Raw genomic sequence first — 72089 nt, 5'->3', positions numbered from 1 at the left:
GAGTGGGCGAAATATTGATTGTGCAGGCCCCTTGGACTCGGGCTAGATCCCCACTGGCTGTTTGGACATAGGACTTATTAGATTTCGAGATATTTAAAAATTCAGAAGCATCGAACGACATTGTGTCAGTTGCTCCACAATCAAAGATCCACTGGGTATTTTTAGGGCCTGTTTGGGACATGGAGGAACAGGCTAAGGCATCAAATGAATTTTTACAGGGTATGGTTGGCAGATTTTTGAATTTTTTGAACAATTGGGGTGCAATTTGTAAGGTTTTTGCTGTGTGGGGTTTAGAATGGAATTTTTTAGTCTTAAGGGGGTAAATATCAGGTGGTTTTAATTTTCTGGGGTTATGTGGTAATTTGTAGGATTTATGGGGTAGGATCTGGGAGGTATTTCTGGTTCGGGGGCCAGAGTGGTATTTTGAGGAGTATGGGGGTGTGATTTGGGAGATATTTCTGGCTCGGGGTTTCGGTTGAGATTTCTGGGTAAATCTGGGGTCAAATGTTGGTTTCGGGTTTGGGAAGGTTTTTATGGCAAAATCCCCAATTCCTCCATGAATCCTAGCCGACGCTCCATTGCTTGAAACCCTAGCCTCCGCCGCCGAGTCCTCTCTAGTGGGGATCCTAGCACCGCCATCTTCCTGTCGCCGGTGAGGTCTCCCCTCGTTTCTTTACCTTCGGACCATACTCTTGCAACGGTCGCTGAAGCCACGGCTTTCTCCTCGGTCGCCGATTGGTTTCTGTAGCCGCCTCCATTGGCTGCAATTGGGCCGATGCCGCCCGCCGATACATCGGCGTAGGTGGCCCGGTCGCCGATTGTCACGGCTGCCGCCGCTCTTCCGCTTCCTCCACCGGTATTTCGATGTCCATTTCTTTGTTGGCGAGCCTTCTTCATTTCCTCCCACCATTCCGAGAACCCGTGGAGGTGAAAGCACGTCTCTTTTGTGTGCTTCTTCCCCCCACAGTGAGTGCACACGAGCTTGCTTTTGTCCTCATCTCATCGATAAGGTTTCGATGGTGGCGGCTGGCTCTGGGTGGAATATGTTTGGCTTCGGTTGAGGGTTGCTAGTCCGACCCCTACTCCGGAATCCTTGGCTTCTGAGTTCATCAGCTTCTCATTGACAGCCTCCCGTCTAACTATTCCATAGGCTTTTCTGGCCGTTGGGATAGGATCCATATTTAGGATCTCTCGCTTGATCTTGTCATATCTGTCGTCGAGTGCCCATATGAATTGGTACAATCGGTGTCGTTGGATGATCTAGTTGTATTTCTCGATGGAGGATGGGGTGTCCATCGGATTCGGGTCTCTACTGTCGATGGAGATCCACAAGTCCTGGAATTTTTGCCATAGATTTTCCAACGATAAATTTCCTTGCCTCATCCCGTATGTTTGTCGGTGCAGGTCTGAGATTTGGAATGGATCGGCGCCGCTTCCGTATGTAACAGCTAAGTTTTCCCAGAGATCTTGTGCTGTGTCGTATTGGGAAACCTCGTTTACGAGGTTGGTATCAATGTTGTTGATGATCCAGTTGAAGCAGCAGTGATCTCTCTGTATCCTCCTTGAGTAGGCCGGGTCGGTTGGTGAAGAAGGGTCTGACACTCCAGAAATGTGAGATATCAGTCCCTTCTCCCCGATTGCCCTCTGCATCAATTTCGCCGATAGGGGATAGTTCTCTCCATTAAGCTTGGTCTGCATGTGTACTTCTCCCAACGATTCTGGTTGGGCTTCAGTTTGAAACGGTTGTTTTTGGGTTCTTTGAGACATGCTTAGTCTCATAAATTCTGCAAATTGTTCTGCAGAAAGGGTTATTGGTTGGGTGGTAAGTTGGGAATTATTGGATTCGGATTCTGACATTCTGTTTTGTGGTTTGCTTTTGCAGGGTTCAAAAGGTCGGGAATGGTACTCGAGACTATGATGAGATTGTTCTGAGTCTCAAGCCCGAATCGTCCTGCTCTGATACCATCTTAAAGATGGTAATCGAGAGAGGTAGATCATATTGGTGAAAGGGTTGTAAGAATCGAATTGTAGGAGAAGGGAAGATGTTTTGTATATTGATTGATCGATTTATAATGTATTACAGCCTTCAATATATAGGAGAGGCTTTCCTTAACTATGGTAAATACAATAAATGTGTATCAATCTATTCTAGGCTATTGTGTGATTGAATCAATCACTTATTCCCCAATCTTCTCTTCTCGGTGGGAATATTTTCCTTGATATGTTTTGACATCAAGTACTTCTTTGAGCAGAAGGAGCTAAACATGCGACAACGACGTTGGTTAGAGATTGTGAAAGACTATGACTGTAGTATTCACTATCATCCGGGCAAGGCGAACGTAGTGGCAGATGCTTTGAGTAGGAAGAACCAACCTCAATTGGCCTTGTTACTAACTCAGGAAGAAGCGTTGATCCGTGAGTTCGATAGAATGCAGTTGGAGGTAGTGAAAGCGCCCGAAACAGTAGGAGGAAGAATAGCGACGCTAGTGATTGAGCTAGACTTAAGAACCAAGATCATAGAAGCTCTGCGACGTGATGAGAAATTGGATGAGACACGCATGAAAGTGAGAACCGAGAAACATGACCATTTTCGTGAAGAGGCGGACAATGCTTTGACATTCGATGGATGTTTGTGTGTGCCGAACGACGAGGCATTGAAGGATGAGATTTTGAGTGAAGCACACGACACACCTTACACTGCTCACCCTGGAAGCACGAAGATGTATCAAGACTTGAAGCAACGTTTTGGTGGAATGGAATGAAAGGAGACGTAGCATCGTTTGTGGAGCGATGTCTAGCTTGTAAACAAGTGAAAGCCTTACACCAAAGGTCGTATGGGAAACTACAACCGCTCGAGATTCTCAAATGGAAGTGGGAGCATCTAACTATGGATTTCGTGACGGGTTTGCCAAAGTCACAGAAGGGCAACACTGCAATTTGGGTGATCATCGATCGACTAACTGAAAGCGAGCACTTTTTACCAATTCAAATTACTTATGACGCGGACAAGTTAGCAAAGCTCTACGTGAATGAGATTGTGCGTTTGCATGGGGTTCCAAAGACCAATGTGTCCGACCGTGATACGAAGTTCACATCAAAGTTTTGGATGAGTTTGCAATGGGAATTGGGCACACAACTGAACTTCAGCACTGCTTATCACCCGCAATCGGACGGACAGTCAGAGAGGACGATTCAAACATTTGAGGATATGCTGCGAGTCGTTGTCTTAGATCGAGGGGAAAGTTGGGAAACTGTTCTACCATTGGTTGAATTTTCCTACAACAATAGCTACCAAGCGACGATCGATATGGCTCCGTATGAAGCTTTATATGGCAGGAAGTGTCAATCCCCACTATATTGAGATGAAGTTGGCGAGAGGAAGATGTTACGACGCTATAAAGGAAATGACCGAAATTGTGCATCAAATCCGCACAAGGATCGAGAAATCTCAAGATAGGCAGAAGTCGTATGCTAACGTGCGTCGAACGGAAATCAAATTCGATGTTGGTGACAAAGTGTTCTTGAAAGTATCCCCGACGAAAGGAGTTGTGAGGTTTAGAGTGAAGGGCAAGCTGAAACCGCGCTTTGTAGGACCGTATGAGATTATCGATGAAATAGGTCCTGTAGCGTATCGTTTGGCGTTACCTCCCATTTTTGGGAATGTGCACAACGTGTTCCATGTGTCGCAGTTGCACAAGTACGTGTTCGACCCCAAGCTTGTGATTCATCAAGAGGAAGTGATCCTAACCCCCGACATGAGCTACGAGGAAAGGCTAGAGGCAATCCTAGATCGGAAGGTGCAAGAGTTGCGAAACAAGTCGATAGCATCCGTGAAAGGTGGAAACACCATGGTCCCGAGGAAGCCACGTGGGAGTTAGAAGATAGAATGAAAGAAAAGTACCCCGAGTTGTTTATGTGAGACGATCAAATTTCAGGACGAAATTTTTGTTAAGAAGGGAAGGATGTAACATCCCAAAATTTTTGTGACCTTTATTTAATATATGTCGATTGGAAATTTCATTTATGAAATTTAAATTGTTGCTACGTGATTGAGTTTGATTATGTGGAATAAATCATCATGGGGGAATTGGAATGAAGTGCTATGTATATTTTAATGTGGGGAAAATCAATTTAAATAATATCATGCATCTTGTTCTAGCCAAATAAAGTGGCTATTGTCGGCCCCTCCAATTATTGGAAATTTTATTCTTTCTTGGATTTAATTAATTGTTTTGGGATATTCATCCAAATCAAATTATCCCTAAATTGTGCTACATGAAATTCGAACTCTAACCTATTATTTTTGTGAGTTTCAAATATTCTCTATTTTAATTAGGAGGATGAATTAGTTGCTTTGATTTAATTGGTACCTTGTTGATTTCCTTTAGCTATTTTAAATCCAATTAAATCTTGCAACATTTTATTCCCTCACCCCAATTAAATTAAGAGTTGAATTATTTCCTTGTGGCCAATTAACCCAATTTTCACCCCCTATTTGTAGAAGAGAATATATTTGTTTCCTATTTTGTGGAATTCCTTTTATTCAATTAAATACCAAATTAATACTTAAGTCAAATTAATTGGCGATGTGAATATTTTCCTTCAATTGTGTCTCCATCCCACACTTTTTTTGGCTTAATTTCCTTGTGAAAATTTTTTTAATTGTTGCCTATTTTATGGGAGTCTTTTCCTATAAAGAAATTACTACCAAATTTAAATCTTATTCTATTTAATTGAGAATTTAAATAATTTCCTTGTGTACACCATCAAAATTTTCGCCCCCTCCCTCATTATTTCCTACTTGGAGATTTAATTTATTTTGTTCCCTTGTTTATGGAATATTCATTGTTGTATTTCCTAAATTGTGAATCTATTCATCTCCAAGTAAATACCAAATAAATTCCTTAATTAATTTCAAGCCATAATTTTTGAAAACTTGCCTTCCTTTTAATTGTGGGATTTTATTTATTGGCCTCTATTTTATTCTTCCACAATTAATTAATTAATTAATTAATTAATGGGATTAAACCTAGGACTATTTAATCACCTAAACTAAACCCTAGCCCCCATTCTCCCTCAAATTTTCGTCCACCTCCATCCTATCCCTCTCTCCACACGCCACTATCCTCTCCCTCTCTTCATCCTCTCCAAAATTCCTTCCAATCCTTGTTCTTGCATCCATTGGTGTTTGATTTTCAAGAGTTCCCGACGAATCGTATCAATCTTTGCTTCTACCGTTTGGTTTTCGATTCAAGAAGGTATAATTGAATCTTTTCCCTCATCTTCACCATTGAAAACCTTGTTCTTGATTCCTTCATGCATATAGTGAGTGTATGAATCTTAGATCACATAATTAATTGGTGGGAATTTGTGTTTGTATGAGAACAATTGTGAATATGCGATTTTGATTGAATATGCGTGAAGTTTGAATTAATCATTGGTGAATGATGTGTGATTATATGAGAACGTGATTGTGAGAACCTTTTTAAGCATGATTGTGTGTTGGAAGCATGAAAAAAATTGTGTTTGGATGAATGGGGAAGAAACCATAATTTTGAAATTGTGAAGCCTGAAAACTGTGGTGTTCGGACAGTGGATTCTAACGTGTGTTTGACCAACCAAACGATCGAATCTTGACACGAAATTTTAACTGAGTAAACTTCAAGGTGTTCTATATTTTATGTGTGAATTTCAGCCCCTTTTGACAAAAGATAATTTTTAATAAATTTTTGAAGTTGACTGCGCAATTCTGCCAGAAACTTGTATTCTCGCCCAGAAAGTTTCGTTTTCTATTTGACCGACCAGAGAGTTGCATTATTGTTTTGACTGACCAAATGACGTGATTTTGGTGTAATATTTTAACTCGATGAACTTGAATGTGTCTACTGTGTTATGACCAAATCTTAACTTCATATGAGGTCGGATGGATATTTGGTAATTTTTACAAACCAACCGCGCAGTTCTGCAAGATTTGTTGTTATGTGGAAATATCAGTTGTTGCCAAGTTTGAATGAATTATATGATGCATGTACGAATTAGGCATGTTGATGGATGTTGGGATGGGTAATTTAAGAGAATGATAAAAGGAACGATAGGACATGCATGATAATGTGACTTGATGGAAGGCTGATTTGTATTGTGGTTTGGCAAGGGTTATTGTGTGTACGTGAGCACAAGGAACGAGGGTTGCCTTAAGTGGATATTGAATTGTTTAAGCAAACGAGGTGGGCTTTCTTTTTCAAATCTCTTTATTTTTCGAAAATATGTTGTGGTGTTATAAGGGTGGTTTAACTTGTTATGTCATGCCATGATGTTTTGTTTATGAGATTGTTGTCTGATGCCTAGTTCGTCTGAGCTTGCTCCGTTAGGCTATATGGCTGTGTTGTGAAACGAATTCGGGTCTAAGTACGACCGCAAACCCTATCAGGCCGTGTACACTGGTGGGATCGTGAGCCGTCCTTGCTAGTCGGCCGGTCTCGTAGGCGAATAGTGTGGCCACACTTTCGTCGCACTGTGATATGATGATTGTGATTGATGGATTGATGAGAAAGTGGGGAGATTGATTATCTGGCTAGACTTTGAAATATTTTTGTGTTCTCGTGATATTTCTTAACCACACATAAAACTCGAGATCACTGGTATGGATGACATAATTGTATAAAATGTTTTCGGCATGAGCCCATTAAGTACAATAAGTACTCAGCCTTGCATGTATTTTCCCTATGTGCAGCCTGAGCGGGATGTTGCGGTGGATGTTGAGTCGGCCTAGGGAATTTGGATGCGTCGTGTCTACATACATAGGCGTCATCCTTGACTCTCTTTGAAACCTTATTTCCGCTGTTATATTTTTGAGTTATGCCTCAAGACCTTACTTTATTTCGTACTGTTTTGAGTATGTCAAATTCTGTTGGACTTTAATCCGTTGTTTGCTTCATTACTCTATAATGGTTTTTCGTAAACTAAGACAAATGTTTTCTTTTAGAAGTTAATTGGATTTTTTTTATGTTTATTTTCCCCGCTGCTTCTTTGGAAAAATCGTTTGCTAAGTCTTTGCTAATTAATAATGAATTTTCGACATTAAGTTTCTTTAAGCTAAAAACTTGCTGTTTAACAGTTGATGAACTAAAATATTATTCTTTTAAGCTAATTGAGTCTTTCTGATGAACTGTTATCCTTAAATGCAATTCTTAATGTTTGTCCCTTGGTCACGATCGCCTCGTTTGTAGTACCACTAGTATGGGCGGTCGTGACAGAGTGGTATCAGAGCTTCGTTCTTTCGCTCTGGTCCGAGAGTCTTGTTTCACCTTAGGTCTAGATTAGTACCCTAGACTAGAAGTGTCACGAAGGCTCAACATCCAAGGCATCACGCTCAACCAAAGAAAGTGAGGATTGTTTTAATGTTGTTGAAAGCATGTGAGATCGACGCATGAAATTGATGATGATGTGATGATGATATTTTGGGCAAGTGTACGCATGTGAAGGAATGTTATGCGTAAGAAGAAGTCATCTCGCCACGAGGTTTTACCCTAAAATCAAGGGTAAGCCTCCCTATAAAAGGAAGCCACTTGGAGAGAGAGAGGACACTCATTTTCATCATCATCACTCTTAGGTAGAATTTTCTAGGTAGTTCGATCCTTCAGCCCAGTCCAGAGTCTTGTTCCTCGCCACAGCCATGGTCACTTGAAGATCATCAGTTCGCCGAAGTTCCATTCTCTCGTTCCAGTCAGTTTATTACGTAGTCGTAGCAGTTCCATCGCCCGGAGTGGCAAAACAATCTTTATTCGCTTTCTTAGTTAACCTTTACTTGTTTTCTATCGTTGGATCTGCTGCATTTTCAGTACTTATCATCCTTTGAAGTGTTTTGTTGAGATCCAAACGTTTTATGCAATGAAATTGTTTTTATGCATCTCTTTCTGTTCAATTCTGCTTCATTCTGCCTAGGTAGCTTAGATCTAGTTGTTTCAGTAATTTCTAAGTGTTGGAAGCATGATTTCATTTGGAGTTTTTCGATCTGTGATTTGTTAGTTCAGTGGTTGTTTAGATTTATTTTCCAGAAGTGTCTTAGTGTGAAATCCGAGTTTAGGTTATTCTGCCACCTTGCATGTTGACCAGTAAGCATAATTGCAGTTTCAGTGTTCGATCTTTTGATTCGAAGTTTTAATTGTTGATCTGAGCTGTGAAGTTTGTTAATCTGTGTTTCTCGTTCATGAAATCTGAGATTGTTGATATAAGTTTATTCATGTTGAAGAAGATAACATCCACATCCAAGTTTGGGACTACTTTTACTTTTTAGTTACTTTTACTTTTGTCCTTTACTTTTTTCTAACTTTTCAGCTGGTACCCTACAGATCTGTCAGCCTAGTCACCTAACTACTTTTTTTCCTCTGATATTCTGTTTAACCTTTTATAGTAAACTAGTACTTTCCATATACTTCCTGAAAACCATGTTCCCCACTTTCCACGTACACAGCCGCCTGTCCAACACCTTTCCCACCTCCTAGTCAGTAGAGTACCACCTTAAATTCCAGTCTAGATAAGTCTCAACCCAAAGCATGGTAGCTAACCAAACCTTTTCAGAATATCACCGTAATCACTCCAACCGTCACCATCTCTGTGGGATTCGACCCCTACCTTCACTATACTACCCAGTAGAAAAGGGTTGAGGAATTATTGATACCAGGTTTTAGGCTTAGGAGGGGATTGTTTCATCCTAATCAGTAGAATACATCCTTGCTTTAACGACACCTGCGCAAACCTGTTCTTTCAAATGGCGTCGTTGCCGAGGATGGATGGTGTTATTAGTAGCTATTGTGCGTGATACTTTGGCGTATATATTGTGGATAACTTTTTCTCTTTCTTTTCGTTTCAGTTTATGAGAAGCAGCTCGGCTCTTGACCAGTGGAGGCCGAAGATACTTCAGCGAGGATCTATACTCGTAACCACTCAATCCGGCTTGTCGACGGCTTTGTCTGACTTAGGTTCGAGTAGTGACGAGGAGCAATACACCATAGAAGGACCAATACCGGAAGAGATACCAAGGATAGAGGGAAACCCGAGAAGGATGGCCGCTTAAGGAGAAGAAGATCCTGAGATCGGGACGCTGAACGCACATACCGAGGGAGAACCACCTCAAGCCATAGTTGTGACCCCAGGGCAAACTGCCTGTGATGTGAAGCCTCATGTGATCGCAATTCTGCCTACATACTGCGGGAAGAGTTACGAAGGGCCTTACGAGTTCCTTCATGAGTTTTGTAAGATTTGTAGGGCGCAGAGGAGGCCAGCAGGGGCGACCGAGGATGATTACAGATTGAAGGCTTTGCCGTTCGTTTTGAAAGGGGAGGCAAACACCTGGTTCATGCGCCTGCCCCCCGACTCCATTGAGAGTTGGGTCGATTTCAAGTCAGTGTTCCTAGGCGAGTTTTTCCTGTCACCCAAGACAAGCGCGCTGAAGAGGGAAATAACTAGTGTGAAGCAAGGGTACGATGAACCCTTGAGCGATTATTGGGCGAGGTATATGGGCCTTTTAGATGAATGTCCCAATCATCGCATGGCGGACATTGAGATACATCATACCTTCTATGAGGGGATGAACATAACAACCAAGGACCTAGCCAATTCGTCGTCGGGAGGAAGCTTCACGCAGCTACGGGTCAGCGAAGCAAAGAGGGTCCTAAGGAAGCTACTGAGTGCGAAGAAGGAGTATGACCATTCAAGGGATGGATACAACCGAGAAAGGGTTGCAAGTGACTCGTCTACTGACCAGGAGCAGAAGTTTGAACAGAAGATGGATTTGAAGATGGATGAGCTGAAGAAGTCACTCCTGAGCGCAATCGAGAAGAATACACCGCCGACTTCCCCAGTTGGGAACTACAAGGGTGCAGAACAGGGAAACCAAGGACCTAGCTATGATCAGCCAAACGACTTGGTCAGTATGGAGCAAGTCAATGCTGCCGGGTACTACAATTCTAGTGGGCACTGGATCCAAGGGAGACAACGGGATGCACCATGGAGGGATCACCCAAATTTTCGTTGGGGATATGGGAACCAAAATCAAAACCAAGGTCAAGGTCAGAACCAATATAACCCCCATCCGAACCAAAATTCCAACCGTGGACCAGCAAACCCGGACCACCAATTCAACTGGTCAGGAAGGAACCAACAATCCCAAAACCAACACCCACAAAACCAGAACCAAAACCCTGTTTATGTACCACCCCACCAGAGAAACTTCCAAAATCACCAAAATCAGCCGAATCAAGCACCCCAACACCATCTGAACCAAAATCAGTTCCAAAACCAAAATCAGAATCAATATCACCAAGACCAGTATAACCTTCCTGGCCAGTATAACCAATACCCACCTAACCAGAACCAGCAAAACTTCCAAAATTTCCAGCCCAACCAAAGTTCCCAGTATAACCAGCACCAAGGCCCAAATCAGTCACAATACCCTAACAGGTCATGGAGGTCCATGGAGGACATGATGGGAGAATTGCTCGCGTCGCAGCAAGGTATCAAGGGCGAGTTGCAATCCCACAACGAAGTAGTGCAGAGGATGCAAAATGCCCAGAAGGAACATAAAGCGAACATGGATATGATGAATAGGCAGTAGCCCAACTGGCCAGTTCGATGGGTGAAATAAGAGGAAATGCAGGGAAACTCCCGTCTACAGTCCAAATACCCGAAAAGGCGAATGTGAGTAAGGTTACATTGAGGTCAGGAACTACTTATGATGGACCTCGACCGAAGCAACCAAGTGGAGAGCCGAGTGGAACGAAAATAGGGGGCGACACCATCTCAGTGGAAGGGTTAAGAGATCCATGCCTCGGATGCAGGACCCATTTTTCTTGGGGGAGACGCCATGTGGAGGAGGTGAACCCGAGAAGGTACTGGTCAGGAAGGAACCCCATCAAGAGGTAGAATCCAGAACGGAGGCTCAGACCCAGAATTTGCCCAAGGAAGATTCTAAGAAGGTTGCTGAGGGACCGGTAGAGGAGAAAAAGGGGAAGAAACCATTCCCTTTCCGCTTTGTTACAAAAAGAAAGAAGGAGAACCCGGTGGACTACTTGTCAATTTTTGGGAAATTGGATGTCACCATACCATTCCTCCAAGCCGTGAAGCTACCCCCACTTGGGAAATTCATTAAAGAATTCATAGCTGGGAAAGTCCAGGAGGATGGGAAGATTATGGTAGAGGGGATCGCGTCTGCAATTGTGCAGAAGAAGCTACCGCCCAAGAGGGTTGATCCAGGTATGTTCACTTTGCCTATAACTATAGGAGATGTGAAAGTCGAGCATGCAATGTGTGATCTTGGAGCTTCTATAAATGTCATGCCTTTGTCAATCTATAACCGATTGAAGGGAGTTAGATTGTCGAGTACTAAGGTGTTGATCCAACTGGCTGATAGGTCATGCATAAGTCCTGAGGGTGTTTTAGAAAATGTGTTGGTTTAGAGTGCATGATTTTATCTACCCTGCTGACTTTTATGTGATCAAAATGAGTGAGTCCGAGGCTAGGGAATCTAGTGGCATATTGTTAGGAAGACCATTTTTTAGGACGGCCAAGACAATAGTAGACATGGCTGAGGGAACAATTTGCATTGATTTTCATGGGGAGAAGTTTACTTTTGATATCAATGAGGCCATGAAGAAGCCTATTGATTCTGAAAATGTATGCTGTGTTGATGTGATTGACCCATTAGTCCAAGATTTTCTTGAGACCGAACTATTGCAGGAGAAGCTTCAAGCTTTGGATGTGTATGAGCAAGCTGACGTAGAAGCCGCTGCATGGTGTGATCTGATCAGTAGCCAAGGGTTGACCGATGAAGAGATAGAGGGAGCAATTAAGGACTTCTGCCAGAAATCGGAATTTATTGGAGCCGCAGGGGCCAAGCTACCAGTCAGTATAGAGGAACCCCCAGGGGGATAATTAGAAAAAGAAGGAGAAGCTGAAAAAAACCCTCTACCCGAAGACACACTTCCACCCCAAGTTGAGCTGAAGAAATTGCCATCGAATTTGAAGTATGCCTTCCTCGGAGAGGAGAACTCATATCCAGTGATCATCAGCAGCAGCCTTACAAAGGAACAAGAGGCGAGGCTACTGACTGTGCTGAGCAAGAACAAGAAGGCAATTGGATGGAGCCTTACAGATTTAGTGGGAATAAGCCTCGATGTCTGCATGCACCACATTAGGCTAGAAGAGGGAGCAAAGGCACATCGAGATGCCCAAAGAAAGGTAAACCCCAACATGCGAGAAGAAATATTGAAGTAGATCTTGAAATTGTTGTCGCTAGGGATTATCTATTCAGTGCCGGACAGCGAGTGGGTCAGCCCGATCCACATGGTCCCAAAGAAGTCGGGAATCCAAGTCGTTCAAAATGAGAGGAATGAGCTGATCCCAACGAGGCTAGTCACGAGTTGGCGAATGTGCATCGATTACCGAAAGCTGATATCCGCACCTATCATACGGGCTCCTGACTGGGACTACCCTTTCGAAGTGATGTGCGACGCCAGCGACTATGCAGTGAGAGCCGTACTGGGTCAGAAGATCGATGGGAAGAGGTACGTAATTTTTTATGCATCTAAGACACTGAATCAAGCCCAGCGGAATTACGATACCACTGAAAAAGAGATGCTGGCAGTGGTGTATTCTTTCAAAAAGTTCCGGCCATATTTGTTGGGATCCAAGGTCATCGTTTATACTGACCATGCAGCGATTAAGTATCTGATTGCCAAGAAGGAATCCAAACCCCGCTTGATCCGATGGGTCCTCTTATTACAAGAATTTGATTGGGCAGTGAAAGATAAGAGAGGAGTCGAGAACAAGGCGGCGGACCATTTAAGTAGAGTAGTGCAAGATGAAAACAGTGAAGAGGTGCACGACAAGTTTCCAGAAGAGCATTTATGTGAGGTGAATTTTGAGGTCAGGAAGATTGACTGGGAAGAAGTGATGAAGCTTACTGGCCAGTACGATGCAGGAAAAGGAAAAGAAAAAGTAGGGCAAGAACCATGGTATACAGACCTAGCCAACTACCTAGTGACTGGAAAACTTCCAGAAGTACCGAGTATTACCAAAGCCCAAAGAATGAAGATCAAGAGTGAAGCAAAATACTACTTTTGGGACGACCCATATCTATGGAGAGTGGGATCCGATCAAGTGATGAGGAGGTGCGTTCCTGACTGGGAACAAAGGGACGTTCTGATCCATTGCCACTCGTTAGCATGTGGAGGACATTTCGGATCTAAGAAGACGGCAAGGAAGATTCTGGATAGCGGCTTTTATTGGCCAACCCTCAACAAGGATGCGTACGAGTTTTTCAGAAGTTGTGAGCGCTGTCAACTGACCGGTGGGATATCTGGGAAAGACGAGATGCCCCAAGTTCCGGTAATTGTATGTGAATTGTTCGACATTTGGGGAATGGACTTCATGGGTCCGTTTCCTTCGTCCTATGGCAATTTGTATATCCTGGTTGCAGTGGATTACGTCTTCAAGTGGGTAGAAGCCAAGGCCACAAGCACGTGTGAAGCAAGGGAGGTGGCCAAGTTCCTCAAAAGTAACATTTTCAGTCGATTCGGAGTACCCATGGCGATCATATCGGATCAAGGTACACACTTCTGTAATCACACAATTGAAGCCTTAATGAAAAAATACGGTGTGCACCACAGACTATCAAGCCCCTACCATCCACAAGCAAACGGTCAAGCAGAGATTTCTAACCGCGAGATAAAGAAGATTTTGGAGCAGACTGTCAATCCTTCTAGGAAGGACTGGAGTGTAAGGTTAGAAGATGATTTATGGTCATATCGGACAGCCTACAAGACCCCCATAGGGATGTCCCCGTACCGGATTGTTTTTGGAAAGATGTGCCACTTACCGGTGGGAATTGAACACTGGGCATACTGGGCAGTACAACAAGTGAATATGGATGCTACAGCCTATGAAGATGAAAGGAAGCTGCAGTTGCAGGAGCTTGAGGAACTTAGATTGGAGTCGTTTGACTCAGCCATGTGGTACAAGGAGCGAACCAAACTATGGCACGATAGGAATCTGAGGACCAAGGATCTCCATGTTGGGCAGAAAGTACTACTCTTCCAGTCGACACTGAAGCTCATGCCTGGGAAACTCAAGTCGAAATGGACAGGGCCTTAGGTCATCACCTCACTCCGTTCCAATGGAGCAGTAGAAATTTCAGGGAGTCTTCCTAACTCTGAACCTTTTATTGTGAATGGACATAGGCTAAAAGTGTTTAGGGACAACAGTGACGTGGCTGTGGTGGAAGAGATTCCACTGCGACCACACACTCAGGGTTCATACTGACCGGTAGGATAGGGAATGGAATTCCACTGGGCTAGCTCTTTTCAGCGTAACTTGCATATGCTGGCTAAGTAGAATTCCAATTGTCCTAAAGAAGATGTAAATATGGTACATATTTGGTAGTTAATTAATTTGAACCTTTGCATGCTAGTTAGTTTTAAGAAAAACTAAAAATATTTTTCGGACCTCAAATATTAATTGGGAGTACTTACTGACCATCAGAATACCATTTTGGTGAAACTCCTATTTTATTCAAGTGTCCTTTTTACTTTATTTCTAATCTAGGAAATATAAGGGGAAATCATTAAGGGACGAATTTGAATTTGTGGACTTTCTGTAGCTTTTGCAGGGTGGCAGCGGCTGGAAGGGGCGCGTGACCAGAGAGAGTGGACACGCCGACCAATCAGGAGTCAGTATTCTCAACCGCCTCTCACTCGAAACGACGCGGTTTGGAACCGTCTATAACCAGTTGCAAACCCACAACTGCCCTATTCCAACCCATAACCAGCCGTCTCCCCCATTTTTACTTCACAATTTCACTCTGCAACTTTTCTCTCTGCAAAATTTCCACCATCACCCCACAAACACCAACCCCCACTTCATACCCAGAATTTCACAGATCTAAGCCATGGGAAGGAAAGCATTCGCAACAAAAATCAAACTCACTTCCACCCGCAGGGAAGAAAACCAGAATCACCACCGCCGCGGGAAGAACGGCCACCGAGCCCACAACCGCAACCGCAACCATCGGAGCCGACTCCTCAAGCGCCAACAATGGTCTCCTTGGAAGCAATGGCGGCGTTTCTTCGACAGCAGGACCCCAATAGGGATTGGTCGGCGGCGCTGGCCGGTTTGGGTCAAATCGGGGGACAAGAGAGAGTACTCGGAGAAAATCCTTTGGAACCGATTGTGCCATCTACAACAACACTCCCCACCCCCATTGCGACTTCCTCCGGAATTCCACCAGAAAGAGAAGCTCCATCGACTACCCCACCACCTAAGTCCTCGGAACCCTCAGAAACTCCACAACACAGTGATTCAATGGAGATTGACCCCATTTCAGCTCATTACGATTCCGACTAGGAAGAACGTGAAGCGAGGAAAAGTCAGGAACAGGGGAGCCTACAGGGAGCAGTTGAGTCAGAAAAAAAGCTGACGGCGGGAGTCGTTCACCGAAAAGTGGCGAGGGAGGAGATAGATCTGAACGAATTAGCCAAGAAGCAGGGCCTAATGACCGATGAGGAATTTCAGGCCATTTAGATGATGTCAATCGGATGGAAGATGACACTGCCGTGGTGGCTGAGTGGCTAGACCTCGCATCACGAGCAGTAGGAGAGAGTGAAGAATCCGAAGAAGGAAACCGCTCGGAAAGCCAAGCTAGGGAAGAAGAGATTATGCCGGAATCACCCCAGCCAGAAGCAGAGATAGGTGATACATCTATTGAAGCACAGGAAACGAAAGCAAAAGAAACAGAAGCAAGACCAGAAGTACCCAACCCAGTGGCACCTCCTGTGACAAAACCGAAGGCCGTCAAGAGGAAGTTGGTGTTGAAGGGAGAACCTAAGGCTAGATAGCCAAAGTCGCAAAGGGTATCTCAACGATGCTTAGGGAAGTGGGCAGCTAGTAAGGTGAAGCCAAACACAGAGGCAGATCCCGTGGAGATCTTGAGTGAAGAAGATAGGACCACTCCCACAAAACCTGGGGAGAAGTCTGTACCTGTTACTGACCTAGAGGATACTGCAATGGAAACCGAAGTGGTCTCTCCAACACTGAGTGGCCAAGGTGAAGAGGCTGACGGGATGGCTGAGGGTCTGGACCTCGCATCCAGGTCAGTAGGCCACAAGGAGACCAGTCCTACTGCCCAGGATCCACTTTCGACAAGCTGAGAAGGAACCCGAAGAAGAGAAAGACAAGGATGACGGAGAGGAAGTTAGATACCGTGAAGAGAGAAAACGAAAGGGGAAGGCCCCTATGAAGAAGAAGCCCAGCAACAAGAAGCCACGTACAGTGAACACTGGCATAGTCATTACTGAGTCAGTTCAGCGAGTCTAGGAACACAGGAGGGAACAAAGTGATAGCGAATACGCTGCCAGCGAGGAATCAGCCTCCGACAGCGATATCTCTTTGGAGGATGAGGAGTACGCCGAACAACAGCTTCTGGATGATCATCGGGAGTTAGTCCACCCACCGGTAGAGAGATTAAGGTACCGAAGGTGGACAGTGGACTTCACTAACGAGATAGCGGAGGAGATAAAGCTTTTCGATTCGAAGGAGCTACAAAAAGTTTTCGATAGCAAGGATGAAGAGAGTAAGCAAGTGAAGAGCGGAAAGATACTTCATATTCCTTCTTTAGATGAGTTGGGTGCCCGTGAGCAGTTTCTCTCTTATTTGCAAGCGTTAGGATTCGAATGGTTGTTGAAGAATGGAGATCCGAGTGTCCCGGTTAGATTAGCGAAGGAGTTTTTCACGACCTTTAGGTTTAAGGTCACCACTGATCTAGATGAGGAATGTATCAGTTTTAGGCTGTTTGGCGGAGAGATACGGATGAATCTGATTGAGTGGACCGTGCGTCTGGGATGTGCTGTTTGGAGGAGGCCATAGGGCCTGAGTAGAGAAGTAGGGAGCGGGGAATTCCCCGCAGACATGTGGAATTTGAGCCCCAGGCAGCATGGGAGGAGTTAACTCACCCAGCCTCTGGAGAATTTTCATCCACTCTCTCTCGCTCAATCCATTTCAATAACCCAATCCTACGCCTAGTCCAGCTTCACTTGGACTTCAATTTGTTGGGACAGTCGAACTCCGCTGTTAGGACATCGATGACGGAGTTATACCTTCTCTGGTGCGCCGAGCACGGAAGGAAGTTACATTTGGGTTTTTGGACCGCCTACCAATGCCATCTTATTGCCACCCATCCAGTGAGAAACCTCACTCTCTGCCACATCTTGGGAGTGTTCGTCAGAAACAACATCATCATCACGGAGGCCGAAGACTTATCCGACCAGATCATGGTGGATCCTCCTGGTCTTTTTGATACACCTTTGTTCGTCCGAACGAACACTGTTTACATGAGGCAGGGCGTACCACGTTTCTACGCAATGGGAGAAGAAGCTATACCGACTGGGAGATCTGCAGCACATCCGGGAACACAAGATCAGGAGCAGAGACAGGAAAGGCTAGAGAAGGCAGTGGAAGAGTTGGCGGAAGAGAATCGAAGAGCAAGAACGGAGTTAAGCCGTTTGGCAACTGTGATAGAAGGAATCTTGAAAGAATTGGGAACCGGGAAGTTGGTCCGTGAATCTGGACCGAGTGGCCATGGAGGTCGAACTAATGAACCACGAGTATCAGAGGAGGTATTAACCGAGACGAAAGAAGCAAAGCAGAAACAAGAGACGGAACAAGAGGAAGGAGATGCCGAAGAGTCGGCAGAATCTGGGAACAAGCAATCCGAGAATGAGGACGAGCAACCGGAAGAACCACCTGCACCACAACCTGCCCCGCGAAGGAGCAGGAGGAACAAGTGACCACCACCCCACCTGACCAGTTAGTTTTCTTTTAATTTTCAGTTTTTAGTTTTTCGTATTTGAATTGTGTTTTTTTAGGTAGTATAATTTGTGTTTGTGCGCAAACCCATTTCTAACACTTAGCCTATTTAATAGTCTAAGTGTGAGAAGTAAAGGGTTTGTCTCTTTGGCACATGTTTTCTGTGTTTTCTTGTTTGTTGTTTTTCGAAAGCATGTTGGCTCACACTTAGCCCATTGCATGGTCTAAGTGTAAGAAGTTTATGTATATATGTGTTTTGTAATTGTTGGTTTTTGCTTAGGTTTTAAACTCTCCCACTTAGCCTATTTTATAGTCTAAGTGTGAGAAGTTTTAGTTTTTAGCATGTCGTTGTGTCTACCATACTGGCCATTACCTTTTCCACTTCACTGCCTTATCTGAGGGCCGACACTTGTGAAGTGGGAGGGGGACGCAATGGCCAGTAGGATGTATGTGCATTTGTGTGGTTAGTGTTTGTGCTTGTGTTAGTGTCTTGTTAGGTCTAGTTTTTTTTCTTTTGTGTGTTGATTGGGCTTAAAACTCAACTGTCCTGAGCTGACGGCGAGGGGAATTGAGGGAGATACGACATGCTGGAAAACAGAAACTACCCCCCTTAGTACATCCTAGCCAGGATAGATGACGCAAGTATGAGGGAAAAGCTCATCCTTAGAGCCAAACACGAAAGCCCTCTTAAAATGTGAGTTATAAGCTTTAAGTGGAACCACTTTCCACATATTTTGAAAAGAAAAGAGCGGCTGCCACGAACTACCTAAGATGAAGTGACCACGAGTAGCGAACACTGAAGGCAGTAGGAAACCCCCCCCCCCCCAAAAAAAAACCACCTTTAGAACCCATTTTCTTAACTCTTTGTACCCAGATATACACCCCTAGCCACTGGGATTGTGTGTGCAAGGCATGAGACGATTGGAGCTTACTAGCCAGAAGGTATACAAGAAAGCAGAATCCAGTTGGGTAAGAAAGTGTGGAAGAAAATCGACTAGGGAGTTATCCCAGGTCCAAAAAAAAGAAGTAGAAGGTATAAGGGTAGCGAAGCCACAAAGAAAAAAAAAAGGGGGAAAGAAAGAAAAAAAAGAAAGATAAAAGAAAATGGTCATAAAAACTTGGCCACAAAAAGAAAGATAAGGAATAAGAGTGGCGAAGCCACAAGAAGCTACTGACCAGTTGGAGATCATAGCCAGAAGCGACAGCCAAGAGAAGCAACAACCAAGAGCCCAAATGCACACAGTTCCCCCACCTCAATAAAGCAGAAATTTTGAACCTAGAGTCTTAGGAACATCCACCCCAAAACATTACAAACCAATAGCCCCGTTACAAACCTTTAAGCCCTTCAGTAGCTACTCGTGAGATCTAAGTCCGAAGCAATCGTGGTTGAGCATATTGAGAGAAATGCAGTCCTAACATTCCTGGTGAGGTATGAGTGACTGAGTGAACCTAGTGTTTGGCCGAGAGGTGTGGGCGATCCTGACAAGCAGATATACTGACTGGGAGAGAAAAGGGGGGCGGCGGAAGTTCAAGGCTGTCTAAGGCCGGATTGCACCTGATCCCGAGGGCAGGGGTGGTTGAAAATATAGCCCAATTACTGTGTTAATGTGTCTAAGTGTTTTAGTTTTCTTTTATGTGTTTGTCTTTGTTATGTGTTTTTCTTTGCGTCATAGTTAGAGTCTAGGGTAGGATAGAGTCGGTCAGGGGAGTAACCAGGCTAGAATTCGACTTACTTCTTTTTGTTTGTTCTTCACGCTTGAGGACAAGCTTGTGGTAAGTGTGAGCAGTTTGATAAGTCGTATTATAAGCCTTGGTTACTGGTCAATATGATGTGCATAATTGATTATATCTGCAAAACAGTTGCTCAAAGTGTGCAGGTTGAGTGTTCTAGCCAGTAGGCAAAGGTTCAGATACTTCAGGTGAAAAGGGCGTCAGAACGATTACGTACTGACCAGTATACATGCAAAAATGGCTCGAGATGGAGAAGAAGGATAGCTGGGACTGATCAACCACAATTAAGGGCAAAGAAGTCATCTCTCCGCGAGGTTTTACCCTAAAATCAAGGGTAAGCCTCCCTATAAAAGGAAGCCACTTGGAGAGAGAGAGAGGACACTCATTTTCATCATCATCACTCTTAGGTAGAATTCTCTCGATAGTTCAGTCCTTCAGCCCAGTCCAGAGTCTCGTTCCTCGCCACAGCCATGGTCACTTGAAGATCATCAGTTCGCCGGAGTTCCATTCTCTCGTTCCAGCCAGTTTATTCCGTAGTCGTAGCAGTTCCATCGCCCGGAGTGGCAAACAATCTTTATTCGCTTTCTTAGTTAACCTTTACTTGTTTTCTATCGTTGGATCTGCTGCATTTTCAGTACTTATCATCCTTTGAAGTGTTTTGTTGAGATCCAAACGTTTTATGCAATAAAGTTGTTTTTATGCATCTCTTTCTGTTCAATTCTGCTTCATTCTGCCTAGGTAGCTTAGATCTAGTTGTTTCAGTAATTTCTATGTGTTGGAATCATGATTTCATTTGGAGTTTTTCGATCTGTGATTTGTTAGTTCAGTGGCTGTTTAGATTTATTTTCCAGAAGTGTCTTAGTGTGAAATCCGAGTTTACGTTATTCTGCCACATTGCATGTTGACCAGTAAGCATAATTGCAGTTTCAGTGTTCGATCTTTTGATTCGAAGTTTTAATTGTAGATCTGAGCTGTGAAGTTTGTTAATCTGTGTTTCTCGTTCATGAAATCTGAGATTGTTGATCTAAGTTTATTCATGTTGAAGAAGATAACATCCACATCCAAGTTTGGGACCACTTTTACTTTTTAGTTACTTTTGCTTTTGTCCTTTACTTTTTTCTACCTTTTCAGCTGGTACCCTACAGATCTGTCAGCCTAGTCACCTAACTACTATTTTTCTTCTGATATTATGTTTAACCTTTTATAGTAAACTAGTACTTTCCATATACTTCCTGAAAACCATGTTCCCCACTTTCCACGTACACAGCCTCCTGTCCAACACCTTTCCCACCTCCTAGTCAGTAGAGTACCACCTTAAATTCCAGTCTAGATAAGTCTCAACCCAAAGCGTGGTAGCTAACCAAACATTTCCAGAATATCACCGCAATCACTCCAACCGTCACCATCTCTGTGGGATTCGACCCCTACCTTCACTATACTACCCAGTAGAAGAGGGTTGAGGAATTATTGATACCAGGTTTTAGGCTTAGCAGGGGATTGTTTCATCCTGATCAGTAGGATACATCCTTGCTTTAACGACACATGCGCAAACCTGTTCTTTCACCACACTTTCGTCGCACTGTGATATGATGATTGTGATTGATGGATTGATGAGAAAGTTGGGAGATTGATTGTCTGGCCAGACTTTGAAATATTTTTGTGTTCTCGTGATATTTCGTAACAACACATAAAACTCGAGATCACTAGTATGGATGACATAATTGTATAAAATATTTTCGGCATGAGCCCATTGAGTACAACAAGTACTCAGCCCTGCATGTATTTTCCCTATGTGCAGGTTGAGCGGGATGTTGCGGTGGATGTTGAGTCGACTTAGAGAATTTGGATGCGTCGTGTCTTCATACATAGGCGTCATCCTTGACTCTCTTTGAAACCTTATTTCCGCTGCTATATTTTTGAGCTATGCCTCAAGACCTTACTTTATTTCGTACTGTTTTGAGTATGTCAAATTCTGTTAGACTTTAATCTGTTGTTTGCTACATTACTCTAAAATGGTTTTTCGTAAACTAAGACAAATGTTTTCTTTTAGAAGTTAATTGGATTTTTTTATGTTTATTTTCCCCTCTGCTAAGTCTTTGCTAATTAATAATGAATTTTTGACATTAAGTTTCTTTAAGCTAAAAACTAGGTGTTTAACAGTTGATGAACTAAAATATTATTCTTTTAAGCTAATTGAGTCTTTCTGATGAACTGTTATCCTTAAATGCTATTTTTAATGTTTGTCTCTTGGTCACGATCGCCTCGTTTGTAGTACCCCTAGTATGGGCGGTCGTGACATAGCTTAAGAAGAGAGGTTGTCGGTGATGACCAGCTGACAACGGAGGGCGACGGAGCCAGCGGCTCGTAAGGAGGCGACGGGAGTAGCGGCGATGCTATGAATCCGTCGGAGCCGCTGCCTGCCCGATTGACTGTCCGCACGAAGCAGAGACTGAGGACTCCACAATGGCGGCTGGACCACCCTGACTCGGTATGGTGTGACGGCGCTGAGCGGTCGGAGACGAAGAGAGGAAATCGCTGTTCTTTCACTAAAATTTTAAGGATTTAAATTGGAGAAATAGATGGAAAGATCGCCGGCGACGCAGGGGAATCAGTGATTTCTCCGGTCGCCGGAGAAGAGAGAGAGGCGTGAGAGGGAGGCATGGTGTTGTTCTTCTCCATTTGGAGATTTCAATTGGATGAAGAAGAAAAGAAAAGAGTGTTTGGGTAGAAGTGAAGTCTCGATACATGAGGGAGTAGTATTTGGGTGGTTTTTGGCTATGGGCCAAGTGAATTAAAAGGGAGTTTGGGCCAAGTCCTTTTAATTTTAGTTTGGCCAGTAAGCAAATTAATGGGTTGGGCCATTTAATTAGTGAAGGATTTGGACTATAATTTTAATTGAAGAAGAATGCTACTTCAAATTAATAATTGGGCCGAGATTTATTGATGTTTGATTGGAATTAATTTAAGGGTTGAGTTGGAGCTCAATGAATTAATTCCTGGATAAATTACTAAGTTTCCAAAGATGGAAAAATATTGAGTCGAAGCTCAATTAAATAAATTTTTCCGAATAAATTATCAAGATCCCGGTGATTGGAAATATTAAAGTTGGAGACGCAAAGGGCCGACCGGCGTCGCCCCGCAACACCATGGGCGGCCTTAAGAAAAATCCGAAGAAAAGGATTTAAGAAGGGAATTTAAGAATCCATATTTTTTTATTATCTAATTATTTTAGAGAAAAAGAAATTTCACCAAAATTAGTAAAAAGAATAATTAAGTGCTGCAGAGCAGTAAAGCCAAGTAGGATTTAAGAATGATCCTATGAGCCGAGACTAAGAGATAGATGTTATCCTCTAGGATACATGCATTCCTTTCTCGGAAAAATAGTTCAACTACTAATTAGCGTGTTACGCTATATATTTCCAAAGGAGGAAATTATTCAAGGGGCAAGTAAGGCCAAGCGAGGATTTGTTAATTGGAGATAAGCATACCATGTGGGCTTTCTTTAAAATATCCAGCACTATAGTGTGGATATGAAGCAAATACTTTTGAAGTTATGAAATATCTCTTTCTCAAAATGGAGATGTGGTTATTTTTAAAGTTGTTGTCATGCCATAAAATGTTATTTTTGAGACCTGTCTGTTAGGGCTATATGCCGAGAGTTTGGCAATGCCAAAAATTTAGTAATGAATTCGGTTCCCAATAGGACCACAAATTCTGTTCGGAATGATGTGCACGAGAGCCATGAGCCATCCTAGAGAGGTTGGCCGGCGAGGGTGTTCGTTGAAGGTGGCCACCTTCACTGCACGAGTTTCTCAGACATGGCAGGATATTTGAATAACTTAGACTGCAGTCGGACTTTTAAGATCACAAAATAATTTAGTATGCTCGAGCCTTTTAAGAAAAAAAAACCCCATGTAATACTGTTGATGGAAGACAACTATATAATGTATGTTTTGTTTTCGGCACGTGTCCACAGAGTACTCCTGTACTCAGCCCTACATATATTTATAAATGTGCAGGTTGAACGTCAAGAGGAAAGGGAATTGATCGGAGTCGATGCTATTACTCATGTGGATTGCTCGACGATTCGTGTCTTCATACACGATGTCGTTTAGTAGGGACTTATTCCGTTGTATTTTGATAAGTGAGAATTTCAAGGTCTCACCTGATTTAGTTGATGAAATGTCTATTCTATTTCTGAGACCATGTAATTGAGTACTTGGCTCCTACTTTACGATATTAATCGATTAGGCCTTTAGGCAAGTTTTCCTTGAATTTCACCCCCTTTCTACCCCACTTCTTTAATCCCCCTATTAGTCGCGAATTACCCATCCTTGTTATCTTTAACAAGGAATGGGTCGTGACAGAGTGGTATCAGAGCCCTAGTTTCCTTTTCCAGCTCTGCCATCCACACACTTCTTCAGTCAAGATCTAGACTTGTTCACTAGATCCTTCCAAGTAATCGACTCGATCAATGCTACAGGACGTTCAACCAAGATGAAAGTTTAAGAAGTGGAATTTTTGAGACAACTGAAACAAGGTGCGACGAGAATGTTGTACCTAGTCAAGAAAATAAACTGAACTAAGAGGGGATAAGCACATTTCCTAGAGATGTAGTTCAAGCTGGAACTACGAAGGATGAACCATAAATCCAACTATTGCTTTCCCAAGCAATTAATCGTGAGTTAATGCGAGAAGAAGATAAGCACGAGAACGCGAACCAAAGTGATATGACTTTTGCAAAGAGAGCTGACACCCAGTGCATAAGAGCACAAGAGGGGCAACTGTTGAAGCAGAAAAACGAGGAATGGTGCTATAAGGGAGTAGCATAAGAAAGATCCTCACTGTGGCCAAGCCACTCGTTTAGATCCAAAAAAGATTATTGATTCCACCCCGTTTCACGAGATCTTGTAGAAACGCTAGATTTGAGATGTGACTTAGTTTGATGATGTTAGATCACCTTTCCTTAGACTCTCATGCATCACTTTTACGTTTTGCCTTCACGTTACGTTTTCTTACGTTTGCCTCCTCTGACTCGAGGTCCGCCCCCGTGCAGATGGAGGGACAGGACCCAGCCATACTTCCATCGGGTGCATATGAGAGCTTGGCAGAGTATCTGCTCCATGCATACTGATCCTATCGGCCCTATGAGGGAGAGGGCATACTATTGATTCTGTGCAGATTCTACGTGCTATGGGAGAGGACCCACCAGTACGGCACCTCTGAGCTCGATGGCATCCACCAGCTGATCTTCGTGCTCCCCGACGAGTGAAGGGTCTGGGCCACTTGGATGTCGAGTAGCTACGCCTATAGGAGGATCAACACCTACGAGATGGTGGGGGACTTCCGTGGCTTCTTATCCTTCATCTTCCTACAGTATGTACATTTTCAGGATGTTCCGCCTGTTGCGTAAGGCGACTTGCCGCCACCCCCACTTCAGTGGAGCGTGTCGATCTCTCCTGAGGGCACCACCCGAGGCTGCTATGACCATGAGACAGGACCGTCCCGGTAGCCCGGGATGCCTGAGCCAGAGGGAGCGAGGCACGATCCCGAGGGGCGAGGCGAGGCCCCCGATGGTGGTTGCTGTCGAGGAGAAGGGTCTGGGGGAGTCCCGGGTGGATCGCACCATAGTAGCACATGAGAGAGCCCCGGAGAGGGATAGGCAGGTGAAAGAGGTAACCGGGCCACCACCAGCTCATCTCTGGGTAGAGGACTTCCGCGCTAGGTTCCGCCGGCAATCAGAGGAGAGGATGGCTTGGCTACAGGCCATCCGAGCTGAGATGGAGCTGGAGGAGGTCCTATTCCCGATGGTCGCGGCTCCACTTCCGGCGTACGAGGACATGCCTGGGGCAGCAGCAGAGGACCCTATCTTGGTGGTAGACAGTGATGATGACTTTGAGGGGAGCTCGGGAGTGAGCTCACTAGGATCCAACGAGGAGCAGTAGGTGGTTTGTACCATCAGAAACGTCCTTGTATGATGGCGTTCTGATGTAATTTTTATTTCCTTTCTCTTGAGATTCCAGTAGGCTACTTTTTTATTAGCACGTAAGACCCAAGCTGTTAGAGGGCCAGTAGCTAAGTACTTTTGGTGATGTTCCGTAGTACCGGAACCTCATGATGCGTACTTTGATGTGCGTTTTCTTTTGAAAAAGACCTTTCGAGGCAAACTCTTATTCCATGATGATGCGTACTTGGATGTGCGTTTTCTTTTAGTGATGTTCCGTACTCCCAATTTATGAAGGGGAAAGGCGGTGGAACTGGCGATGGGGTGGTGTTACTTCGTTCCATTCTTCTTGTACTTCCCCTTCATAAATTGGGAGTTCATCTCGGGCTTGTCTTTGGCCCCACCCACGTCCTCGGCCTCGTGGCATACCTACTCTTCGTGGTGGCATCCTGATAGTTTATACACTTTCTCGTTAAGCACTCAATATCCACGATAGCTAATCAGGAAACTTGGATCTTTAAAATATAATGAACACCGCTTTTTAAAGGCAATGAGTTTTCATCAATATCGCAAATCAACTACATCATCATGGAATAAGAGTTTGCCTCGAAATGTCTTTTACAAAAGAAAATGCACATCCAAGTACGCATCATGAAGTTCCGGTACTACGGAACATCACCAAAAGTACTTAGCCACTGCCCCTCTAACAGCTCGGGTCTTACGTGTTAATCAAAAAGTAGCCTACTGGAATCACGAGAGAAAGGAAATAAAAACTACATCAGAATGCCATCATACAAGGACGTTTCTTATGGTACAAACCACCTACTGTTCCTCGTTGGATCCTAGTGAGCTCACTCCCGAGCTCCCCTCAAAGTCATCATCACTGTCTACCACCAAGATAGGTTCCTCTGCTGCTGCCCCAGGCATGTCCTCGTGTGCCGGAGGTGGAGCCGCGACCATCGGGAATAGGACCTTCTCCAGCTCCATCTCAGCTTGGATGGCCTGTAGCCAAGCCATCCTCTCCTCTGACTGCCGGCGGAACCTAGCGCGGAAGTCCTCTACCCAGAGATAAGCTAGTGGTGGCTCGGGTACCTCTTTCACCTGCCTATCCCTCTCCGAGGCTCTCTCCTATTCTACTATGGTGCGATCCACCCGGGACTCCCCCAGACCCACCTCCTCGACAGCAACCACCATCGGGGGCCTCACCTCTCCCCTTGGGATCGTGCCTCGCTCCCTCTGGCTCAGGCATCCCTGGCTACCGGGACGGTCCTGTCTCGTGGTCATAGCAGCCCCGGGTGGTGCCCTTAGGAGAGATCGACACGCTCCACTGAAGTGGGGGTGGCGGCAAGTCGCCTTTCGCAACAGGCGGAACATCCTGAAAATGTACATACTGTAGGAATATGAAGGCTAAGAAGCCACGGAAGTCCCCCACCATCTCCTAGGTGTTGATCCTCCTATAGACGTAGCTACTCGACATCCAAGTGGCCCAGACCCTTCACTCGTCGGGGAGCACGGAGATCAGCTGGTGGATGCCATCGAGCTCAAAGGTGCCGTACTGGTGGGTCCTCTCCCATAGCACGTAGAATCTGCACAGAATCGATAGTATGCCCTCTCCCTCATAGGGCCGATAGGATCGGTATGCGCGGAGCAGATACTCTGCCAAGCTCTCATATGCACCCGATGGAAGTATGGCTGGGTCCTGTCCCTCCATCTGCACGGGGGCGGAGCTCGAGTCAGAGGAGGCAAACGTAAGAAAACGTAACGCGAAGGCAAAACGTAAGAGTGATGCATGAGAGTCTTAAGTGATTATCCACTAGAGTCACTACACTGTGTGATCTAACATTTTCAGACTAAGTCACATCTCAAATCTAGCGTTTCTACAAGATCTCGTGAAACGGGGTGGAATCAACAATCTTTTTCGAATCTAAACGAGTGGCTTGGCCACAGTGAGGATCTTTCTTGTGCTATTCCCTTATAGCACCGTTCCACGTTTTTCTGCTTCAACAGTTGCTCCTCTTGTGCTCTTATGCACTGGGTGTCAGCTCTCTTTGCAAAAGTCATATCGCTTTGGTTCCAGTTCTCGTGCTTATTTTCTTCTCGCATTTACTCACAAATAATTGCTCGGGAAAGCAATATTAGGATTTATGGTTCATTCTCCTTTGTTCCAGCTTGAACTACATTCTCTAGGGAAGGTACTTATCCACTCTTAGTTCTGTTTATTTTCTTGACTAGCCATCCTCTCCTCTGACTGCCGGCGGAACCTAGGGCAGAAGTCCTCTACCCAGAGATAAGCTGGTGGTGGCTCGGGTACCTCTTTCACCTGCCTATCCCTCTCCGGGGCTCTCTCCTGTGCTACTATGGTGCGATCCACCCGGGACTCCCCCAGACCCTCCTCCTCGACAGCAACCACCATCGGGGGCCTTGCCTCGCCCCTCGGGATCGTGCCTCGCTCCCTCTGGCTCAGGCATCCCTGGCAACCGGGACGGTCCTGTCTCGTGGTCATAGCTGCCCCGGGTGGTGCCCTCAGGAGAGATCGACACGCTCCACTGAAGTGGGGGTGGCGGCAAGTCGCCTTCCGCAACAGGCGGAACATCCTGAAAATGTTTATTTTCTTGACTAGGTACAACATTCTCGTCGCACCTTGTTTCAGTTGTCTCAAAAATTCCACTTCTACAACTTTCATCTTGGTTGAACGTTCTGGAGCATTGATAGAGTCGATTACTTGGAAGGATCTAGTGAACAATTCTAGATCTTGACTGAAGAAGTGTGTGGATGACAGAGCCGGAAAAGGAAACTAGGGCTCTGATACCGCTCTATCACGACCCATTCCTTGTTAAGGATAACAAGGATGGGTAATTCGCAACTAATAGGGGGATTAAAGAAGCGGGGTAGAAAGGGGGTGAAATTCAAGGAAAAACTTGTCGAAAGGCCTAATCGATTAATATCGCAAAGTAGGAGCCAAGTACTCAATTACATGGTCTCAGAAATAGAATAGACATTTCATCAACTAAATCAGAGTTTGATGGTGAGACCTTGAAATTCTCACTTAACAAAATACAGCGGAATAGGTCCCTACTAAACGACTTCGTGTACGAAGACACGAATCGTCGAGCAATCCACATGATTAATAGCATCGACTCCGATCAATTCCCCTTCCTCTTGACGTTCAACCTGCACATTTATAAATATATGCAGGGCTGAGTATAGGAGTACTCAGTGGACACGTGCTGAAAACAGAACATAGATTATATAGTTGTCATCCATCAACAGTATCACACGGGGTTTTTTTTTCTTAAAAGGCCCGAGCATACTAAATTCTTTTGTGATCTTAAAAGTTCGACTGCAGTCTAAGTTATTCAAATATGCTACCATGTCTGAGAAACTCGTGCCGTGAAGGTGGCCACCTTCAACGAACACCCTCGCCGGACAACCTCTCTAGGATGGCTCATGGCTCTCGTGCACATCATTCCGAACAGGATTTGCGGTCCTATTGGGAACCGAATTCGTTACTAAATTTTTGGCATCGCCAAACTCTCGGCATATAGCCCTAACAGACAGGTCTCGAAAACAACATTTTATGGCATGACAACAACTTTAAAAATAACCACATCTCCATTTTGAGAAAAAGATACTCCCTCTGTCCCATTAGAAATGAAACGTTTTCTTTTTTGGTCTGTCCCATTAAAAATGAAACGTTTCTAAAAATGGAAACAATACTCTCTCTACTTTTTCTTCTCTCTTACTTTACTCTCTCTTCATTAACTCACAAAACAACACTACATAAAATCTTGTGCCGAAAAGCAAATGTTGCATATTAATGGGACGGAGGGAGTATTTCATAACTTCAAAAGTATTTGCTTCATATCCACACTATAGTGTTGGATATTTAAAAGAAAGCCCACATGGTATGCTTATCTCCAATGAACAAATCCTCGCTTGGCCTTACTTGCCCCTTAAATAATTTCTTTCTTTGGAAATATATAGCGTAACACGCTAATTAGTACTTGAACTATTTTTCTGAGAAAGGAATGCATGTATCCTAGAGGATAACATCTATCTCTTAGTATCGGCTCATAGGATCTTTCTTAAATCCTACTTGGCTTTACTGTTATGCAACACTCAATTATTCTTTTTACTAATTTTGGTGAAATTTCATTTTCTCTAAAATAACAAGTTAATAAAAAAATATGGATTCTTAAAATCCCTTCTTAAATCCTTTTCTTCGGATTTTTCTTAAGGCCGCCCATGGCGTCGCGGGGCGACGCCGGTCGGCCCTTCGCGTCTCCAACTTTAATATTTCCAATCACCGGGATCTTGATAATTTATTCGGAAAAATTTATTTAATTGAGCTTCGACTCAATATTTTTCCATCTTCGAAAACTTAGTAATTTATCCAGGAATTAATTAATTGAGCTCCAACTCAACCCTTAAATTAATTCCAATCAAACATCAATAAATCTCGGCCCAATTATTAATTTGAAGCAGCATTCTTCTTCAATTAAAATTATAGTCCAAATCCTCCACTAATTAAATGGCCCAACCCATTAATTTGCTTACTGGCCCAACTAAAATTAAAAGGACTTGGCCCAACTCCCTTTTAATTCACTTGGCCCATAGCCAAAAACCACCCAAATACTACTCCCTCATGTATCGAGACTTCACTTCTACCCAAACACTCTTTTCTTTTCTTTTCTTTTCTTTTCTTCTTCATCCAATTGAAATCTCCAAATGGAGAAGAACAGCACCATGCCTCCCTCTCACGCCTCTCTCTTCTCCGGCGACTGGAGAAATCGCTGATTCCCCTGCGTCGCCGATGATCTTTCCATCTATTTCTCCAATTTAAATCCTTAAAATTTTAGTGAATGAACAGCGATTTCCTCTCTTCTTCTCCGACGGCTCAGCGCCGTCACACCATACCGAGTTCGGGCGGTCCAGCCGCCGTTGTGGAGTCCTCAGTCTCTGCTTCGTGCGGACAGTCAATCGGGAAGGCAGCGGCTCTGACGGATTCACAGCGTCGCCGCTACTCCCGTCGCCTCCTTGCGAGCCGCTGGCTCCGTCGCCCTCCGTCGTCAGCTGGTCATCACCGACAACCTCTCTTCTTAAGCTAAGTTTTTCCTCCCTCCATTACTTAGTTCAACTAGTGAGTATTATTCATCAAGGTTATGTGATTTGGGAATCTCGATGTTTGAGTTTCATAGTGAGTGCTACTGTTTCCTAGTTGATGTGAGAGTCCTACGGAGAATTCTATGTTGTTGAGCTATCTATTTGTCTATATGATGCAAGGAGGGTGTCGAGGGAATTACCTTGATTTGAATTGGTTTGATTGTTGTTCTAAACTTGGCGTCACTTCGGCTCTTTTCCACCACCCTTCCTTGCTCCTCTGCCCCGAGCTTTCCACGCTCCTTGTGACGATTCGATGTTCGAACAGTGGGGAGGAATGGGTGGTGGAGGGCAGCTTATATAGTGCCTTCTCTCTTGGCCGTTTGTGACTGAAATTCTTGGGAACAAGGCCTCCCAAATTGGCTGCCAGCTTGCTCCCTTTTGAGCCTTATGAATATGGTGATTATGCCATATTGGTGATAATTTTGGGGCTGCCTCTCTTGGCTGCCGGATTGGTCTCAGTTGAGGAGAAGGGGAATCTGACCCATCTCTAACTTGGGCGTGTACAAAGGCACATTCCACTATGCTCCTTTGTTTGACTCCCACTTTGGTGTAACTGGGGTGTGTGACAAAAGGCTGATTTCACAGCCTGGAGGGCAGTCTTTTGGCTGACCAATCAGCCTGCAATCTCCTCAATACCATTCGAGCTTTTCCCCCTCCCTTTCCTTCCTTACAAGTCCATTTTCTAACCCCATTTTGGGTTGGTTTGCAGGTCTAGGGGCTACCAAAAACTTGGAGTCTTATGGTGCCAAAACCGAGATGCAAGAGGGAAGAAGAGGATAGTAGGAGTTAGCTAGTATTAGTATGCTACTTGTCTCTTTGCCAAAATAGTATCATTGCTAGTGTGTAGTGATGGAATCTTGAAGTGAAAATATTGCATCCCAAAATTGTTATGCCACGTGGTGAAATTCTTATATGTATAGTCCTTTTCCAATGTACTCATATACTACTTGTAATTCCATCATCCTTGTATATTTTGTACTCTTTAACTTGCTTATTAAATCAAAGTATAACCTCTACTTTTACCCTTTGCATAAATTCTCCTTGTACTTCGTTTCTTTCAAAATCGATACACTTTATTCCAACGTCGGGAATTACAACGGAAAATCATACGTTCACACGCCTTCTAAACGAGAATTAATTAACTTGATTATTTAAAAGAAGGGAACGAAATTCCGCGGCGTCACAGTCATTCAAGAGTTGCATGTGCATCGCAGACACCCTGATATTCAACTGTAAAAGGTCCCACTTTCCCCCACCAGCAACAACAACAATCATTTGCAACATTGGTACTAACATCAAACTCAAACCAATTATTATCTCTTTCATATCCATCATATATTCAAACTCAAACCAATTATTATCTTTTTCATATCCATCATATATTTAATTGAAATCAAATGTTTTTTCAGATTGAATTGAATTGATGTTTTCTCTCGTTCACTCTTCCCACATCCTTAAATACTAGTAATTTCCACATTTATTTTTTAATTAGGTTGGAGTGTGCTCAATGAATTTAATCCAATGTTTCATTTCATTCATTCTTCTCCACCTGCAAGTACTAGACGTGCTCAACATGCCAGATCACTATTTCAATTATTATGTTATGTCTAGTCTATATACTTCCCTCATTTATACCTGCTTTTATTTTATTTCCACTTTTTAAATTTATATACGTATCTATGTTTTCTTGTGTGTTCACCAACAAATCTTTTCTATTGCTACCTATTTGACTTTAACTTTATATATATATATATATATATATATATATATATATATATATATATATATAGTGGTGTGTTAAGGTCCTTCACAGCTTTTCAGTCCAAGCTTCAATCAGATCACAGCCCTTGGATCCTTGAATTGGATGGTTGTGATGATCTGCATTATTACACTATAACGGTGCATTATTAGGCGGTGTGCATTATTCAACTGAAAATCTGCATTATTACACTATAATAGTGCATTATTAGTCGGTGTGCATTATTCAACTGAAAATCTGCATTATTAAATGACACGTGACATGAATCTAACAGTCGGATGATAAAATCGTGGGGTTGAGATTAAAAAGAACAATAGAACAAAAAATAAAAAAGGAAATGAATACATTCATATATATATATTCTCCCCAAATGGTTTCCAATATTGTTTCTACCTACCTAAACTAGTTCATTGCATGCCCTCTATCCAAATTCAACGGACGTCAATGTATTATTTACATTAATTTAATAGAGCTCTAAATAAGCTTAAAGTAAATCGTACTAACACTTTCATAAAATATTATCAATTTCATTAATAAAACTTTTCATAAAATAGACACACAAGTCTTGTTACAATAGGAATGAGATACATATTAAGTATTTATCTATATAAGTAAAACAAATACATAAATTATTCTTGAATTTAGAAACTATTTTACTTGAATTTAGAAATTATTTTTTCTACCCTACTGTTTTCCAAAATTTTATTTCTACCTAAACTAGCTCATTGCCCTTCTATCGAACTACCTCTATTATTTGTTGAAAGTTTTGAAGTCACTAAATTAGCCTATATATCCCATCCTCCATCTACTATACGTGCTCACATTAATTAATAACTTATGTTTCATTCCATTCTGTTTGGCATGTGTATCTAATCTTCATCTTAATTTTTAAAGTTACTCTTGTCGCTTTCGCTTACTATCTTCTCCATAGGTTTTTTATTGTTTGACTTTAGTTATTACCTATATTCAAGCTTTTATTCACTTAATTAATATATTTATAAATTAATCTTAATTGTGGATATCAATGATTATCTTCTCTCAACTTTTTAATTAGATATAACCTCATTGATATTGTGTGTGTTTCTAACAAGTATGATACTCTCTCCATCCAATGTTACTCTTGAGGCGTTTCTTTTTAGCACGTGATTTAAGAAAGTTGTGTTTAGTAAGATAAATAAACTAGAGGAAAGAATAAAGTAAGAGAAAGATGAGAGAGTAAAGTAAAAGAAAGAATAACGTAGGTGTGATTAGATGTTTTGTTTTTAGCAAAAAAAAAAATGACTCAAGTAACTTGGGACAACCTAAAATAGAATACGACTCAAGCAGCGGCGGACCTACTCAGATCCATGGGAGCCATGGAACCCCCAGAAATATTAGGTTTTAGTATATGTATATTAATGCTTTTAACAAACACTCACATAGCCCTGTTGGCTTCCCTTTAAATATTTTTTCTACCCAAATGGTTTCCAATATTGGTTCTACCCACCTAAACTAGTTCATTGCATGCCCTCTAGCCAAATTCAACGTAGGTCAATGTATTATATACATTAATTTAATAGAGCTCTAAATAGGCTTAAAGTAAATCATACTAAAACTTTACATATTATTTTCTGAAGTGTTTGACAAATTATAAGTAGACTATTTTTATAATTTTGTTTGTGCGTCAAATTAACCTTATTAGTAGGTCGACACAATAAGGTTAATTTGGAATAGAATTGAAACTCTAAAATATTATGAATTTCATTAATAAAACTTATCATAAAATAGACACACCGTTCAAAATCTAAAGGTTCACGGTAGGTATATATTTAAGATATAAAGATAGTTATTCAAAGGGAATATCAAATATGTTAGAAACCCTGCCCAAAAAGTAATAAATATTGAAAATCATGTCAAAAGCTCATATATAATCAAAACTCAGCCCAAAATTTGGCTTTTATATTTTATATGATGATGACAGATTTATTATGGATCAGATTGATCGCCATCAAATCTTAGTAACAATTTTTTTGATTTAAAAAGAGATGGTGCAAGTAAAATAAGTAAGGAAATAAGACACATATAGCAAACAAATATTTATTGAACCAACTTTATTTCGAACAACTTAATAAGAGACATACAGCCAACAAATATTTGTTTAATTCGGACAATTTGAGCATGTAAAAGTGCAATGGCAGGTAGATGGTTGACTGCCTCCAGATGTGCAAGAAGAATCGATAAAATTTCGGCCAAATGCAATAACACAGTCGGCTCGACATTGATCATTGCAATATCCAAGATCTTTTCCACATGTGCATAACTGCTTTATCTCACTCCTACTACTAACTGTAAAATTAATAAAGTTGGGGAAAGAATTAAAATTGAGAAATCTTATTTTTGTAAGGAAATACAAGTTAACATGTACTTTTATTATTATTTAAGCGTCGAATTAAATTTAAAAACGAACCTGATGCTAAAAGGATAGAGTATAAGATGATGACGAGGAAGACCTTTGAAGAGATGCCCATTTTCTATTAGAGTATAGGTTTGACGTTGGACTCTTCGGATATGTATATATATAGGGGAAATTAAATATTGTAACCTTTAATTGTGGTAATATTTATTAAATAAATATTACCACAATTTAATTGAGGTAAAATTATTTAATAAATATTACCACAATTCAATTGTGGTAAAATTATTTAATAAACTAGACTCTGAATATAATATAAATAATTTTCTTTTAAATTGTGGTAATATTTTTTAAACATATGGACAGTACATTGAATTTTTTCAAACCTACTATATTTATATAATTTGTTTCTATATTTATTCACATTTATCTATTATCATTATATAATAAAATTATTATTATCTCAAATTTTTGACACAGATTATAATAAACTCATAATTTCGTTGTATATTAATAAAATTCACTACTTAAATCAAATGTACCAAATACATTATAATTTTAGATTTCATATAATGATATTGTTTCTTATTTCAAATATTTAATCCATAATTCGAAGAATATAAAATTGATTATAGAAATACTCAAATTCCTATAATTTAGCTAGCTGGATAGAAGGGCAATGAACTTGTTCAGGTTGAAATAATTTTTGGAAAACATTAGAGTAAAAACAATAATTTTCAAGTAAAAGAGACATCATAAGTAAGGCTAAAGCTATGTTAAATACTCATGTTCTAATAACACAAATAGATATAAGCACAGTATAAAAAAAATGAATTGTTGTTGTCTATCAAAATAAAGTTAAAAACAATTTGTACTACAAAGCAAGGCGTTAGCCATATATGGATGGCTAGGTAAAAATATTCTAAATAAAAATACATAAGATCTTGTCATCCACCAAAATATAGTATATTTTCTTTTTTAACTATATTTTGTTTTTCCACAAAACTCATGAAAAACACATCAATATAGTCCCAACAATAATGCACAAATTAAAAAGTCATTATTATCTGATTGTAATAGAATTTTTCAGTTAGAGTGGGATGAAAGCAACATCCACTACTAGAAAATTCACATATTGTGACACGTGTAAATGCAACTAGAAAACTATTATCTTGACACTTTAGGTGTAATGGCACTTATTGCACATGTGAGGAAAAAAAGTGTGATAACAAGCAAAGTGTGAAGATAAATCCTTCTTTATTACACTCCAAAGGTGCCATGAAACATAATGTGTAATGTCACTTGAAAATGCCACAATATAATTTCTTAAACTACACTAACTTTTGGACGAAAATTTACAAAATACCCCCATAAATTTTTATTATTACAATTTACCCTACATTTTATTTTATTTATTTTTTCACCTACATTTTTTGTAGAATTTATATTATTGTAATAGCCGAGACTTAGATTCTCGAGAATCATGAAATAAAATACTAGAATTTTATTAAAGAATGAATGAGTATTTTTATTTCTTGAAAAAGAGTACAAATACAATTTCCAGAATTTCACACTAATAAATTACAATCTTCGACGATGATAATACATGAAACGAGATTTGACAACTAGTTAATAATACATGTGTTGAAACAAAGAAAAGAGAAAAGAACAAAGGAGAGTTCAAAGTGAACTACTACAACCGAGATACTACAACCGAGAGTTCCTAGAGAACTTCCTCAGCCATCAGCGCGAGCAGTCTCGGCCCAGATCAGGAGGGGTCCGACGGGCTGGGAGATTAGGGGATGAACCACGTGGAGCCAGCCTCTCGGTCCTACTCAGGATGCAGACCAATTAGATGAAAATGTGCATAAGAGGAAGGGAGTTGGCAGCTCTCACCAAAGGGGGAAAGGGTAGACAATACCTTTTGAAACATGGAGAAATTACTTGAGCTAAAGAAGCAAATTCCAACCAGCCTTTCACTCCATCAATGAGCAGCCCGTACCACCTCCATTCAGACCTGCTATGGTCCAGAAATCAGCCACCCAATACCTGCTCCTGAGCGCACCTACAACAAGGGACGAAAATTCATAAATGAGATCGGTACTAGATCCCACAATAAGCCAAAAACAGTTACAGGGTGTAGGACATAGCTAGGACTCAGTAACTCTAGTAAAACCACGAGTACACCACCATAAGCCCCAAAATCAGTTGGGAAAGAAGCCAAAGAAACTCAGAGTACATGCTCTGCAAAGCTGCAGAGTAACGCAGCCAGCTGCATAGCCTGTGGTCTTTTTTCCAGCCAACACTCAGTTTTGCAGCTTTCAGTTACAAGAAATGTGTATATATACACATGCTGAACCTCTCGGTTCCACCCCCACACACCACCCAAATACGTTCAGCAAGACAAAGGTTGGGGATTGCGAAGGATCGAGCAGGAGTAAGGAGCAGCCTCACTCATCAGTCACAAGAGGTAAATCCTCAAAATCACACTAGCATCATATAGCATAAGGCACTAGATAGCTAAGAGCCGAGGCTAACAGTAGAACATCACAGATAGCAACATCACCAAGCATGCTGCCTCTAATTTCAAATGGAACATTAGGCAAATTCAGACCTTTCCCCAAGACAATGTAGCTAATATGCCTTATACCCAAATGTGTGAATGAACGAAACTTAAGCTTCAAGTCACATATACAATCAGAGCATAACATCACAACATCACCAAATTTAACTACTCAGCAAAACAATCGAGCAAGACTCACTTAAATCCTCCAAAAATTTACCTCCATGTGCTTGAATAAATAAGACGAGAGGGAAAGGATAGAGACTTAGCTTCTGCTCGACGAAGGCGATGGCAAGCCAGGACGAAGGCGGGTTGGGGCAGTACCGAGTCTAGCCGAAGGGGAATAACACGGGTAGACTTCGACCAGGCGTCGTAAGCTATCCCCGAAGCGGCTGATGCACCAGCAGTAGAGGAAGAGGCGGCGAGGTCACGACCTCCGAAGTGACGCCTCAGCCCCATCCGTGACTCCGCCGTGAAAGGAAGAGGAGTGTCGCTGCCTCAACAAGTTAGGCCCCTGCCTTCCTGTGTTGAAGCGGATAGGGCAAGAGATCGATGGGCGGTTGGCGTTGATTCACCGGAGACGACGGCTCGGGATTGGAGAAGCCTCCAATCTAGGGTTTGTGGTGAATTGTGGAAGTAAGGGGTGATTTGGGGGAGGGGCCGAAACTGATGGAAGGGAGGAGTTCCATATTTTTTTTAATTTGGGCCCATTCTTTCAATTGGGAGAAAAGGACTCAAGTGCAAATTGAGAATCATACCAAGAATGGATACGTGATATTATTAGTCAATATATCAATTTTCATTTTCTATTTAAATTTATATCTTAATTTAGGCTTAATATTTAGCATTATAATCATAAGACACGTAATGGAAATGTCATTAAGTAAATCCTCTTTTGACATTTGTTTAAAATGCAGCAATAATGAATATTATAAATGTCATAAAATGTTGGTGTGATGATTGGATATATATATATTCACATCTTTTATGAAGTGTCATATTGTAAGTGTGAGAACAACTCATTTTTTTAGTAGTGATCTATCACATCCCATAATAGAAACATCAATCACAACTTAAATTTGTGCACGAAATTTTCACAGCTCAATACCCCTAAACTTGGAGATTTTTCATAATACAAACTATACAATATCTGCTCTTTTTATGCTTTCTTAAAAAAATTTAACCTTTTCTTTTGCTCAAACTTGCTTAAATATTTAGCCTTAGTTTTTATCTTTTTTAAAGGCTGCCTTTTTCATTTTGAATATAAAACAATGACCTTTTGAAATTTGTATCCCCAAGTGAATATAGAATACCATCCAATGATAATTCAAACTTATGACATTTTTCATGTCACCAACAATAACTACTCAATAATGTACTAACACCCCGAATTTAGGGACCATGACTTAAAAAGAAGGCTAACAACGGATATTTTCAACAAAGAATTTAGGTAGATAAAAGGGTAATGAACTAGATTAGGTAGAAATAATGTTGGACAAATTCGAGTAGAAAAATAATTTCTAAATTCAAGTCAAATAGAGAAAAATAATTTCTTAATTCAAGAATAATTGATAGATTTGTTTACCTTATATGCAAAAATAAGATGTACGTATCTCATTCCAATTGTAACAAGACTTATCTGTCAATCTTAACATCTTAACAAGTAACAGAAAATAATTTTACTTGACTAAGTCATGATTCGGAGGATAAAGGGATATGAGTTTTGAAATTCCAATAGCTAGGTAATTCCTTAACCAAACATTGTAAGAAAGTATGTACATTGTATCAATAATAATCATGATCGGTTATTAAAAATTTCCAACTAATTAAAGTCATCAAAATCTATTTTGCAGCTAAAGAAAACAATAAAATCACTTCAAATAATGAATCCAGACACAAAAATTGAAACGCAATTACCCGCGTTGGGAAATTTTAAAAATAAGAACAATTTATGACGTAAAAGAAAATGTTTCTAAATTAAGGACAAATTAAATTAATCTTTTGGTTGTTTAGGACGCTTCCATTTATTAATGAAATTGATAATACGTTAGAGTTTCAATGTAGTAAAGTATTTGCAATAATTCTATTCCAAAGTAACTTTATTGTGTGTGCTGTTGACAATTTTTTATGCACAAACAAAATTTTATACATGGTCTACTTATATTTGTCAAACACTTGAGAAGAATGATATGTAAGTTTCTCTTTGAGCCAATTCAGGGGTCTATTAAATTAATACGCATAATACATTGACGTACGTTGAATTTGGATAAAAGGGCAATGAACTTGTTTAGGTAGGTAGAAATAATTTTGCAAAAACATTTTGTAGAAAAAAATAAAAAAAATGAGGGAAGTACATAGACTAGACATGGCATAACATAATAATAATTGAAATAGTGATCTGGCATGTTGAGCACGTCTAGTACATGCAGGTAGAGAAGAATGAATGAAATGAAACATTGGATTAAATTGATTGAGCACACTCCAACCTAATTAAAAAATAAATGTGGAAATTACTAGTATTTAAAGATGTGGGAAGAGTGAAGAGAGAAAACATCAATTCAATTCAATCTGAAAAAACATTTGATTTCAATTGAATATATGATGGATATGAAAAAGATAGTAGTAATTGGTTTGAGTTTGATGTTAGTAGCAATGTTGCAAATGATTGTTGTTGGTGCTGGTGGGGGAAAGTGGGACCTTTTACGGTCGAACATCGGGGTGTCTGCGATGCACATGCAACTCCTTAACAACGATCGTGTGGTGATCTTCGACCTGACTGATTTCGGAGCCTCAAACATTTCCCTGCCAAACAACCGGTGTCGCGACAACCCAAAGGATTTGGCACTCCAACACGATTGCACAGCGCATTCTGTTGAGTACAACGTGGCTTCCAACTCAATCCGGCCGTTGTTCGTGTACAGCAACACGTGGTGCTCTTCTGGAGCCGCCATGCTTGATGGTTCTCTAATGCAGACGGGAGGATTCAACGATGGTTATAATACCGTTCGAGTGTTCAAACCGTGCAATGATAATTCTTGTGATTGGCAGGAATTTAGCAATGTCCTCACTCATAGAAGATGGTATGCCTCCAATCATATTTTACCTGATGGAAGGCAGATCATTTTTGGTGGACGCGACCGCTTCTCGTACGAGTTTTACCCGAAAACATCTGGAGCTGATCTAGCTGTTGAGTTGTCTTTCCTCAAGGACACCCGAGATCCGACCATTGAAAACAATCTCTACCCCTTTGTTTTCTTGAACGTGGATGGGAATATGTTTGTCTTCACCAACAATCGAGCTATCATGTTCGACTATGTAAGGAGAGTGGTGGTCAGAACTTACCCTACCATCCCGGGTGGAGATCCCAGGAACTATCCTAGTTCGGGTTCTGCAGTTCTGCTTCCGTTGCGGATATCCTCAGGAGCAGTAGTAGCGGAAGTATTGGTGTGCGGGGGAGCACCAAAAGGATCCTTTACAAGTGCAAATAACGGCAACTTTGTAACGGCCCTTAATACATGTGGGAGGATCCGAATAAACGATCCAAATCCACAGTGGCTCATGGAGACAATGCCTCTCGCCAGAGTCATGGGTGACATGGTGCTTCTCCCCAATGGAAATGTCTTGATTATTAACGGGGCCGCTGCTGGTACAGCTGGCTGGGGTATAGCGCGTAATCCTGTGCTTACACCCCTCGTTTATCGTCCCAATAATCAGGCCGGCTCCAGGTTTGAGGCACAGAACGCCACTTCTATACCTCGGATGTACCACTCCAATGCAATATTGCTTCGCGATGGACGTGTTCTTGTTAGTGGAAGCAATCCAAATGCTTATTACACATTTACAGGGGTGCTCTATCCCACAGACCTCACAATGCAAGCTTATTCCCCAGAATACTTAGATCCACAGTTTGCACCTCTTCGTTCCAACATCGTTTCACCGGCTTCGCATTCTCAGCTTGGCTATGGACAACTACTCACCATTAATTTCACCCTTCCTCAACCCACAATCAATGCTACTACTCTTACTATCTCAATCGTCGCACCTCCCTTCACCACACACTCATTTTCCATGAATCAAAGACTTCTCCTTCTTACCACTTCTAATGTCACATCTTTGGGAGGATCCAATTATCAACTTCGTGTCTCCACTCCCAATTCTAAAATTCTTGCTCCTCCAGGATATTATCTTCTCTTTCTTGTGTATCAACAAGTTCCAAGTCCTGGCATTTGGGTCCAATTCAAGTAGGAGGACTACTTATTTTCCTTCTTATTAGTTTTGTTAGTTTATTTTGTATCCCCTCTCTTTCTCTCCCTCTCTCTCTTTAAGGAGGGAAAACCAGAGATATGTGTAATTTCAATTTCATTTTAAAATACGCTCTCCTTTCCTTGAGAGTACGTAAACAATGATATATATACATCTTCACTATTTTTACTTAGAATATGCATGCCTATTGTTATTGTTATATTTGAATGTATATCGCTCTAAAAAGTTTGTAGACCGTTCATGTGAAACAAAGCTCCCAACATTCCTCAAATACGCATCAATCATCATTCCTAAAGCTAATTCAAAATTAGATTTAACAAACCAATTGAAGCCTCATTACGTAACCCTATAAACTTGTTGCTCAAAAGATTTCGGAAAGAAAGATAAAGATACACATCGTGACTTTTGAGAAGACTGTGTCTTATCATAGACGTTAGAAACACAATGTCTGAGGAAATATACAATTAATAAAGAAGAGAGAAGATATTCAAAGTTGTCCAAAATCTTAATTAAGTGAATAAACCCCAAATAAAAGTAATAATTAAAGTCAAACTATACAAGAATATATAGAGAAGCTAGTAAGAGAAAGAATAATTATGCTATTATTTCTCAATGATTTATCATCTACGTGATCACCTTTAAAAAGGAAATATAAACCCTAGAAAGAACTAATAAAATACTCCATGATTTGATTGCAAAAGATATGCATTGGTATGAGGTGATCTCTATTTGTTGACGGAATCTTGATACCTCATTGGCTTTGTGATCTTGCTATTATACTTGGATCTTGTTGGACCGAAAGTATCGCTGCAGCTAGGCTGATCAGAAAAGGTGTTCGATCAGCTGGTGTCTACGACACGGAAACAACTTCACTTAAGAACTCTCCAGAGGTCTAGAAGCGCGTCTCCACTCTCTCAACAATACACTGTAAAATTCGATACTGAAATGAATTACATATCTCTCCACTTGCCTACTTTCTTCTCCAGCTCCAGTTGTTAGCTAACCGATTCTCAACCGTTTGTTGACGTTAAATATTAGGCAGTTGCAGCAGTTCTCAAATTCTTGGAATCATGCTTTTCCTTACATGTATAAAATCTTCTTCAATGAAGGCCCTTGGCAGAATGCCGTTCCTACACTACTCAAAAAACTCACTCTACTCAAACTGACAAACGGCAAAGGAAGAAAGGAATTTGGGGTAAAAGCTTGATTCATTCTCATTACCACCGTATAGGTTAAATAGGAGTTTACAAGGTCTTGTATATGGTAACTAAATCATTCTATTCTATACATGATATGTAATTGATTCTTAATTTATTCTTTCCTTGCTTAATCAAATCTTCTCTTTTATTCTAACACTCCCCCTCAAATTGAGTAGTGGGATCCCCAATACTCAATTTTTCAAGAACATCTTCAAGACTCCTCGAGCTAACCGCCTTGGTTAGTATATCTGCCAGTTGATCTTCCGAACGCACAAATGGGAACTCGACCACTCCATCTTCAATCTTCTCCTTGATGAAGTGTCTATCCACCTCAACGTGCTTTGTTCGGTCATGTTGTACGGGATTTTCTGAAATGCTTATCGCGGCTTTATTATCGCAGTACAATTGACTCTTACTTGGAATAGAATCAATCTCTATAATCAATTTCCTTAGCCACATGATCTCAGTCAGACCACTTTTAGTTCCTCTAAATTCTGCCACTGCACTAGACAAGGCTACCACCTTCTGCTTCTTGCTTTTCCACGTTACCAAGTTACCTCCAACGAATGTGAAGTAGCCTGAGGTCGATCTTCTATCCACTGGGTTACCTGCCCAATCTGCATCAGTATACCCATGGATTTCTAAGCTCCATTTTTCTTGAACAATATTCCATGTCCAACGGTTCCCTTCAAATATCGAACTATCCTCAGTGCAGCCTCTAAATGTTCAGCCTGGGGTTGGTGCATAAATTGACTTACCACTCCTACCGCATAAGCAATATCAGGTCTAGTGTGAGATAAAAAGATGAGTCTCCCAACTAACCGCTGATAACGCCCTCGATCTGCTGCCTCAGCTCCATCTTGTATCTTCAAGCCATGATTTTGCACAATCGGGGTCTCGGCTGGTTTACACTCTAGTAGGCCTGTCTCTGCTAGGATGTCCAAGATATATTTCTTCTGCCTCAAAAATACCCCTCGCGGTGATCGAAGGACTTCAATCCCCAAAAAATACTTAAGGTCACCTAGATCCTTCATCTCGAATTCCTTGAAAAGCTTCTCCCTCAAACTCTTAATTTCCTCTACATCATCGCCTGTAATAATCATGTCATCAACATACACAATTAAACAGGTAGTCTTTCCTTCGTGCCGTTTCAGGAACAATGTATGATCTGAATTGCTCTGTCTATATCCATAGCTCTTCATTGCGTCAGCGAATCTACCAAACCAGACTCTCGGTGACTGCTTCAGTCCATATAGAGTTTTCCTCAACCTGCATCCTTCACCTACCTTGAACTCGTCAGAGAAGCCCGGTGGTGCCTCCATGTATATTTCTTTCTATAACTCGCCATGAAGGAAGGCGTTTGTGACGTCGAACTGGTATAGTGGCCAATCTCGATTGGCGGCAATGGAAATTAGTACCCGGACCGTATCCATCTTGGCTACTGGAGAAAAGGTTTCTGAGTAGTCTATTCCATAAGTCTGAGTGTACCCTTTAGCCACCAGTCGAGCTTTATACCGCTCGATGCTTCCATCCGGTCTCCGCTTAATGGTGAACGCCCACCTACACCCAACTGGTTTCTTTCCTTCGGGTAGTATACACTTGTCCCAAGTGTGGTTGCGCATTAAAGCATCTATCTCCTTCTTCATGGCCTCTCTCCAATGTTGGTTCCTCATTGCCTCGTCCGCCGACTGTGGGATCTCTTCCTCATCGTAGAGTGCTTCCTCAAACGCCTGAGCCATCTCGGTGAGGTGACCTTTGGCGAGATTAGCCATAGAGTATCTTGCCTTTCTGTTGATTCTCTCTGGGCTGTACCTCTTCGGTGGTACTCCCCTGTTTGTCCTTAGAGGTAGGATATATCTCCCAGTGTCAGGATCAATTCCCTCAATGTCATCTATCTCACCTTCTTCAGGGCTAACATTAGACTCCCCCTGAGTCTTATCAACAACATTAGATTCAATAATCTCATTGACAGGAGCAAGAGTACTTACATCCGATATCAAGAGCGGAGAGTCGTTACTAGGACTTGTGTCACCTGCTGCTTCAGTCTGTACAACGTCAGAGACTTGCCCAGCGGAGTTGCGTACTGCTTCCTCTGGTAGGTCCGCCTCTGGTACACTTGGCATTGACACCCAGCTTAGTGGGTCACTAACGTCTTTCCTAGTGTCACTCTCCCCCTGACCGCTAAGATGGGTATAGAAGTACTCAGTTTCAAGAAAATCACAATTCATGGTCGTGTACATACGATTAGACTTAGGATCAAAGCATCTGTAGCCCTTTTGATTTACCCTGTAGCCAACAAATACACATTTAATGGCGCAAGGGGATAACTTTGTTCGTTCATGTTTTGGTATATGGGCAAAGACTGAGCATCCAAAGACACGGGGTTCTAGTGAAAGATGTTGGGGAATAGTTGTTTGTAGGGCTAGGGTATCGATTGGTGTTTGGAATTTTAGTATATGGGTGGGTAGCCGATTTAGAAGGTAAGCGGAAGTGGCAAGGGCTTCAGGCCAGAATGTTTTTGGAACTTGTGATTCTATGAGCATGGCTCGGGTCATTTCTAGTAGGATTCTATTTTTTCTCTCGGCTACCCCATTCTGTTCTGGAGTGTGGGCACAGGTGGTTTGGTGTATCATTCCTTTTTCTAGGGTGAACTGTTTCATTTTGGTATTGACAAACTCTCCCCTATTATCGGATCGAAGGGTTTTTATGGGTTTTGGTATTGTGTTTGAACAAGGTTATAAAAGTGGACAAAGTGTTCAAAAACTTCAGACTTATGCTTCATAAAATATACCCACGTCATACGGGTGCAATCATCAACAAAGATAAGAAAATATCTAAAGCCTTGTCCCCCAACTACTGGTGCGGGTCCCCAAACATCAGAATGTATTAAATAAAAAATGGTTTCAGTACGAGAATTGCTCAAAGGATAAGAGTTTCTATGGCTTTTAGCCAAAACACAAGTCTCACACTACATGCTCGACTTTGGAATAATATTAGGAAATAACTTTTTTAAATAACCCGGAGAAGGATGTCCTTAGCATCGGTGCCAAAGCCAAGCTTCCCTATCAGCAGTCCCGTGAGTTAGCATGGCAGCTCCTTTTTGGGCTATCTCATCCACGTAGTACAGCCCGTTACTTTCAGTGTCACGCCCAATAATCTCTCCGGTCCTAATATCCTGTAATAGACAGAAGTTTGGTTGCATCAGCAATGTACAATTTAATTCTCGTGTCACATGACTAATTGACAATAATTTATGGGAGAGTGAAGGAACATGCAAACAATTAGATAGTTCTAAAGTTGGAGAAATCTTCACAGTCCCTGCCCCCTTTACAGCCGTAAACTCTCCACTAGCAGTCTGAATATGAGAAAAATGAGGTTTATGGAGTTTAGTAATATCTGACTCATCATACGTCATCGTATCAGTAGCCCCGCAATAAAAAATCCACCTATTAATTTTTTCCGATCCTGTAGACACGGCACATGCTGTCCCAAAATTTTCTAGGACTTGAAAACGATTTTCACATTTAATTGGGTCTGATTTGTATTTCTCAACACATCTGGGGGTGACTTTAAAATTTCGGGAAACTTTTGGGGCAAAATTAAGAGAAAGATTGGCATGGGGTAATTTTTCAGAATATAAGAAATATGGAGGGTTAGGTTGCAAACCTAACCCTAATACATGGTTACCTCCCACCGCCTCCGTCATTTCTCCTTCCTCTGATCGGATCGGTCCAGCAGCGAACTGTGCGATCCCGGCCATCTTCGGTGGTGCTCTGATCAGCTGCTCGTTGCCCCGAGCGTGCGCGGCCACATCACAGTTGCCCTCGGCGGTGGCGAGATTAGCTCCTCCTCCATCCGCTCCAACAGCCGCGGCGGCGTGGCCCTTGCTCCATGGTGGTCGAGCGGCCGCCGGTTTGTGCTTCGACTCCTACCATTCCGGGTATCCCACCAATTCGAAGCATTGTTCTCTTGTGTGCTTCTGTTTTCCACAGTTTGTGCATACCAATTTGGACCGATCTTCATCTGTTCTTCGTTCATCGGATGGTCGCTGGTTCCACCCTCCGTTCCTGCTATCGCCGCCGCGGCGTGGGGCATTGGAGTGATTTGGCCTTCGCGCCGTGAACAGCCCTACTCCGATCCCATCTCCTGGGGCTTTTCCGTCTGCAGGGCGGAGAATCTCCGATCGGATGTCCTCCCGCTTCACTACGTTGTATGCTTGTTCGGCCGAGGGGAGTGGTTCCATCTTTAACACTTCTCTCTTTACTAACTCATACTTCTCATCCAATGTCGTAAGGAATTGATAGAGCCGATTTTGTTCTGTCTCTTCATTGTAGATTTGGATATCCTCTGAACATTTCATCCGGTTAGGCCGCTTCTGGTCAATTGCGGTCCAGATCTCGTTGAGGTTATTCCATACTTCCTCCAACGTTGTGTTCCCCTGTTTTAACGTGCTCGCCCTCCGGTGGAGATCGTATGTTTGCAACGAATCTCCCCCGCTCTTGTATGTTACAGCCAGGCTGTCCCATATGTGTTTTGCCGTTGGTTGTTGAGCAACTCGGCTGACCAACTTGGTTTCGATGTTTTGAACAAGCCACGTAAATACACAATGGTCGGCTTCTTGCCACTGTGTAAACGTCGGGTCTGTTCTCGGCGGGGGGGATGGGACTCCAGTGATGTGAGATACCATCCCCCTTCCGCTTATTGCGTTATGCATCAGGATGGACCATACCGGATAATTGTCGCCGTTGAGTTTAAATCCTACCGTCAGTGGCTGAGAGTCGGTTTTGTATATGGTTTTCTCTGGTTTGGTTTCATTGATTTCTGGTGGTTGGTTATGCATAAGGCTTTTACGCATAAAATTTGAAAAGAGGCGTGCAAACTCATCCGCTTCGGATGTGTTCGGGCCGCCGGTTGTTCCTTTTTCGGTTTCTGACATCTCTCTGTCACAGGTTCACAGTCAAGGGTTGAGAAAGGGTTATGAGCGATGATGATATTGATTCTGAGCTCCCAGAATCGTCGCCCGCTCTGATGCCATGACAAACGGCAAAGGAAGAAAGGAATTTGTGGTAAAAGCTTGATTCATTCTCATTACCACCGTATAGGTTAAATAGGAGTTCACAAAGTCTTGTATATGGTAACTAAATCATTCTATTCTATACATGATATGTAATTGATTCTTAATTTATTCTTTCCTTGCTTAATCAAATCTTCTCCTTTATTCTAACAAAACAACAATGTGTTAAGAAGTCTCCTCCTTAATCGTCTGATTACACGCAACCAAGAAACCGTAATCGTAGTCGTCGAACGCCCAAGAGGTTTGGGTCAGCGAAGACGTCGGTCGAAGGGGGTGCTGGGCGCGAGAGAGGTTCTCGTCGGCAGCATTGATGATAGTTTCTTGTAGCACACGATAATGAGCCAATTGAATAATTTTCATAGATGAATCGATTAATGACATAGCGGCTCATTTTATACTAAAACCCTAGGGTTGATTCGACCTAACCTATACTTTCGGGAAAGAACCAACTAAGAAAACCCGAACGGGGCTTATAATTCACCCGACTCAATTACAATAAAAATAATAATAATAGTTCCGGGAATAAAGTCGACAAAACATAAATTAAGAAAATACTACTAACTAACTCATCGCTGCTCAGTGGTTCACTTCACGAACCTCTGCGGCGGCTTGATTCGTTCCCTCGGCCTCAGCGTTCTTGGCGTCGGGGCTAGCTTCTCCTTCTGTCGTTGCGGAGGGATTGTTTCAGGGTGAGTCGTCGGCTCCTCTACCTCGGATGGGTCGATGTCGCTGTCGTGGTTGGCACTCGTATCAACTCCCCCGGGCTTAACAACATCCTTGACCTCAAGGTGGAGGTTGGGAAAACGCCTGCGAATGACGTCCAGCGGCTCCCACGACGGGGAGTCCGAACCATCCGCGCCAAAACATGCTCCACAGCCTTGCCATCATGCAACATCACTCGAGAATCAACAAAAGCAACCGGTTGCATGATGGGTCGATCCCCCACAAATTCTTCGGCTGCGGTACGTGTAAAATCGACTCCTCCCCTACCACAAACTCCCGATGGAGGCTGGCGTGAAAAACGTCATGGATTCGGTTCCCCTCCGGAAGGCGCAGGCGGTACGCCACCGGACCTACGCGCTGCAAAACTTTGAAAGGGGCATAGTACCATCTGGCCAGCTTGGCCGATAATGGTTTGGCCACCGAATGCTGACGGTACGGCTGAAGTTTCAGCCACACCATATCCCCATACCATCCAATGATAATTCAAACTTATGACATTTTTCATGTCACCAACAATAACTACTCAATAATGTACTAACACCCCGAATTTAGGGACCATGACTTAAAAAGAAGGCTAACAACGGATATTTTCAACAAAGAATTTAGGTAGATAAAAGGGTAATGAACTAGATTAGGTAGAAATAATGTTGGACAAATTCGAGTAGAAAAATAATTTCTAAATTCAAGTCAAATAGAGAAAAATAATTTCTTAATTCAAGAATAATTGATAGATTTGTTTACCTTATATGCAAAAATAAGATGTACGTATCTCATTCCAATTGTAACAAGACTTGTCTGTCAATCTTAACATCTTAACAAGTAACAGAAAATAATTTTACTTGACTAAGTCATGATTCGGAGGATAAAGGGATATGAGTTTTGAAATTCCAATAGCTAGGTAATTCCTTAACCAAACATTGTAAGAAAGTATGTACATTGTATCAATAATAATCATGATCGGTTATTAAAAATTTCCAACTAATTAAAGTCATCAAAATCTATTTTGCAGCTCAAGAAAACAATAAAATCACTTCAAATAACGAATCCGGACACAAAAATTGAAACGCAATTACCCGCGTTGGGAAATTTTAAAAATAAGAACAATTTATGACGTAAAAGAAAACGTTCCTAAATTAAGGACAAATTAAATTAATCTTTTGGTTGTTTAGGACGCTTCCATTTATTAATGAAATTGATAATACGTTAGAGTTTCAATGTAGTAAAGTATTTGCAATAATTCTATTCCAAAGTAACCTTATTGTGTGTGCTGTTGACAATTTTTTATGCACAAACAAAATTTTATACATGGTCTACTTATATTTGTCAAACACTTGAGAAGAATGATATGTAAGTTTCTCTTTGAGCCAATTCAGGGGTCTATTAAATTAATACGCATAATACATTGACGTACGTTGAATTTGGATAAAAGGGCAATGAACTTGTTTAGGTAGGTAGAAATAATTTTGCAAAAACATTTTGTAGAAAAAAATAAAAAAATGAGGGAAGTATATAGACTAGACATGGCATAACATAATAATAATTGAAATAGTGATCTGGCATGTTGAGCACGTCTAGTACATGCAGGTAGAGAAGAATGAATGAAATGAAACATTGGATTAAATTGATTGAGCACACTCCAACCTAATTAAAAAATAAATGTGGAAATTACTAGTATTTAAAGATGTGGGAAGAGTGAAGAGAGAAAACATCAATTCAATTCAATCTGAAAAAACATTTGATTTCAATTGAATATATGATGGATATGAAAAAGATAGTAGTAATTGGTTTGAGTTTGATGTTAGTAGCAATGTTGCAAATGATTGTTGTTGGTGCTGGTGGGGGAAAGTGGGACCTTTTACGGTCGAACATCGGGGTGTCTGCGATGCACATGCAACTCCTGAACAACGATCGTGTGGTGATCTTCGACCTGACTGATTTCGGAGCCTCAAACATTTCCCTGCCAAACAACCGGTGTCGCGACAACCCAAAGGATTTGACACTCCAACACGATTGCACAGCGCATTCTGTTGAGTACAACGTGGCTTCCAACTCAATCCGACCCTTGTTCGTGTACAGCAACACGTGGTGCTCTTCTGGAGCCGCCATGCCTGATGGTTCTCTAATGCAGACGGGAGGATTCAACGATGGTTATAATACCGTTCGAGTGTTCAAACCGTGCAATGATAATTCTTGTGATTGGCAGGAATTTAGCAATGTCCTCACTCATAGAAGATGGTATGCCTCCAATCATATTTTACCTGATGGAAGGCAGATCATTTTTGGTGGACGCGACCGCTTCTCGTACGAGTTTTACCCGAAAACATCTGGAGCTGATCTAGCTGTTGAGTTGTCTTTCCTCAAGGACACCCGAGATCCGACCATTGAAAACAATCTCTACCCCTTTGTTTTCTTGAACGTGGATGGGAATATGTTTGTCTTCACCAACAATCGAGCTATCATGTTCGACTATGTAAGGAGAGTGGTGGTCAGAACTTACCCTACCATCCCGGGTGGAGATCCCAGGAACTATCCTAGTTCGGGTTCTGCAGTTCTGCTTCCGTTGCGGATATCCTCAGGAGCAGTAGTAGCGGAAGTATTGGTGTGCGGGGGAGCACCAAAAGGATCCTTTACAAGTGCAAATAACGGCAACTTTGTAACGGCCCTTAATACATGTGGGAGGATCCGAATAAACGATCCAAATCCACAGTGGCTCATGGAGACAATGCCTCTCGCCAGAGTCATGGGTGACATGGTGCTTCTCCCCAATGGAAATGTCTTGATTATTAACGGGGCCGCTGCTGGTACAGCTGGCTGGGGTATAGCGCGTAATCCTGTGCTTACACCCCTCGTTTATCGTCCCAATAATCAGGCCGGCTCCAGGTTTGAGGCACAGAACGCCACTTCTATACCTCGGATGTACCACTCCAATGCAATATTGCTTCGCGATGGACGTGTTCTTGTTAGTGGAAGCAATCCAAATGCTTATTACACATTTACAGGGGTGCTCTATCCCACAGACCTCACAATGCAAGCTTATTCCCCAGAATACTTAGATCCACAGTTTGCACCTCTTCGTTCCAACATCGTTTCACCGGCTTCGCATTCTCAGCTTGGCTATGGACAACTACTCACCATTAATTTCACCCTTCCTCAACCCACAATCAATGCTACTACTCTTACTATCTCAATCGTCGCACCTCCCTTCACCACACACTCATTTTCCATGAATCAAAGACTTCTCCTTCTTACCACTTCTAATGTCACATCTTTGGGAGGATCCAATTATCAACTTCGTGTCTCCACTCCCAATTCTAAAATTCTTGCTCCTCCAGGATATTATCTTCTCTTTCTTGTGTATCAACAAGTTCCAAGTCCTGGCATTTGGGTCCAATTCAAGTAGGAGGACTACTTATTTTCCTTCTTATTAGTTTTGTTAGTTTATTTTGTATCCCCTCTCTTTCTCTCCCTCTCTCTCTTTAAGGAGGGAAAACCAGAGATATGTGTAATTTCAATTTCATTTTAAAATACGCTCTCCTTTCCTTGAGAGTACGTAAACAATGATATATATACATCTTCACTATTTTTACTTAGAATATGCATGCCTATTGTTATTGTTATATTTGAATGTATATCGCTCTAAAAAGTTTGTAGATCGTTCATGTGAAACAAAGCTCCCAACATTCCTCAAATACGCATCATGGATTCAGTTCCCCTCCGGAAATCGACTCCTCCCCTGCCACAAACTCCTCCCCTCCCGAAGGAAAGCCGTTTATTGGCAGAATCCCTTATTCTATGTTGTGCGAGTTCTAGATTATTGCGCAGCTCGCGAATGAGAGTCCCTCGATGGCGAATCAGGTCAGCCACCTTCGGAGGGGTGGCGGACGATGGGGGTGACGCCACTAAGAGTGGTGGCTGACGGCCATAAAGCGCCTTGAAGGGCGACGTTCCAAGTGCGGCGTGGTGGAAACAATTAAGCGATAGCTCCGCCCAAGGAAACAGAATACACCACTTGGAAGGACGGTCAGCCGCGAATGCCCGCAAATATTGCTCCAAACCCCTATTTCGAACCTCTGTCTGCGGGTGATAGGCTGTGGGAAAATGGAGTTTGGTACCACTGAGGCGTAGCATTTCTTCCCACGTGGCATTCAAGAAGACCGAGTCCCTATCCAAAATTAGCGTCTTAGGAAATCCATGGTGACAGACCACTGTGTTAACAAATAAGTGTGTCATCTGCAAGGCATCGAATTTGGTAGGCAATGGGGCAAAATGAGCATACTTGGAGAGGCAGTCCACCACCACCATGATTGTTGTGTACCCTCAAGAGGGAGGGAGACCCGTAATGAAATCCATTTAGACGTCTTCCCACACTTGCGAAGGAACCAGTAGTGGCTGCAGCAACCCTGCAGGTTTTTGAGTCGAATACTTAGTCGACTGACACATTGCACAAGAATCAACAAATTTCCTCACATCCTTGCCCATGTTCGGCTAATAAAATCCCGCTGATAACAGGCGAAAAGTCCTCTCGTGTCCGGGATGGCCAGCAATCGGCGTGCAGTGGTGTTCCGTCAATAGAGGTTGTTTGAGCTTGGAGTTGCTGCTGAGGAGGATCTCAACAATACACTGTAAAATTCGATACCGAAATGAATTACATATCTCTCCACTTGCCTACTTTCTTCTCCAGCTCCAGTTGTTAGCTAACCGATTCTCAACCGTTTGTATTCGTGAGAGTGGGAAGTCATACAAGGAAATGAGATATTCAAATGATGGATCACAAGGCTACTTAGATCCTAAATGCATTAGTGTGCTCAACAGCCTACAATGAGCTCATTAACATTTCAACAGCACCAGCATCCGAGTCAACTTGAGGAAGGGAATTAAATGTCTTAGAGCATATGCAATAAGAAATGAACCTGTCTATCATCTCTGGAAGACAATTTTATAAATGTGAGCGTGATCTAACTTTACAGGGAGAGACTATGCCCTTTGGATATTAATTCCTCCAACTTATTCTCCAGTTGAGAATTGGAGAGTTGGTCATCCTCACTCATCATCCCTTCTATCATCAGTGTTATTTCACCCTTTGGTTGATGGGTTGAGAATGCTTCATTCGCTTCCCCAAGAGTACCCCTCCAGAACTAGGGTTTCTCCAATCCTAATCAATCAAGCAAAATTAATTTAAATACTCCGTATAAATTATCACGGGCCTTGGGATATCCCAAAATCCTATCCATCCAGTAAACAATGGATTAGCCTAAGAAAATGATATTTATTGAGTTAAGTGGAGAGAATAAAATATGAGAGAGAATAAAGTAGGAGAGAGTAAAGTATTGTACTTTTGCTAAAAAAGAAATCAATCACTTGAGTTGGGACAACCCAAAATGGAAAGTTGATCACTTGAGATGGGACAAAGGGAGTATATATTAGGGCTACAGGCGAGGTTTGCTAAATATGGATGTTTCATAGCATATGGTGAGCCTCGTAAAACCATAAAAGTAAACTTTACAAGCACATATCATAGACATTATCACTACCAGTTAATTCCTATCTCTCTTTCATACGTACAAACTGATCAAGCAAAGAAAAAGAATATAACATCAAACCACTAAATGTAAAACTTACTTCTTCATGTAGTTTGGTCATCTCTCGAGCAATAACACAACGCCTGAGAAAAGTTTGCAACAATTGGAAAACAATGATGCAGGTGCATGGCTTAAATTTAGTGACGAGAGATACACATTTTTATGCGACAAAATATGAAGAGAAAAGGGAATAGACCACATTTCATGTATATGAAGTACAATATCAGCTATCAAGAAGTGAAAGAATATTATTTTCTTTATCTGATTAGCATATTTTTACAAATAAAACAAATAAGAACCAAGAATTTACTGTCATTTGAATTGACAATTGAACCCATATTTTCCAACTCAAAATCATACACCAAAGATATCATCACAAGGGTCGTGTGTTACACATAAAATTTAGATCTAGAAATTAATTTTATTTTAGCAAATTGGTTTGAAATCCTTGAAGATACTAAGTTACAAATCCACAGCTTCTATCATGTGGTGTGCATATTATCTAAAGTTCTTTAAAACATGTCAAAGAATATGTCATCAAAAGAAGGAAAATATGATAAAAGGAAGCATGAGAGCAAGAGCCCTTGTAGTTATTTGCATAGAAAATTTTACAGTCAAACTTGCCAAATTTGTATTTAAGGTAGAACAGCAGAATCACAAAAATCTACAATATATATGTTTATACATTAAAACTGAAAGAAAGAATCAATGGAATTCATCCTGGGGTACCTAGTTCAAAGGGCAGTAATGTGAACCTCATACATTAATTAAAACAAAAAAACTGAATACCTATAATTGCTCTCCAAATGAGAGGGAGCAGTGGAAGGAATTACCTTGAGTTTCCAAAGATCGAAGACGACTCCTCTAGGAACTGACAGAGCTTATGAGGAGGGACAAAAACACCTGTGTGGTTGCACTATTGGCAGAAACCATGAGCCTCTCTCTTCTTGTAGTGGCATGTTTAGGGAGATATCCGACTGCAGCATAATTTTGCCTCATAAGACAATATGTCATGAGTTGCAAAATGTATGATTTATCATGTATTCATGTGATTACCTAATGTGAACTCGTTAGTTGGCAAACCAGACGCAGAAAGAGCTGCTACCACAGCAGATGGACCTGGGACAGGAATGACAGGTATGTTTTTGTCTACACACAACTTGGCCTGGATCCATCACAAAATTAATACAAGTCAGTAGAATCTGAAAAATATCCGTATATAAATATGCGGATAGATAGATGTACCACAATATTACTTACGCAGGTAGACCATGTGTTAACTGTAAATTATTAGATAAGACAGCATGCAAACATTTAACTTACCAGCTCCATACCAGGATCACTGATTCCAGGCATCCCAGCATCACTAATCAGTGCGACAATTTCTCCACCTAGTAATCTCTTCAGCACAACTTGTTCTCGTTGAGACTCATTGAATTTGTGATAGCTTAACTGACTATCTAAATCTTAGATGAGCAAGACCTCCTTCCAAAAATACAAATATGAATTTATGTATATTCTTAAGCGCATAAATAGAATTTAAAACTGTCTTACAAGTGGAGTTCTGATTTTATAGTACATAAGCAACTTTCCTGAATGCCTTGTATCCTCTGAAAGTATGACATCAGCAGATTTCAGAACTTTAAAGGCTCTACAACAATTGAAACACAAAAGTATATTGAGAACCGGGGAAAGAAAATCAAAAGGAAAACTCCAGCAACATTTACAGGCTGATTGACCTTAAAGTTATCTTCAAGATTCCCGATTGGCGTGCCAACAAGATACAATCCTAGCTTTAAAGGACCCTACAAATTTAAGTTGGAAAGAACACCATTTACAATTAAAGGAAGCATAATGCCTTAAAATAAAATGAAACTACTGAGAATAAAAAAAGTAGCATTCTTCAATGTGATTGTAATGACTTCACATGAGTACACAAATTGTAGGTTGGGAAAGACAAGGTTACGGGCAAAGAAAATTAGAAAATGACTAACCCATCACTGTATATCTAGGCTTTACATTTGGGCCTGAACTACGGAGAATGGAGATTTGGTCCAACCCAATCAGGAAAAAAAAAGTCTAACCCCTCCAAAGTTCACATGGACGGGTTTGAGGGAGGGTGTTAGCTAATTAAACAAAAATAAATATGACAATATCCCATATCGATGTAAAGAGTAAACTAAAACCACTATATAAGACACATTGGCCACTCCTATCACCAATTGATTTTTAGAATGGAACCCTATGGATTTCTATCAATTTTAGTTTGATTCGATCTATGTTATATTCTGTCTTTTTCATACATTCTCCTATTCGTTCCGGCCAACCACCACCTTCAGATTGAACAATATTCATACACTGACAATTCTATGTATGAACGATAGTTGCAAAGCTAGAATTAGAGAAGGCGAATGAGTCCTCAGCAACTACAATGCAAAAATTGTGTGAGGAGATGCGGGTTTAAGGTGATTTTCAAGATATTCCCACGCGAATAGAACCCATGCTTTCACCCAGCCCCAACATCCGCGCCCCGGCTTCCAACAACACTTCAGTTCCTTCAAGTCCCTCATCATCATTACTGGCGTTCAAACCAACCAGACCATAGCTACCTCTTCAACCATTCAACCTCCGATGTCATTGTATCATGTCTCTTGCCATCTATCTACCCTGTTGTTTTGAATGTTGTTTCAAATTCTCCATGCGTTGCATAATTGCACATGCTTTCATACAGCCCTGATGATTCGCCCACAAAATCTCAGCCTCCACTGCCACGATCCATGCCTCTTCTACTGCAATGTTTTTTCTCCACTATATTCCCTACAGCAGCCCTTGGCCCTTGCTATATGGATCGCCGCATGGCTTCACAACTATCGGTTTACAGAGCCGTGTTGCTTGCACGTTTTTTCACTCATTCTTCATTTTGTTTTTCAGTGATGCTATATATTAACTCATATTACCAGTAATTGCTACGCCCTCCTCGGAGGTGTGGCCCTCTGCATAGGTCGTTTAGAATCTGAAAAATATCCGTATATAAATATGCGGATAGATAGATGTACCACAATATTACTTACGCAGGTAGACCATGTGTTAACTGTAAATTATCAGATAAGACAGCATGCAAACATTTAACTTACCAGCTCCATACCAGGATCACTGATTCCAGGCATCCCAGCATCACTAATCAGTGCGACAATTTCTCCACCTAGTAATCTCTTCAGCACAACTTGTTCTCGTTGCGACTCATTGAATTTGTGATAGCTTAACTGACTATCTAAATCTTAGATGAGCAAGACCTCCTTCCAAAAATACAAATATGAATTTATGTATATTCTTAAGCGCATAAATAGAATTTAAAACTGTCTTACAAGTGGAGTTCTGATTTTATAGTACATAAGCAACTTTCCTGAATGCCTTGTATCCTCTGAAAGTATGACATCAGCAGATTTCAGAACTTTAAAGGCTCTACAACAATTGAAACACAAAAGTATATTGAGAACCGGGGAAAGAAAATCAAAAGGAAAACTCCAGCAACATTTACAGGCTGATTGACCTTAAAGTTATCTTCAAGATTCCCGATTGGCGTGCCAACAAGATACAATCCTAGCTTTAAAGGACCCTACAAATTTAAGTTGGAAAGAACACCATTTACAATTAAAGGAAGCATAATGCCTTAAAATAAAATGAAACTACTGAGAATAAAACAAGTAGCATTCTTCAATGTGATTGTAATGACTTCACATGAGTACACAAATTGTAGGTTGGGAAAGACAAGGTTACGGGCAAAGAAAATTAGAAAATGACTAACCCATCACTGTATATCTAGGCTTTACATTTGGGCCTGAACTACGGAGAATGGAGATTTGGTCCAACCCAATCAGGAAAAAAAAGTCTAACCCCTCCAAAGTTCACATGGACGGGTTTGAGGGAGGGTGTTAGCAAATGAAACAAAAATAAATATGACAATATCCCATATCGATGTAAAGAGTAAACTAAAACCACTATATAAGACACATTGGCCACTCCTCCTATCACCAATTGATTTTTAGAATGGAACCCTATGGATTTCTATCAATTTTAGTTTGATTCGATCTATGTTATATTCTGTCTTTTTCATACATTCTCCTATTCGTTCCGGCCAACCACCACCTTCAGATTGAACAGTATTCATACACTGACAATTCTATGTGTGAACGATAGTTGCAAAGCTAGAATTAGAGAAGGCGAATGAGTCCTCAGCAACTACAATGCAAAAATTGTGTGAGGAGATGCGGGTTTAAGGTGATTTTCAAGATATTCCCACGCGAATAGAACCCATGCTTTCACCCAGCCCCAACATCCGCGCCCCGGCTTCCAACAACACTTCAGTTCCTTCAAGTCCCTCATCATCATTACTGGCGTTCAAACCAACCAGACCATAGCTACCTCTTCAACCATTCAACCTCCGATGTCATTGTATCATGTCTCTTGCCATCTATCTACCCTGTTGTTTTGAATGTTGTTTCAAATTCTCCATGCGTTGCATAATTGCACATGCTTTCATACAGCCCTGATGATTCGCCCACAAAATCTCAGCCTCCACTGCCACGATCCATGCCTCTTCTACTGCAATGTTTTTTCTCCACTATATTCCCTACAGCAGCCCTTGGCCCTTGCTATATGGATCGCCGCATGGCTTCACAACTATCGGTTTACAGAGCCGTGTTGCTTGCACGTTTTTTCACTCATTCTTCATTTTGTTTTTCAGTGATGCTATATATTAACTCATATTACCAGTAATTGCTACGCCCTCCTCGGAGGTGTGGCCCTCTGCATAGGTCGTTTAGAATCTGAAAAATATCCGTATATAAATATGCGGATAGATAGATGTACCACAATATTACTTACGCAGGTAGACCATGTGTTAACTGTAAATTATCAGATAAGACAGCATGCAAACATTTAACTTACCAGCTCCATACCAGGATCACTGATTCCAGGCATCCCAGCATCACTAATCAGTGCGACAATTTCTCCACCTAGTAATCTCTTCAGCACAACTTGTTCTCGTTGCGACTCATTGAATTTGTGATAGCTTAACTGACTATCTAAATCTTAGATGAGCAAGACCTCCTTCCAAAAATACAAATATGAATTTATGTATATTCTTAAGCGCATAAATAGAATTTAAAACTGTCTTACAAGTGGAGTTCTGATTTTATAGTACATAAGCAACTTTCCTGAATGCCTTGTATCCTCTGAAAGTATGACATCAGCAGATTTCAGAACTTTAAAGGCTCTACAACAATTGAAACACAAAAGTATATTGAGAACCGGGGAAAGAAAATCAAAAGGAAAACTCCAGCAACATTTACAGGCTGATTGACCTTAAAGTTATCTTCAAGATTCCCGATTGGCGTGCCAACAAGATACAATCCTAGCTTTAAAGGACCCTACAAATTTAAGTTGGAAAGAACACCATTTACAATTAAAGGAAGCATAATGCCTTAAAATAAAATGAAACTACTGAGAATAAAACAAGTAGCATTCTTCAATGTGATTGTAATGACTTCACATGAGTACACAAATTGTAGGTTGGGAAAGACAAGGTTACGGGCAAAGAAAATTAGAAAATGACTAACCCATCACTGTATATCTAGGCTTTACATTTGGGCCTGAACTACGGAGAATGGAGATTTGGTCCAACCCAATCAGGAAAAAAAAGTCTAACCCCTCCAAAGTTCACATGGACGGGTTTGAGGGAGGGTGTTAGCAAATGAAACAAAAATAAATATGACAATATCCCATATCGATGTAAAGAGTAAACTAAAACCACTATATAAGACACATTGGCCACTCCTCCTATCACCAATTGATTTTTAGAATGGAACCCTATGGATTTCTATCAATTTTAGTTTGATTCGATCTATGTTATATTCTGTCTTTTTCATACATTCTCCTATTCCTTCCGGCCAACCACCACCTTCAGATTGAACAGTATTCATACACTGACAATTCTATGTGTGAACGATAGTTGCAAAGCTAGAATTAGAGAAGGCGAATGAGTCCTCAGCAACTACAATGCAAAAATTGTGTGAGGAGATGCGGGTTTAAGGTGATTTTCAAGATATTCCCACGCGAATAGAACCCATGCTTTCACCCAGCCCCAACATCCGCGCCCCGGCTTCCAACAACACTTCAGTTCCTTCAAGTCCCTCATCATCATTACTGGCGTTCAAACCAACCAGACCATAGCTACCTCTTCAACCATTCAACCTCCGATGTCATTGTATCATGTCTCTTGCCATCTATCTACCCTGTTGTTTTGAATGTTGTTTCAAATTCTCCATGCGTTGCATAATTGCACATGCTTTCATACAGCCCTGATGATTCGCCCACAAAATCTCAGCCTCCACTGCCACGATCCATGCCTCTTCTACTGCAATGTTTTTTCTCCACTATATTCCCTACAGCAGCCCTTGGCCCTTGCTATATGGATCGCCGCATGGCTTCACAACTATCGGTTTACAGAGCCGTGTTGCTTGCACGTTTTTTCACTCATTCTTCATTTTGTTTTTCAGTGATGCTATATATTAACTCATATTACCAGTAATTGCTACGCCCTCCTCGGAGGTGTGGCCCTCTGCATAGGTCGTTTAGAATCTGAAAAATATCCGTATATAAATATGCGGATAGATAGATGTACCACAATATTACTTACGCAGGTAGACCATGTGTTAACTGTAAATTATCAGATAAGACAGCATGCAAACATTTAACTTACCAGCTCCATACCAGGATCACTGATTCCAGGCATCCCAGCATCACTAATCAGTGCGACAATTTCTCCACCTAGTAATCTCTTCAGCACAACTTGTTCTCGTTGCGACTCATTGAATTTGTGATAGCTTAACTGACTATCTAAATCTTAGATGAGCAAGACCTCCTTCCAAAAATACAAATATGAATTTATGTATATTCTTAAGCGCATAAATAGAATTTAAAACTGTCTTACAAGTGGAGTTCTGATTTTATAGTACATAAGCAACTTTCCTGAATGCCTTGTATCCTCTGAAAGTATGACATCAGCAGATTTCAGAACTTTAAAGGCTCTACAACAATTGAAACACAAAAGTATATTGAGAACCGGGGAAAGAAAATCAAAAGGAAAACTCCAGCAACATTTACAGGCTGATTGACCTTAAAGTTATCTTCAAGATTCCCGATTGGCGTGCCAACAAGATACAATCCTAGCTTTAAAGGACCCTACAAATTTAAGTTGGAAAGAACACCATTTACAATTAAAGGAAGCATAATGCCTTAAAATAAAATGAAACTACTGAGAATAAAACAAGTAGCATTCTTCAATGTGATTGTAATGACTTCACATGAGTACACAAATTGTAGGTTGGGAAAGACAAGGTTACGGGCAAAGAAAATTAGAAAATGACTAACCCATCACTGTATATCTAGGCTTTACATTTGGGCCTGAACTACGGAGAATGGAGATTTGGTCCAACCCAATCAGGAAAAAAAAGTCTAACCCCTCCAAAGTTCACATGGACGGGTTTGAGGGAGGGTGTTAGCAAATGAAACAAAAATAAATATGACAATATCCCATATCGATGTAAAGAGTAAACTAAAACCACTATATAAGACACATTGGCCACTCCTCCTATCACCAATTGATTTTTAGAATGGAACCCTATGGATTTCTATCAATTTTAGTTTGATTCGATCTATGTTATATTCTGTCTTTTTCATACATTCTCCTATTCCTTCCGGCCAACCACCACCTTCAGATTGAACAGTATTCATACACTGACAATTCTATGTGTGAACGATAGTTGCAAAGCTAGAATTAGAGAAGGCGAATGAGTCCTCAGCAACTACAATGCAAAAATTGTGTGAGGAGATGCGGGTTTAAGGTGATTTTCAAGATATTCCCACGCGAATAGAACCCATGCTTTCACCCAGCCCCAACATCCGCGCCCCGGCTTCCAACAACACTTCAGTTCCTTCAAGTCCCTCATCATCATTACTGGCGTTCAAACCAACCAGACCATAGCTACCTCTTCAACCATTCAACCTCCGATGTCATTGTATCATGTCTCTTGCCATCTATCTACCCTGTTGTTTTGAATGTTGTTTCAAATTCTCCATGCGTTGCATAATTGCACATGCTTTCATACAGCCCTGATGATTCGCCCACAAAATCTCAGCCTCCACTGCCACGATCCATGCCTCTTCTACTGCAATGTTTTTTCTCCACTATATTCCCTACAGCAGCCCTTGGCCCTTGCTATATGGATCGCCGCATGGCTTCACAACTATCGGTTTACAGAGCCGTGTTGCTTGCACGTTTTTTCACTCATTCTTCATTTTGTTTTTCAGTGATGCTATATATTAACTCATATTACCAGTAATTGCTACGCCCTCCTCGGAGGTGTGGCCCTCTGCATAGGTCGTTTATCATTTATTACATACTTTCTAGTTCAGTTTATCAATTAGTTTGATTTGTTCTGTCTTATCTACCATGGTGCCTATTTCCTGCCATCTCCTATTTGTTCCAGACTTCCAGCAAACAGCAGCCTAGCTTTTAACAGGCAATGTTAAATCTAAAATCATACCAAGTCTAGATACAAATAAATCAAGTATCGGTAGTTTGAATGCTCTTACATATACAAGCCAAGAGAGCACAAATGCATAATATATCAACGATTATAAGTTAACACGGAGTAATTGATTTGTAACAAGGAATTCGTGCAGTAGAATACAGAATGATAGTAATTGATTTCATCTCTATCATCTATTCATGAGGCCGAGTATTAAAAAGTGAGCTAATAATCCAACTACATGAATAAATTATATCGATAGGATTAAATCTCCAGTAAAGTTTACAGATTACTAATAGAATGTGAGAAGAAACGAACAAGTAGAGACTTAAAAAACAGTTCACTTACTTGTTTAGAGGGGAAATCGTCCGCGAGGTCAGACGACGGGGAAGGTTGATGATTACAGGTTGAGAAGGAAAGGGCGGAAGTGATGGTCTGACTATGTGCAGAGGCGGATAATCGAAAATGATTTGAAGGAAACAAAAGGATTGGACAGTACCACAGAAACGCCGGTCGCCGTAGATGAATTGCGAAAGGCACTGCCATTGAGTGGCAAAGGCGAAGCAGCTTCATGTATGGGCCATTTTTACCATTTTTTCTACTTCGAAAATTTTCAAAATCTTCGATAACCCTCACCAGCCGTCACCAAATTAATGATGTTAAAGATTGAATCTTTGAAAATTAAATGATGGGGAGGGCTGAAATAACATGAGAACAAAAAGTTACATAGGAAAACAAATAACAATGGCTGCTGCAGCGCGAGGAAGAGGACAATTTTAATCAAATTAATATAATATTATTATAATAAAAGCTTTCTTTATTATCTCGGGAGTTGTCGTGTCCAATTTTTTAAATGTGGCTTTGGTTAATAATGGAGAAATAAATGTGTTGTGTTAATTTAGTTAAAGAAAGTGAAATGTGATTTGTTAATTTAGATTTTTGTTTAATGGGCATAAAATTTTAAATTGATTACTTAGTTTTAACTAAATGATTGTCGATTAAATTATGGAAAATTTTGTTTAGTTTTCATAATTTTTCATGTGTACTTATGTGAAATTAGTAAATAATTAGTATGTAAAATTAGTAAATGAAAATATGAAAAAATGTGCATTAAAATTGTAACTAAATTTATGTAGGATATTGTGATTTATTATATGGAATTAATTTTACCTACTACTTTATGGTAACATTTTGATTTATGTGTTGAACTAGTTTTATGTATGTATTGAACTAGTTTTATGTACTCTCTCTGTCCCATTAAAAATGAAACGTTTTTCTTTTTGGGTTTGTCCCATTTCAAAATGAAACGTTTCTTAAAATAGAAATAACTTTATCTCTACTTTTCTCTCTCTCTTACTTTACTCTCTCTTCTTTAACTCACAAAACAACACTACATAAAATCCCGTGGTGAAAAGCAAATGTTTCATATTTATTGGACGGATGAAGTATAAAATTGTAACTAAATTTATATAAGAGTGCATACTACTTTCGTGAAAAATAGAAATTTTTGAAACCGCACATGTTTTATTGAACAATTATTAAAGAAAAGAAAAGATAAAAAAGAAAAAGCGATTGAAGTATTCTTAGTGGATAATGAATTCTATTTGATTAGAGAAAAATAAAATTTCTTTATATAGAAACTTTCTAATTTTAAGTGTCGAACCAAAATAGAAATAGTTTCTATTTTTAAAAGACGGAGATAGTATAGTGAAGCCCATACAATCAAAATTTTCTGCGTCTGCCCCTATGTATGGCACACCACAATCTAGGGCTGTAGAGGTTTGAGATTGAGAGAAACAGAGGAGCAGTGGCGAAATCAGACGAGTTCAGCAGCAGCGATGAGGTCGGAGTCGGATGGCGGGAGTCGCCGGAAGAGAGGGATGAAGAAGGAGAGAGAAGTTAGGGGTTGTAGAATGAACAAACAACTACTTGGTCTCGTAATAATTGTCACTCTTTTCCATTTCGATCATTCCCATAATAATTGTCCCACTTCATTTTTACCATAAGTAGGTGTCGCATACCACTAACTCACTTTACTCACATTTTACAATGGAGGTACCCTATCCTCCGCCACATCAGCATTTTATCCTCCTACCCTTCTACATGCAGTGGGATGCCCTATAGTCTCCCCTACAAACTTTGAATAAAAAACTTCATTTCATTGAAAGTTCATAGAGTACAGTACGAAATAAAAAAAACTACAAATTCAAAGGTCGTGGCAGTTCCAAATTTCTTCAACCATGTCGAACATGAGCCGAGCATGGTCTTGTTGGTTGCGCATTGATGCCTGTCTAGCTATAACCTCATTGTAGTCCGCCGGTAATCCTCAAACATGGGGCGGGGTCGCCCTGCTGGAGCTAGATCCAGCTTTTATCATCGCCCCAATCGGTGACTTTTCCACCTTCGTATTCGACAATCATGTTATGTAAGATGATACACGCATACATGCCATCGGCGATGACGTCCTTGTACCAGAACCGCGTCGGACCCTTCACTATAGCCCACCGCGCTTGTAGCACACCAAATGTCCACTCCACATCCTTCCGCGCAGCCTCCTGCTTTTGCGCAAATATGACTCTCCTCTCACCGATTGGGCAGGTGATCGTCTTCAAAAAACAGGCCACCTCAGGTATATGCCATCGGCCAAGTAGTACCCCATATGATGTTGGCGTCCGTTTGCAGTGAACTCGATGGCGGGGCCGCTGCCATTGCATTGCTCGGTGAAGAGATATGAGGAGTTCAGGACATTGATGTCGTTGTTCAACCCCGTCACACCGAAGTAAGCATGCCAGATCCAGAGCCGATGGTCAGCGATGGCTTCGAGGATCATCGTCGGGTGGTTGCCCTTGTATCCACTAGTAAATTGGCCTCTCCACGCCGTCGGGTAATTCTTCCACTCCCAGTGCATACAATCTACGCTCCTGATAAACTCGTTGTTTAGCAAGTATTTTGGATGTTTAACATGAACATTTCAGTGTTTTTGTAGCATACTACTTGAGTTTACACCCATTATTCACTACATAAGTGTTTTGACGAGTTTGTCGAGTGTTTGGAGCTAAAACAGGTGAAAATGACTTGAAAACGAGCTTGAAGGAAGAATCGCCTGATCGGGCGCGCTTCAATGCGCGACTTTCGTATAATAGCCATAACTCTCTCATCCGGACTCCGATGGGGGCGTGCAAGATACTCACGCGAAGCCCTTTCGAAGACGAAGACAATGCTTTTGGAGGATTCCAGAGAAAACGCCCGACCGGGCGATTTTAAAGGGGAAAACGCCCGACCGGGCGTTTTGGTCGCGACTCCAGAAAGTTCGCCCGACCGGGCGTTTTGGCGACTTAAAATCGCCCGGTCGGGCGATGTGTTCTGCGAAGATTGAATTGCTATTATTTCCGCCCCGGGTATAAAAAGAGACCTAGGTTTTCGATCTCAACACATCATACACGCCCAACAACAGTTCTTGAAGGTTTTGAGAGCTGATTTGTGAGACAAGGAGTCCCAATCTTCAACAAGATTGAAGACGAAGACTAATTGCCATTCAATCCATCCTTGGGAGTATTTTCATTGGTTTTCATGTTTAATTCAATGACTATGGATTATTCTTATGTTTTTTAGTTGGATATGAGTAGCTAAATCCTTTGTAGAGTTTTGGTGAAGACTACAATGAATACTTGTGATTGATTCAATAGCTTTTGATTACCTATGCTCTTGTGATTATTTTGTTTCATTCTTGTGCCTTTCAATTCAATTGCCTAGCTACCAATTGGATATATTGACCTAGTTTTGAGTAGTCGAGAGATACCTAATTATGATTGATAAAAGAATGAACAACACCTAGATAATTTGCATTCGAGAGAAGGAATTCTAGAGTGAGGACTTGAATCTTTTGGGTATAGGAGTTAATTGTGAAGTATTAGAAGGAGACTTCAATATTAATAGTTAATCAACGGGTTGAGTGCACTCGAGAGGGGGCTTAGCCTAGAATAGCGATTTCCTACTAATCCTAGAGACTTCAACGGGTAATCAAAGTTGTTGAGTTGGTTTACATTGTGGGTATTGTAGTCGGATCCAAAGCTCTACCTCGTTCTCTTATTGAAACTTGATCTTTTGTTTCTTATTTTACTTTGTTTATGTTTAATAGTTACGTACCAAAACCAAACCTTTTGATTTGTCTAGATAGTAGTTAACGTCGGTCCGTGGTACTTGAGTTTATACAATTTGTCTCTGTGGGATACGATACTCTTGCTTATTTTATGCTACACTAGCCCCGTACACTTGTGGGAATTTTCTTGTGTTAAAATAAGTTGAGTCAAGTTTTTGGCGCCGTTGCCGGGGACAATTTGTGTTAATTTAGGTCAATATCGTGGTAAAGATAGAGATTACTAGTTTAGACTTTATTGCTTTAATTTTGATTTTATTTTTGAGCTCTCACATTGAGTTTTCTTGTTTTAGGTTGTATGCACACACGCTCTAGGGGTCTACCTTTAGAGCCTATTGATCTTGAGATCGAAGCATCCAACAGGAGGAGAAACGCTTTGAGAAGGCTAAATCAAAGGATCCGAGTCTCTTCTCCGGTCCAGAGACAATCACCTTCACTGGTTCAAGAATCACCGACACCTACTCCGTCACCAGTTCACTCCCCTATTCAGTTTGAGCCACATTCTCCTATTCTGATGGAGAACGTAGAGGGGAATGATGTTCCACCACCTCCTCCAACGAATGCTCAGCTTCAACAACAACTCGAAGACCTGCAAAGGCAGTTAGATCAAAGGCAAAATGTGGTACCTGTCCAAAACATGTATGCCTATCATGGAGTGGCACACCCAACCGTTGGCAACAATGTTAATGCCAACACATTTGAACTCAGGAGAGGATTACTTCAGATGGCTGAGAACAACGCTTTTAGCGGCCGACCCACAGAGGATCTGAACAAGCACCTCACTAAATTCATCCAGATCTGCAACACGACGAAGATTAATGGAGTCACAGATGAACAGATCAGATTAAGGGTGTTCCCTTTTGCTCTGGAGGATGATGCCAAGGATTGGTTAGACAGTATGGAGCCAAACTCCATTCGCACGTGGGAGGCCATGGTTGAAAAGTTCTTAGAAAAATACTACCCACCGAGTGAGGCATTGAAGAGGCAGTCAGAGATCATTTCGTTTGAGATGACTCCCCAAGAGAGTATCCGAGGAGCTTGGGAAAGATTCAAAGGATTGATGAAGAGGTGCCCCAACCATGGGTTGAATCCGACGCATCAAGTCCTAGCATTCTATAGGGGGTGCCTGCCTGAAGCAAAGCGGGAACTAAATTTGAGCGCAGGGGGATCACTGCTAAAGAAGGGAGAAGCAGAGGCCATGGAGGTGATTGAGAAAGTGACCTCTAATGATGAAGGCTGGAACAACGAGAGGAGTAGAGTGCACAGGGTAGCCTCTGCCACAGAGAGCAACCATATAGACAACATGTATAAACAGATGGAGCTCCTCCACAAGAAGATAGATCTCATGGGGATGGGACCAGCTATACAGGAGCAGAAAGAGGGTGTAGAGGATGTTAACTACATACACCAAGGGGGCAATAGCTACTATAACAACTCCCGCCCTAATCAAGGGGGTGGAGGTTACAACCATTCCGGGAATAAGGTGCATCCAAATCTATCGTATGGGAATCCCAACAATTCCCTGCAACCACCACCGGGGTTCACAGTTTCTCAAGGGATGATCACTGAGCTGCAAAAGAAAAGTTCAGAGGATATACTAAATGAGTTCATGATACAGTCACATAAGAACATGGTGCATACCAATCAAAGGCTAGAGAAGGTTGAGAATGATGTCCACAGCATGACAGTTCATATGAAGAGCCTAGAGACTCAGATAAGCCAGATTGCTCAAGCTGTGAGCAGTCAGCACAAGCCAGGGCAGTTCCCAGGACAGCCAAATGTGAACCCCAAGGATTGCAAGGCAATCTACTTAAGGAGTGGGACAAGCTATGAGAGTCCTCCTATGCCCGAAGTGGAAGCTAAGGAAGCAGCCGACGAGAAAGAAGAAGAGAAGATTGAGGTGGAATCGCCTCCTATGCAACCCGAGGTACAACCCGAGGCAATTGTTTCCCCCACGCCGAAAGAGGTTAAAATTCATTTTCCTCAAGTGGTGCAAAAGAAGAAGTTGGACGAGAAGCTTGTTAAGTTCCTTGAAATCTTCAAGAGAGTGCATCTCAATATTCCTCTTATTGAGGCTCTCCAACAAATGCCTGGCTACCTCAAGTTTTTGAAAGAAATTGTATCCAAGAAGAAGAGGTTGGTTGATTATGAAACCGTGAATTTGACCGAGAATTGTAGTGCAATCATCCAACAAAAGATGCCGGCAAAGATGAAAGATCCGGGGAGCTTCAACATTTCTTGTGTGATCGGGAATGATAGGCAAACTAAGGCATTATGTGACTTGGGGGCAAGCATAAATCTCATGCCTTTAAGCTTCTTCCGGAAGTTGAAGTTTGGTGTCTTGAAGCCAACTACATTTACCCTTCAAATGGCGGATAAATCTGTCAAGTACCCGAATGGACTCCTTGAGAATGTATTAGTAAGGGTGAATGATTTTATCTTCCCCATGGATTTTGTTGTTTTGGACATGAAGGAGGATCCAAATGTCCCTCTCATCCTTGGAAGACCATTCCTAGCAACTGGAAAAGCTCTAATTGACGTCACTAAGAGAGAACTCACCCTTAGGCATGGAAACAAGACGGTCATTCTCTCCTTGTTGGACAAGATGAAACGTCATGAAGTGGAAGAGTCCAAGAGAGTGGAAGAGGTGCCCTTAAAAGTTGAAGAGTGCAAGATGATACAAGCGGCACATGTAAGGGCTAGGGATCCTTTGGAGGAAATATTTATGCCTGAATGGTTGTTTGAAGATGAACATGGATTGGGGGGTAAAAAAATGAAGGTTGCCAAAGTGGAAATTGGAATACCTAAAGAAGATGTTGTTGGGGCCGATGTGAAGCTCACTTGGTGGAAAAAGCGTCTACACAAGCTCTACTTGGCCGCTAAAGCGAAGAAGGGCCCCGATGACATTATCCGAGTGAGATTGAATCATTAAGTGAAAGCTTGAAGACCGTCGGGCAAACGACGTTAAACAGTTGCGCTATGGGGGAGGCAACCCCTAGTAGGTAAATTTTTTATTTTTGTGTGTTTTGGTGTGTTTTTGTTTTGTTCTCGTTTTGGTGTGTTTTGTGTTTTCTTTGTGTTTTGAGTGGAACAGGGAAATAGGCTTCGATGGGTGAAAAACGACATCAATGTCCGTGGCCAGTGGCGCCTCTTCCTCGGCAGTGAAGGTACATGAGAGATCCACTATCTTTCAAACTTATCCCAGCTTTGCTTGGAATAAGTTTGGGGGGGTGTCTAGTGGATTTCTTCTTTTACCTCTCTCGATTAGTGAAGTTTTCCTTGTGTGTGCTTTGTTAGTTTGTGTTGTTTCTTTTTGTATACTTCCTTGGGTGAAATTGAATGGGAAGTTGGAGACATTTGGAGATGAATTAAGTAGGTTTGTTGGATGAATTGCCTATGATGAGAACTTGCGTAAAATGTTTGTGAAAACTTGTTGATTTAGCTAAGTAACTCGTATTTCCTTTTTGTGATTTGCCTAGAGTGAATTGCTCGTTGCTTTGTCATATGCCGAAAAATACCATGTGAGAATTGAGCCAATATCTTTTTCCAAAAATGTGTGATTTTTCATCAACTATGTTATATGTTTCTAGAACTTGCTCGCGGTCTTCTTGAGTCTGCATAGTGATTATAGGAATAGGAGAGGACGTTAGGCCATCCTTCTTAGCTACTTTTGATATCCACATTTATGACCTTATTCAATATATTTTTCCCTAGCTAGCCACTTTGAGCCTTTAAAGCCTTTTTCTTTGGAAGCTAAATAAAAGGGAATATCCATACACTCTTGGTGAATTTTAGTTTATATTTTGTGAAAAGAGTTGGAGAGATAAGGTAGAAAGAGAAGTAGCGCGTTTACTTGTAAAAAGTGCATAGACATCTTTGTTTGAATGAAAGGATTGGTTGTGCATAAAAAAAAAGGGAAAGGATGTATAAAAAAAAAGATCTTGAAAAGAAAAAAATTAAAGGAACTGGGAAGTGAGAAGAAATCTTGACAAAGTCTAGAATTTACTGAGATTCGAATGGTTGGTGGGGTACTAAGTTTGATGTAGTGAAATTGATCACTTTTGCTATAATTGGGTTTAGTCACTTTTTAGCCAAATATTTCCTCACCTTACCAAAGAGCCTTACATTACAACCTTTAGAAAAGACCTTTCGGATCCTAAATCTGTAGTCACAACATAGCAGAGGAGAGTCTAGACTTCGAGCAAGCTTATGGTAAGCTATACATTTTTGATTGATTTGAGAGGTCCATTTTATACATATACACTTTGAGAGTGAGAGAAAGAAAAAAAATTTATCACACTATATATCCTGTGAGGGCAAATTGACAAAGTGGAATACGTGCTAGTAGCATGAAGCAATGTTCATTTTGGTGTACTAGTTTGCGAAGTTATTGATGCATGATAATTCTGTTTTCTTTTACTGAGGCAGTGATGACAATCCAACATACTTACACGAGTTCGCATTCTATGTTTTCTACTTCTTATTTGAGGACAAATAAGTGTTTAAGTTTGGGGGAGTTGATAAACTCGTTGTTTAGCAAGTATTTTGGATGTTTAACGTGAACATTTCAGTGTTTTTGTAGCATACTACTTGAGTTTACACCCATTATTCACTACATAAGTGTTTTGACGAGTTTGTCGAGTGTTTGGAGCTAAAACAGGTGAAAATGACTTGAAAACGAGCTTGAAGGAAGAATCGCCTGATCGGGCGCGCTTCAATGCGCGACTTTCGTATAATAGCCATAACTCTCTCATCCGGACTCCGATGGGGGCGTGCAAGATACTCACGCGAAGCCCTTTTGAAGACGAAGACAATGCTTTTGGAGGATTCCAGAGAAAACGCCCGACCGGGCGATTGTAAAGGGGAAAACGCCCGACCGGGCGTTTTGGTCGCGACTCCAGAAAGTTCGCCCGACCGGGCGTTTTGGCGACTTAAAATCGCCCGGTCGGGCGATGTGTTCTGCGAAGATTGAATTGCTATTATTTCCGTCCCGGGTATAAAAAGAGACCTAGGTTTTCGATCTCAACACATCATACACACCCAACAACAGTTCTTGAAGGTTTTGAGAGCGGATTTGTGAGACAAGGAGTCCCAATCTT

The 72089-nt window shown here is 41.4% G+C and overlaps 4 protein-coding genes and 2 long non-coding RNA genes across 7 annotated transcripts; 3 read left to right on the top strand and 3 right to left on the bottom strand.

The window, feature by feature from the left end:
* Positions 1-1260: 1260 nt before the first annotated feature.
* Positions 1261-1698, bottom strand: LOC121778932. The gene has a single exon (XM_042176316.1). The coding sequence runs from the start codon at positions 1696-1698 to the stop codon at positions 1261-1263; it is 438 nt and encodes a 145-aa protein (XP_042032250.1).
* A 34651-nt stretch (positions 1699-36349) lies between these two features.
* Positions 36350-36902, bottom strand: LOC121779668. The gene is made up of 2 exons (XR_006045878.1): positions 36764-36902; positions 36350-36673 (listed from the first exon to the last, which is right to left on the bottom strand). It is a non-coding gene; the product is annotated as an uncharacterized LOC121779668 (long non-coding RNA).
* Positions 36903-40069: 3167 nt separating this feature from the next.
* LOC121779483 (aldehyde oxidase GLOX1-like) lies at positions 40070-41650 on the top strand. Its single transcript, XM_042176812.1, has one exon. The coding sequence runs from the start codon at positions 40133-40135 to the stop codon at positions 41648-41650; it is 1518 nt and encodes a 505-aa protein (XP_042032746.1). The 5' UTR covers positions 40070-40132.
* An 8800-nt stretch (positions 41651-50450) lies between these two features.
* LOC121779484 (aldehyde oxidase GLOX-like) lies at positions 50451-52064 on the top strand. The gene has a single exon (XM_042176813.1). The coding sequence runs from the start codon at positions 50460-50462 to the stop codon at positions 52062-52064; it is 1605 nt and encodes a 534-aa protein (XP_042032747.1). The 5' UTR covers positions 50451-50459.
* Positions 52065-53717: 1653 nt separating this feature from the next.
* On the bottom strand, positions 53718-55408 carry LOC121779915. The gene is made up of 4 exons (XR_006045961.1): positions 55300-55408; positions 55077-55220; positions 54284-54326; positions 53718-53816 (listed from the first exon to the last, which is right to left on the bottom strand). It is a non-coding gene; the product is annotated as an uncharacterized LOC121779915 (long non-coding RNA).
* A 10705-nt stretch (positions 55409-66113) lies between these two features.
* Positions 66114-71437, top strand: LOC121779978. 2 transcript variants are annotated; one of them, XM_042177479.1, is made up of 2 exons: positions 66114-66386; positions 67284-71437. In XM_042177479.1, the coding sequence occupies exon 2, from the start codon at positions 67289-67291 to the stop codon at positions 69920-69922; it is 2634 nt and encodes an 877-aa protein (XP_042033413.1). In that variant the 5' UTR covers positions 66114-66386; positions 67284-67288; the 3' UTR covers positions 69923-71437. The 2 variants fall into 2 exon arrangements, with proteins under 2 accessions (XP_042033413.1, XP_042033412.1); XM_042177478.1 differs by having other exon boundaries at positions 66114-66398.
* The last annotated feature ends 652 nt before the right edge of the window (positions 71438-72089 follow it).

Source organism: Salvia splendens, chromosome 19, assembly GCF_004379255.2.
Source record: "Salvia splendens isolate huo1 chromosome 19, SspV2, whole genome shotgun sequence".
Taxonomy (NCBI): Eukaryota; Viridiplantae; Streptophyta; class Magnoliopsida; order Lamiales; family Lamiaceae; genus Salvia; species Salvia splendens.
The sequence above is the reverse complement of the archived record's forward strand: the minus strand, read 5'-3'. Positions and strand labels throughout refer to the sequence as shown.

Excerpts from the sequence above, each read along its gene's own strand:
- LOC121778932 (XM_042176316.1), bottom strand. The coding sequence starts at position 1,698 with ATGCAGACCAAGCTTAATGGAGAGAACTATCCCCTATCGGCGAAATTG.
- LOC121779483 (XM_042176812.1), top strand. The coding sequence starts at position 40,133 with ATGCACATGCAACTCCTTAACAACGATCGTGTGGTGATCTTCGACCTG.
- LOC121779484 (XM_042176813.1), top strand. The coding sequence starts at position 50,460 with ATGTTAGTAGCAATGTTGCAAATGATTGTTGTTGGTGCTGGTGGGGGA.
- LOC121779978 (XM_042177479.1), top strand. The coding sequence starts at position 67,289 with ATGCACACACGCTCTAGGGGTCTACCTTTAGAGCCTATTGATCTTGAG.